This window comes from Nicotiana tabacum, chromosome 10, assembly GCF_000715075.1.
Source record: "Nicotiana tabacum cultivar K326 chromosome 10, ASM71507v2, whole genome shotgun sequence".
Taxonomy (NCBI): Eukaryota; Viridiplantae; Streptophyta; class Magnoliopsida; order Solanales; family Solanaceae; genus Nicotiana; species Nicotiana tabacum.
In genome coordinates, this window is record NC_134089.1 from 90,786,944 (window position 1) to 90,859,032 (window position 72,089).

At 38.9% G+C, this 72,089-nt stretch overlaps 1 protein-coding gene across 1 annotated transcript; it reads left to right on the top strand.

Moving 5' to 3' along the window:
* Positions 1-35,779: 35,779 nt before the first annotated feature.
* Positions 35,780-36,412, top strand: LOC142165243 (uncharacterized). The gene has a single exon (XM_075223839.1). It carries the CDS (start codon positions 35,780-35,782, stop codon positions 36,410-36,412), a length of 633 nt encoding a protein of 210 aa, XP_075079940.1.
* Positions 36,413-72,089: the final 35,677 nt, after the last annotated feature.

Sequence of the window (72,089 nt, forward strand, 5' to 3'; positions counted from 1 at the left end):
ATAGGAGACGCAGTTCCTCCTCAGTTTATTTTTGCCCATAGGAGACGCATTTCCTCCTAAGTTTATTTTTACCCATAGGAGACGCAGTTCCTCCTAAGTTTATTTTACCCATAAGAGACGCATTTCCTCCTAAGTTTATTTTACCCATAGGAGACGCACTTCCTCCTAAGTTTATCTTTACCCATAGGAGACGCATTTCCTCCTAAGTTTATTTTACCCATAGGAGACGCATTTCCTCCTAAGTTTATTTTTACCCATAGGAGACGCATTTCCTCCTAAGTTTATTTTTACCCATAGGAGAGGCACTCCCTCCTAAGTTTATTTTACCCATAGGAGACGCATTTTCTCCTAAGTTTATTTTTACCCATAGGAGAGGCACTCCCTCCTAAGTTTATTTTTACCCATAGGAGACGCAGTTCCTCCTAAGTTTATTTTACCCATAGGAGACGCACTCCCTCCTAAGTTTATTTTTACCCATAGGAGACGCGGTTCCTCCTATGTTTATTTTACCCATAGGAGACGCAGTCCCTCCTAAGTTTATTTTACCCATAGGAGACGCATTTCCTCCTAAGTTTATTTTACCCATAGACGCACTTCCTCCTAAGTTTATTTTACCCATAGAAGACGCATTTCCTCCTAAGTTTATTTTTACCCATAGGAGACGCACTTCCTCCTACGTTTATTTTTACCCATAGGAGACGCAGTTCCTCCTCAGTTTATTTTTGCCCATAGGAGACGCATTTCCTCCTAAGTTTATTTTTACCCATAGGAGACGCAGTTCCTCCTAAGTTTATTTTACCCATAGGAGACGCATTTCCTCCTAAGTTTATTTTACCCATAGGAGACGCACTTCCTCCTAAGTTTATCTTTACCCATAGGAGACGCATTTCCTCCTAAGTTTATTTTACCCATAGGAGACGCATTTCCTCCTAAGTTTATTTTTATCCATAGGAGACGCATTTCCTCCTAAGTTTATTTTTACCCATAGGAGACTCAGTTCCTCCTAAGTTTATTTTACCCATAGGAGACGCATTTCCTCCTAAGTTTATTTTTACCCATAGGAGACGCATTTCCTCCTAAGTTTATTTTTACCCATAGGAGCCTCCTAAGGTGGTTTTTACCCATAGGAGACACACTTCCTCCTAAGTTTATTTTTACCCATAGGAGACGCATTTCCTCCTAAGTTTATTTTTACCCATAGGAGACGCAGTTCCTCCTAAGTTTATTTTACCCATAGGAGACGCAGTTCCTCCTAAGTTTATTTTACCCATAGGAGACGCATTTCCTCCTAAGTTTATTTTACCCATAGGAGACGCACTTCCTCCTAAGTTTATCTTTACCCATAGGAGAGACGCATTTCCTCCTAAGTTTATTTTTACCCATAGGAGACGCACTTCCTCCTACGTTTATTTTTACCCATAGGAGACGCATTTCCTCCTAAGTTTATTTTTGCCCATAGGAGACGCAGTTCCTCCTCAGTTTATTTTTGCCCATAGGAGACGCATTTCCTCCTAAGTTTATTTTTACCCATAGGAGACGCAGTTCCTCCTAAGTTTATTTTTGCCCATAGGAGACGCATTCCCTCCTAAGTTTATTTTTACCCATAGGAGACGCAGTTCCTCTCCTAAGTTTATTTTACCCATAAGAGACGCATTTCCTCCTAAGTTTATTTTACCCATAGGAGACGCACTTCCTCCTAAGTTTATCTTTACCCATAGGAGACGCATTTCCTCCTAAGTTTAGTCATTGAAGTTTCACCCATAAGAAACACACTTCCTAGTCTTGACCATTTAAATTCATCTTTAGGAGACGCACTTCTTAAGTTTGTTTCATTCAGGTTTTAGGATAGCAGACGCATCTACTAGTCAGAGTCTTAGTTTTACTCATAGGAGACACACATCCTAGCCTAGTCATTAGTTTACTCTCACCATTGCATATAGTATAAGTGGTTTACAATATTGCTAACGATTCACAAATCTTCCTAGTGGAAACTGGGGCAAAAAATTTCCTTTGTTTTGTCTATGTTGTTGAAGTCAGGAACCCCCCTGAAGAACGGAATGACACTTTATTTTCAAAGTTGTGGGTTGAGGTTGGGAGCCCGCCCATATAACAGAGGAATACATTTCAAGTCAATATAATAGAGGAATACATTTCAAGATCAAGATAGAAGCCGGTAGTGCAGAGGGTTACAACAAAAATACCCCCAGCATGAATCCCACTTCAGAAATCAGAAAGAAGACTACAAGTCAAGTCTAAGAAAGAAACAACGGAGAAAACACGAGCCAACAAGAAAGCAAGGCGACAAGAGCAAGTTTGAAGATAGATAAGATTTTGTAGTCCCCAGTTTAGTCTAGCTTCTTGTTTTCTTTTAGCCTGGTGTAATAAGGAGGTCAATAAGCGGTAGCAGCAGCAGCAATAGTAGTAACAGCAATACAATCGCTTCATAGTAGTCCCAGATACCGAAACTTCCCGAACTACATTGACCTAATTCCCTTTTTAGTCAGGGATATGTAGGAAACCTTTGAAGCAGAAGTTCGATCAAATCTTTCAAAAAATGCTTCGTACAGAGTAGTCGAAAGAGCAAAAATCGCTCGTACCCGCTCACTTAATCTTTGCACGAAAACCTTTCGTGTTTTCGGACAAAGAGGGGCAGCTGTGAGCACGTGATTTTTGACCTGCGAGAAACTACTCCCAAAAATGCAAAATAGTTTTGTGTCATTTGTGATTTGTCTATATTTTGTCTATGCATGTTTATTTCTACCTTAATTAAGAAAAATACAAAAATATGTGTTGCATGTGCATTTAAGATTTACTCAGGAGTTAGTTAAACAATATGTGGATTTGCAAAAATGAAGACCACAAAGACATGTACTTGCATTTAGATGTGTGATTTTATTTAGTTGGTATTTAATTGTGTGTGATACTTGTTGTTAAGGATTAATTAGTATTTTTAACTTGGTTTATGATTTGAATTGGAATTCCAGTTTGATTAATCATGAAATAAGAGAAAAAGAAGAAGAAACAAGTGGAAAATGAGGAGAAAGTCGGACTGGGCCAGTTTTGAATTGAATCAACCAGGCCCAAACCGAAATAACCCCCTTACGGCCCAGTCCAAACGCCCTTGTGCCCGGTCCATTCCCACGGTCGCTGAAACGACGTCGTTTCAGCGGCAATCAATCACAGCCATTGACCCTACATGATCCAACGGCTCAAAATCCGTCTCCCTTACCCATTCCCTGACCCGACCCGTTACCCGGTTCGAACCGACCCCCAACTAAAACCAAACGACACCGTTCCCCTTAAGTGTATTGATCCGGGCCATTGATCTCATCAGATCGAATGGCCCAGGATCAATTCCCTCCCCCGTATAAAAGCCTCAATCTCTCACCCCACGCCCCCCAAACCAAACCAAACCCCCCCTCTCTCACTCCTTCGTCTCTCTCAAACTCAGAGACCGGTTCCCATGGAAAAACCCTAGCCGCCACCCCACCCCTTCGCTTGAAAGCCGGCAGCAACGATGCCGCTGGCCATGAAACTAACACCCCTAAGCCTCCTGACCTTCCTCATCACGAATCCATGCTCCTTTTAGTTCGAATCTCAACCGAGCTCTTCGAATCTTCAAGGTGTTTTCATGGTCGTCCAGTTTCCGAGTTTCTGAGGTAATTTTTCCTTTCCTATTTGTTCCGTTGGTGTTTGTTTATATCTATTTTTTTGTTTAAGGTGGTTTTATTAATTTTTCAATTTTTGTCAATTGATTCTGCCCTTCTCCAAAGACCTTTTATTTGGTCGAACTTTTTCTGGTCATGGTCGAGTACATAATAAACTACATAATCGATTCGAATGAGTTTCGTCGATTAGTTAAGTTTTTCATAGATCCATGTGTCTATTAATATGAAATCACCTCTCTACTTGTTCGAGTTTAATTATTTGCTATCGATTGTATGTATTGTAATTCGCGTAGTCGATTCGATATATGTCGTCGATTAGTTTTACAGTCTTGAATGGTAATAATTTGATTCATCCTGCTTATTTCTGATTAAGTTATTTGTCTGAATTCAGTTGCGAACTGGTTATAGGTTGTAGTTTGTTGGATAATTAGGGTCCAATTGTTAGTTAGCTAAGTTTGAATTAGTTATAGCTGAAGGGATTAATACAGATTGAAACAGGTGGGTAAGGCAGTAATTTCAGGGACTTTTATGAGGGTATTTTTGGATTTAAAGGAGTCTGAAAATGGATTAATTTGAAATACCAGTAAATTGAAGTTGTCCATGAATCCTCGAAATTCATTTTGAATGGGCTATCAAGGCTTAACGGCCTATCTCGAATGGCCTGGGACTTACGCTAGGCCAGTTTTCGGTTATGCCAATTCCATTTGTCGGGCTTATCCTTGAGCCGTGAGACACATTTGGTTTACAATTGACAAAAATGGTTAGGATTTTTCCTTATGTTTTAGAGACAAATTAATTAGAAAATCCTAGCCACTTTTAGGTTGGCCCTTTAATAAAATGATGAGACGAGCCTCGCCAAATAAGACGCACAAACTGTGGGGCCCTCATTAAATGTATATATATCAAAATACTCAGAATTCTGGACATGCCGTTTAGTGAATTTTACGACCTTCCCAAAAAATAACAATACGCTAGTCGCTTTAGGCGCTCCTTTAATAATTTACCTTCTTAAATTCGGGTGCACATTTATGTGACCCAAATCCAAATACCAACAAAGTCGAAATGTGTCTTTAAGCACGGGTACATTGATTGTGATGTGGTTCGAGATACATTTCCACGACGTTGCAAATTCTTTAAAAAAAATAATAGAAGCGGCTGATTAGCCCTTTTAAAAATAAGGGAGGCGTGCCTCGCTGAATAAATTATAAATTGCGGGGCCCTCAATGGATAGTTATCCAAATGCTTAGATTTCGAGACAGGCCGCATAGCGAATTTTACGGTTTTTCTCAAAATAACAAACGCGTTAGTATCTTTGGGCGCGTATTTAATAAGGTTATTTTCCTAAACTCGGGTGCACATTTATGTGACCTAAATCTAAATCTCAACGAAGTTGGAACGTGTCGATAACCACGGGTACATTGATGTGACATGGCTCAAGATGTGTTCTCCCAACGTTGCAATTCTCTGTTAAAAAATAACAATAGTAAAAGTGGTAAAAGGTTTAAATTTCCCCATAGGTTCAATATGAATTAAAATCAGATAAACACACCTAAATACGACAGTTGAGCGACCGTGCTAGAACCACAGAACTCGGGAATGCCTAACACCTTCTCCCGGGTTAACAGAATTCCTTATCCGGATTTCTGGTTTGCGGACTGTAATACAGAGTCATTCTTTTCCTCGATTCGGGATTAAATTGGTGACTTGGGACACCCTAAATCTCCCAAGTGGCGACTCTGAAACAAATAAACAAATCCCGTTTCGATTGTCCTTTAATTGGAAAAACTCCCTCCGCGCCCCTTTGCGGCGGCGCGGGCGAAAAAGGAGGTGTGACACTGTGAATAAGCCCGAACAAGTTGTAATAATCCACACCTGCAACCTCAGGTGCTATTACATGATAGACCACATAACTCAAATGCTTGTAGTGATAACTCCTAATCACAACAGTTGCACACAACACCCGAATGCCGATAGAAAAACTCTTATCAACTAAAGTCTCATCTCACACTTTCATATGCTGCCAATGATGACTAAATCACGCGGTAAGCCATAACCATTTCCCATATCAACCAAGAGCAATTTGATGTCTAGTACCACAAGAGAATCATCATGCCCATGGAGAAGTACATAATACAATGTCATACCAGTAAACCTCACTATTGCACCATCCGGTTACCCCAGAAAGGGAAAATACCTCAAAGAAGAGAGCTGCTTTGCAAGTTCCACAAGTACCACCCCAACGATATGCTATGAGCTCGTCAATCACAGTGGAACCAAGATACATGAATAGAATAATAATAACCGGCTCTTCTATAACTCACATTGACATTAACTTCACGAGCAACTTAATTGCCAATAACATAATCCACCTGGCACGGTCACAAACCTCCAATCCAAGCATATCATATAGAAGTAATCCAGCAAGTACACATGTATATGCTAAGTGAAACAAGATTCTCATGCTCCTGGACTGGCATAAATAACACTCTATATCGTAGTCATGAGCAAACTGCGCTGTCATAGCTCAAATCAGCAAGTTAGCACAGAATTAGTAATTACCAAGTTTGTTCTGGAATTTAGCATCTTGGAAATCTCAAGTATAGTCCAGATAGTTCTTAACAGAGTTACGAATACGAGAAACATTATACCTTTAAGCTCAATATCCCACTCTAGGCATATCATAGCCTACGTATCTTCCGAGCACGAATATTGGCTCGATGCTTGCACACATGTTCAAACCTCACATATATCTACGCTCACAGCGTATAGTTATCACCATCAATTAGCTCGACTAGTGCATCCAATGAGTTAGATAAAATACTCTCCTCAACATGCCACAATCCCGAAATAGTATATTTTTGAGAATTCCCCGTCTCCAAATTCATAGATCACATAAATCACTGTAACTGATCACAACCTCAGCACCCAAATGACTGACACGTCCCTCAAGTACGATCATCCCAAGATAATTATTTTCAAAAATTTTCTAAATACATAACAAGATCGAAATATTGGTGTCACACCTCCTTTTTCCGCACCCGAGGGGGCGCAAGGGAGTTTTTTCCAATTAAAGGACAATCGAAACGGGATTGGTTTAATTATTTCAGAGTCGCCACTTGGGAGATTTAGGGTGTCCCAAGTCACCAATTTTAATCCTGAATCGAGGAAAAGAATGACTCCATATTACAGTCTGCGTACCAGAAATCCGGATAAGGAATTCTGTTAACCCGGGAGAAGGTATTAGGCATTCCCGAGTTCCGTGGTTCTAGCACGGTCGCTCAACTATTATATTCGGCTTGATTATCTGATTTTATACAAGTGTGAACTCATGTGCAAATTTAACTTTTAACCGCTTTTATCATAATTATTATTATTTTTTACAAGGAATTGCAACGTTGTGAAAAGGTATCTCGAACCGCGTTACAATCAATGTACTCGTGGTCGTCGACACACTTTGACTCCGTTGAGATTTGGATTTGGGTCACATCAATGTGCACCCGAGTTTAAGGAAATTAAATTATTAAAGGCGCGCCTAAAGCGACTAGCATATCATTTACTCTGGGTAAGGCCGTGGAATTTTACTAAACGGCCCATCCCGAAGTCTAAGCAATTTTTAAGGCAAATATTTATTGAGGGCCCCGCAACTTTGTATTTTTATTTGGCGAGGCTCATCTCATTCTATTTTTTAAAAGGAATTTGCGACGTCATAGACGTGCATCTCGAACCACGTCACAATCAATGTACCCGTGATTAGAAACACATTTCGGGCCCGTCGAGATTAGGATATGGGTCACATAAATGTACACCCGAATTTAAGAAGGTAAAATTATTAAGTACGCGCTTAAAGAGGCTATCGCGTTATTATTCCGGGAGGGTCGCGAGATTTGCTAAACGACCCACCTTAGGGGCTGAATGCTTCAACATATATATATTTAACAAGGGCCCCGCAATTTGTGTGTTTTTCTTTATTTTTTGTCGAGGCTCATCTCGTCCTTATTTTAAAAGGATATCCTATAGCAACTACGTTTCTTGTTGCGTTTGTCTCTACTAATTGAAAACAGTAGATAGCCCTAATTAATTACATGCTTGCAAGTTATCTATACAGAGTTCCGAGTGCTTGCACAAAATCAGAAGCACGGCCACGTACACAGTCGGCCGAGCAAAAATTAAGGGCCCAAATCCAGCCCATGCGTGATGGACCAGACCTGGGCCATTGTTTGTTCGATACAGGCCTGCTTGGTCTGTTTCGACCCAGGCTCGACCTTCGTGAGGTTGAGATTGCAGTCTCCGTGTTCTTTGTCTTAAAACATGATTTACCAGTTATATGAAGCAATTTATCAGAAAAGAAAGAACTTAACTAATAGAGTACGATTTTCATGCTTGCCCTACATTAAAGGACATACTACAAAGTAAAACTAAGTCTAAGATACAACCTATTTCATTGGGAATATTTTCACCTATCAGCATACATATATAAACTATCATTCAGCTAATCTATATTGATATACACTGGGCATACAGGCTACTTCTATTGTCAACACAGGAATGAAAATTATTATACAGTACATGATATCTAATGTAACAATCTATGTATGAAAGTCAACTTCAGGTCTTTTCTTTTTGTATTCATGCTCAATTTTCCAATTACATTTGACAGTGTATTGGTTGTGTACCTGGTATAGAGGACAAAGAAGAAAGGAATAATCAGCTGGGCAGTATGCAATAAACACAGCAACAGCAGATACACAGCAACAACACAGCAACAAACCAACAACCACAAGTGTTTTTCACAGTCCACAAACAACCAGCAACAGTTTCCAGACCAAAGAAAACCAACAGATGGACGAGCACCAAACAAGTAATCCCAGAAAAGAGTAGTGAAACAACAGAAATAACAGAGTATTCAATGCAGCAACACCGGCAGTTCAACAATCACAAGCAGCTCAATCAGTGCAAACAACAGAACTTGGCCAAGACAGCTTGACCAATATGAATTCTTCTGTAGTTTTCAGACAGTGTTTGGTTATAGTGTTTCTGGAAATTTCCTTATGTTTTTCAGTTTTCTTTAAACTCACAAGACCTCCCTCAAGACTAAATTTTCCAGCCCGTTTTAAGTTCTGAAATGGCCTATTTATAAGCCAAACAACCAGTGCAGTCAAGCTGCCTGGATCCTGCCAATTTGCAGACTACCCATACCCTTTAAACCCATGCCTAAGCATCTTTCGATGCCAGCCATTTGTTCCCCACGCCTGGATTATTCTTTAATCAAGAGTTATGGGCTCATTTTAGTATTCATTTTAAACCCCATACTCTTGTGTCTTGTTCCCCATTGGTATTAGTTTAATCCCAAATTAGTACCCTACTTGTCAGCTCATTTAAACTAATCATTTTGTTCTTTTTAAACAGCCAAATTACCCCTGTTCATCCCTGGTTATTACTGTCTTGACCCTCTGCAATAATGGGTCATTTTGAACTTCTGAAAAATTTAAAATCGAAGCTACCCTAGACTGAATCTTTTAGCTGTTTTGTAATGCAGTTTATAGGCTAATCTCAGGCAATGTCGAGCATTCAGTCAGTGACATGGTTCATTTAGTCATGTGAAATTCTTAGCTTATTTGATCCATTAGTTATAGAGAACTAATCGACGACGTTTATCGAGTCGACTATACTAATTATAACAAGTAATAATCAGTCGTTCAAATAAACTGATACATACAAGGACCTAAAGGGCATCGGACAACTTTTGTTCAATTACTGGGAGCCTATATGAATTAACTAATTTGACGACTAATCTAATTGACGATCATGTATACCACAGAATACATTCAGAACACAAACAGAAAACAATTAACCAAATAAAAGGGTCTTTGACAGAGATGGAAGAAATTAGAAAAAATAACAAATAATAACAAACAACCACAACAAAGCATGCTAACAATTCACTCAAAACTAAAACAAAGAAAAGAGAAAACTTACTAGAAAGGTTTAAAACCAACTGACCCAAGTCTGACTCGACTTCGACCATTTGAAGTCGAACAAACTTTAATCAGGGTGTTCTCACATGAGAACACCTTGATTAAGGTCTATTAGACCTCAAACCCCTATCAAAACCGGCCGGATTCCAATGCTACTCGTGTTCTAGGTTTTGGATCTTCAGATCTGGTTTTTTAGGAGTTGTGGGTAGATTCGGACCAAACCAAGCTTGGTTTGGTCACGAGGGAGGTCTGGGGACTGTCTAGTGTGAATCTGGGGTGGTTTGGTATAGATCGAGTTTCGTCTCGAATCTTCAAATCCAGATTCGAGACGATGGAAGGTGATTTGAGGTACATGGCTAGTGGATTCGTGCTCGGGGTGGTTGGATGTATCGGTGGTGTGAAGGGGGTGGTCACCGGCGTTCATGCCGCCGGGTTCTGGTGAAAGGGATATCAGGGCGGCATTAGGGTTTGGGGGGTTTCAGGGCTTGGGGAAGGAGATGAGTGAAGGGGGGTTCGGATAGGGGGCGTGGGGTGAAGGGCCAAGCTTATATACGGAAGGGGAAGAGAGATTGGAACCGTTAGATCAAGTGATCTGAACGGCTTGGATCCATTGGTGGGTAACAGGACGGGGTCGTTTGGTATGGGAACGGGGTCGTTTTGGTTTAGGTGAGGGGTTGGGTTGAACCGGCTAAATAGGTCGGGTCATGAGGGAAGCCAGGGACCGTTGGATGGGTGTGTTTGAACGGCTCAGATCAGACGCTTGATGCGGCGTCGTTTCAGGAGGTGCCTGGGCAGGCCTGATTTGGACTGGACTTGAGTGCTTGGTTTGGGCCTGTTTTTTTTGTTTCATTTTTGGGCCCAAACCGATTTTCAACTCTTTTCTTTTTGTTTTCTAAATTTTTTTTAAAAAAAATAAAAACTAACAAATAAATAATAAAACAAATGAAATTAAAACAACAATGTAGCACTTCAACATAATTATCACACCAAATAAAAATATTTAAGTAAGTTAAATCACAACCTAGAACGGACGATGCACATATATATTTTTGCATTTTCTTTTAATGACACATATTTTTTGTATTTTGTTTGATAATGATTAAATGCGAAATGGACAGACCCACAAATGACTAACAATACATGTCACGGAAAACTCGAAAAATTATACAGTAAAGTCATTTGTCACTATTTTTATTTTCTTTTGGAGCAATTGTCCGTGAAGCAAAAATCATGTGCTTACAGCTGCCCCTCTTTGCACGAAGACACGAAGGGTTTTCGCGCAAAGATAAAGCAGGCGATTTTTGCTCGTCTGAGTACTCCGTGTGAAGCATTTTTTGACAAAGATTTGACTGAACCTTTGCTTCAAAAGTTTCCTACATATCCTGGGCTGAACAGGAATCAGGTCAATGTAGTTCGAGAAAATTTTGGTAGCTGGGACTACCGTGTGATTGTAGTGCTCGCTGCTATTGTGCTCTTTTGCATGCTGCTGTAGGATGCTACCGCTCAGCCGATCTCCTTGTTACATTGTTCTGAAAGGAAAAACAAGAAGCTAAGCTAGACTATGGATCATGAGGTCTCATCTATCTTCAACTTGTTCTTGTTGCCTTGCTTTCTTGTCGGCTAATGCTTTCCTCCGATGCCTTTATTTTGTGGACTTGGGGGATGATACTGGTCCTTCGCCTTTTTTGAATGTCAGTTTTCATCACCGCTCGCTTGCTCTGCTGGGAACACGGCTCTCTTCTTTAAGCCTTTCAATGGTTTCTTCAGTGGTATGGCTTTCTTCATCAAAATTGTTATATTGGGCATGCTACAACGTTCCCAAACTGCTTCTTCTGAGACGCGTTCCTTCTTCCTTTTGAATCGCGCGCTTGCTTTTGCAGCCTTCTGCTTCTTGGCGCTGGGGATTTTATTGTTTCCTGCTTGGGGATCTCTGTTGTAACCTTCCGTCTTCAGGTGGGGTTATTGATTCCAAAATCTAGAGCAGAAAAGTATTCCCGCATTTTACTGGTGGGCGACCTAGAACTTAAATGTATTCCCGCATTATACTGGTGGGCGACCTAGAACTTAAATGTATTCCCGCATTTTACTGGTGGGCAACCTAGAACTTAAATGTATTCCCGCATTATACTGGTGGGCGACCTAGAACTTAAAAGTATTCCCGCATTATACTGGTGGACGACCTAGAACTTAAATGTATTCCCGCATTATACTGGTGGGCGACCTAGAACTTAAATGTATTCCCGCATTATACTGGTGTGCGACCTAGAACTTAAATGTATTCCCGCATTATACTGGTGGGCGACCTAGAACTTAAATGTATTCCCGCATTATACTGGTGGGCGACCTAGAACTTAAAAGTATTCCCGCATTATACTGGTGGGCGACCTAGAACTTAAAAGTATTCCCGCATTATACTGGTGGGCGACCTAGAACTTAAATGTATTCCCGCATTATACTGGTGGGCGACCTAGAACTTAAATGTATTCCCGCATTATACTTGTGGGCGACCTAGAACTTAAATGTATTCCCGCATTATACTGGTGGGCGACCTAGAACTTAAATGTATTCCCGCATTATACTGGTGGGCGACCTAGAACTTAAATGTATTCCCGCATTATACTGGTGGGCGACCTAGAACTTAAATGTATTCCCGCATTATACTGGTGGGCGACCTAGAACTTAAAAGTATTCCCGCATTATACTGGTGGGCGACCTAGAACTTAAATGTATTCCCGCATTATACTGGTGGGCGACCTAGAACTTAAAAGTATTCCCGCATTATACTGGTGGGCGACCTAGAACTTAAATGTATTCCCGCATTATACTGGTGGGCGACCTAGAACTTAAATGTATTCCCGCATTATACCGGTGGGCGACCTAGAACTTAAATGTATTCCCGCATTATACTGGTGGGCGACCTAGAACTTAAATGTATTCAAATTGTTTCCCCGTTCTTCCGAGAAAATTTTCGACAATTGGCAGAAAATTTTCTTCCCCGGTTTTTGGTGATTTCCCTGGCGTTGCATTTTGCTGCCCTTATCAATCCTTTGTTTTCCTGCAGCAGACAAAAGGATTTAGTTAGTTTTAATCGTGGTGGTAGAGGGTGCCTTTCCGGCGGATGATTTTTTCTCTCTTCCCCTTTTCTTGCTCTATGTCCCTATAATTGGTTGGTGGGCAAAGTTGCCTGCTGGGGGTCTCTAGCCTGCTGGGGATTGGTTTTCAATTTATCCCCTTTTCTGCTTTCTCTTTAAGCACATGCTGTGGGAGTCTGCTTTTAACTCCCGAAACCACTCCCTTTAGGAGCTTACTTCCTCCAAAACTGCCGGGCACGATCACTGCATTGCCTGGGACCGGCCTTTAAGACTGTTTGTATTATCCTGCATTAGATGAATTCCCCTCCAGTTTCTGGTAGTAAGCTTTGAAAAATCCTTTCAAGGCAAATAAAAGATAGAAAAGGAGAAAATCTTTCTGAACCAATATTTGGTGGGAGAAGAAACTCAGAAGAACTTATCTGGAGGATATGACTGGTTCCTGTGATCATGACGTGCACCATAGATTCCCGACCCAATCTATTTGTATCAATCGATTTGCCCGATGGTCTGACTTGCTGGGGATGATAAATGAGTGTCCATTTCGTTTTGAATGTGGTAGCTTTTGTTGAATCTGCCTTGTCGCCTCATAGTGCCCTTCGAGGGGTTTTCACTAATGAGACTCTCTCTTTTCTCTCATCTCCCGGCGCTTTATGGTGCCTGTGAAGGTTTTCACCAATAAGACTCTCTCATTTCATATCCCTCATCTTACATCGCCTCTCGGTGCCTGTGAAGGTTTTCACCGATAAGACTCTCTCCTTTTATTTCTTTCGAGGAATCGGGGTGTTGTAGATACGACCCTCTCTTCTGGAGATTCCTTTGATCATCAATTCATTCCCAGTCTTACGATCCTTTTCTTTGCTGGGGATCGGTGTATTATTCTCGGCCTTATTTGCCTGACTTGGCATCTCTTGGACATTGATCGGGAGGTCTTTTGGACGTTGATGTTGGTTTTGGTGTGGGGTTAAAGAAAGGCTATAAAAATGAAAATAATTTGATGGGTGATGTGCTACAACTTTTGGAATCAAACCTTTGTTGGAACTTAAAACATAACCTCTGCCCCAGTTTTCTTGCTTGGGGAATTTATTTTTTACACTTATGTTGAGCTACGTGCGTTACGCACACTGTGCCTATTATGCACACTATGTACATTATGCATCCTATATTCACTATGATGCACACTATGACCGAGCCGTGAGGCGCCTACGTATCCTCTTCGAGGAATCAGGTCAAACGTAGTTCCCACGGTTTTGTATTTCTTATGATTTTATCTTCCTTTTTTCTTTTTCCTTCTTTTCATTTTTATTTTCTTTTCTTTTCTCTCTTTTTTTCATGTCTTTTCCATTAGTGATTCCAAAAGAGGGGTATGAAAGAATAACTTAAGGCTCAAAGGGGGAAGCAAGGGTTAAAAAGTGTTTGGATAGAAGAAAGAATTGCCTCCGTCATCTCATTATCCAGTAAATGCCAAATACAAACAAATAAACCAAAAATTGCCATAATTAAAGAAATTACGCATAATATCTCTTGACTGCATCTGAATTGATAGCCATGTCGACACATCTACCCTCGACATCTGTTAAGCACAAAGCACCGTTGGACAATACTCTGGTCACGATATAAGGCCCTTGCCAATTTGGGGCGAATTTGCCTTTTGCCTCGACCTGATGTGGGAGGATCTTCTTCAATACCTGCAGCCCTACTTCAAACTTCCTGGGGCGCACCTTCTTATTATATGTTCTCGCCATTCTCTTTTGGTATAGCTGACCATGGCACACTGCTGCCAATCTTTTCTCATCTATCAGGCTCAACTGTTCCAATCGAGCTTTGACCCATTCTTCATCATCAATCCCGGCTTCAGCGACAATCCGGAGGGACGGAATTTCGACCTCTGCTGGTATTACGGCCTCGGTTCCGTACACTAACAAATAAGGAGTTGTACCTATGGAAGTTCGGACGGTAGTGCGGTAACCCAACAAAGCAAAGGGTAATCTCTCGTGCCATTGTCTGGACCCTTCCACCATCTTTCGCAGTATCTTCTTGATATTCTTATTGGCTGCTTCGACTGCTCCATTCGCCTTGGGACGATATCGGGTGGAATTGCGGTGTGTAATCTTGAATTGTTGGCATACCTCTCTCATCAGGCTGCTATTAAGATTCGCACCGTTATCCGTGATGATCACTTTTGGGATCCCAAATCTGCAGATGATATGGGAATGCACAAAATCCACCACTGCCTTTTTAGTTACTGACTTGAAGGTTTTAGCCTCAACCCATTTGGTGAAGTAATCAATGGTCACTAGAATGAATCTATGGCCGTTGGATGCTGCTGGTTCGATAGGTCCAATGACATCCATGCCCCATGCTACAAACGGCCAGGGTGCTGACATCATATGTAACTCTGTTGGCGGAGAATGAATCATATCTCCATGTATCTGGCACTGATGGCATTTCCTCACGAAAGTGATACAGTCGTGTTCCATGGTGAGCCAATAACACCCTGTTCGAAGGATCTTTCTTTCCAATACATATCCACTCATGTGTGGCCCACAAACTCCAGCATGTACCTCTACCATAACCGTCGTTGCTCGACTGGCATCTATGCATCTCAACAATCCCAAATCCGGGGTTCTTTTGTACAATACTCCTCCGCTGAGGAAGAAACCATTCGACAAACGTCGAAGGGCTCTTTTTTGGTCTCCAGAGGCATGTTCCGGATATATCCCCATTCTGAGGTATTCCTTGACATCATGAAACCAGGGTTCGCCATCTGCTTCTTCTTCTATGGCATTGCAGTAAGCGTGCTGATCACGGACCTGGATGTGCAGAGGATCAACATACATTTTGTAAGGGTGGTGCAGTATTGATGCTAAGGTGGCCAAGGCATCCGCAACCTCATTGTGAACTCTCGGGATATGTTTGAACTTCACCGACCGAAATCGCTTGCTCAGATCATGCAAGCATTGTCGGTATGGTATGAGCTTTAGATCTCGTGTTTCCCATTCACCCTGAATTTGATGTACCAAGAGGTCCGAGTCTCAAAAGACCAAGACGTCTTGGACATCCATGTCAGCAGCCAAGCGCAGACCCAGAATGCAAGCCTCATACTCGGCCATATTGTTGGTGCAATAGAAGCGTAGTTGAGCCGTAACAGGATAATGGCGTCCTGTTTCAGAAATGAGTACTGCCCCTATTCCGACCCCTTTCGCGTTTGCAGCTCCATAGAAGAAAAGCTTCCAACCCGGTTCCTCAGGTAATTCCAACTCATTTGTATGCATTACCTCTTCGTCGGGAAAATACGTTCTTAAGGGCTCGTATTTTTCATTAACGGGATTCTCTGCCAAATGGTCTGCCAGTGCCTGGGCTTTCATGGCTGTCCTCGTTACATAGACGATATCAAACTCTGTGAGCAGAATTTGCCATTTTGCCAACCTTCCCGTGGGCATAGGTTTCTGAAAGATATACTTCAATGGGTCCAAACGGGATATGAGATAAGTAGTATACGAAGACAGGTAGTGTTTCAACTTCTGAGCTACCCAAGTTAGGGCGCAACATGTTTTCTCGAGTTGAGTGTACTTGACCTCATGTACTGTGAATTTCTTGCTAAGATAGTAGATGGCCTGCTCCTTCCTTCCTGTGTCATCATGTTGCCCCAGCACACAACCAAATGAATTTTCCAGGACCGTCAGATAAAGAATTAAGGGCTTCCCTGGCTTAGGCGGGACCAATACGGGTGGATTAGACAGATACCCTTTGATTTGGTCGAAGGCCTCCTGACACTCTGCCGTCCAACCTACCGCAGCATCCTTTCTCAGCAGCCGGAATATGGGCTCACAAGTTGCGGTGAGTTGAGCGATGAACCTGCTGATGTAGTTGAGTCTACCCAGCAAACTCATTACCTCTGTTTTGTTCCTTGGCGGTGGCAAATCTCGGATGGATTCAATTTTGGATGGGTCTAACTCAATCCCCCGTCGACTGACGATGAATCCTAGCAGCTTTCCTGATGGAACCCCGAATGCGCATTTGGCCGGGTTGAGCTTGATATCATACCTTCGGAGTCTTTAGAAAAATTTCCTTAGGTCTGCTACATGGTCCTCCTGACGCCAAGATTTGATGATCACATCATCGACGTACACCTCGATTTCTTTGTGTATCATGTCATGAAACACAGCAGTCATTGCTCGCATGTACGTTGCCCCGACATTCTTTAACCCGAATGGCATTACCCGATAGCAGTAGGTTCCCCATGGAGTAATAAACGCTGTCTTTTCCGCATCCTCCTCGTCCATTAGGATCTGATGATAACCCGCATAGCAATCTACAAAGGATCCGATCTCGCGCCCAGCGCAATTATCGATCAAGATATGGATGTTGGGCAATGGAAAATTGTCCTTGGGACTTGCTTTGTTGAGGTTGCGGTAGTCGACGCACACCCTGATTTTTCCATCCTTCTTTGGGACTGGTACCACATTGGCCAACCACTCGGGATATCGAGTGACCCGAATGACCTTTGCTTGCAACTGCTTAATCACTTCTTCTTTGATCTTTACACTCATTTCTGTTTTAAATTTCCTTAGTTTTTGCTTGACGGGAGGGTATGCCGGGTCAGTGGGCAATTTGTGAACCACTAAATTGGTGCTTAATCCAGGCATATCATCATATGACCATGCAAAAACATCTTTGAATTCCACGAGGGTTTTGACCAATTCTTCCCTGACATCCGGCTTAATGTGGATGCTAATTTTGGTCTCTTGGACGTTATCAGCGTCTCCTAGATTCACAGCCTCAGTGTCATTTAGGTTAGGCTTGGGTTTCTCTTTAAATTGGCACAGTTCTCGGTTTATCTCTTCGAAGGCTTCACCTTCGTCCCATTCAGATTCATCGTCACAAACGACCTCTTGCATCATTGAGTCGGATTCAGATTGATTTATTAGACTAGGTCAAAGATCCGTTGTGCATGCCATGTCATTAGAACCAGTAAAAAGAGAACTGTTCAGAAAGAAAAAGAACAAAACAAAATTAAAATGGGACAAAAGAAAAGAACTTTATTAAACTTGCGGGATAAAAGGGTTCACACTTTTACAAAAACGAAAGTAAAATTTGGATTACACCCTTGAATAATCCGAACAAACAAACAAACAAAAACATAAATCAAAGCCTACTACCAAGACTCCCCTCGGACAGGAAGAGGAGTAACTGTCCAATTGTTAGTCTTGGCCTCAGGCCCCACAAACTGTATCTCTGTTCCGCTGGAACCTTCCCCAGCTTCCACCATACTGACATCAGCGAATAGCCTTTTAAAACTCTGATTCAGGTCCTCATTTATACCGATCAATGGTCCTAGAATCTTCGGGACCGGTGACCCCCTAGCACTTGCTTTTACAAAAGACCTTGAGGGACGCGGCACTGGTTTAGGCAGAAACCAAACCCTCTTCTTCATTTTTCGCGCTCACTTCCTATCTGTTGCGGCTGGTTTGAACCCCAATCCGAAAGTTTCCAGATTTTTAGGAAGAGAGACAGGTTAGACAATCCCTTGAAGCTCGACTCCCAGGCCTTTTCCTAGTACAAATCCATTACCCAGCATTTCTGAGACCATCATGACTGTTGCGGCAGCTACCCTAGGGTGCGGGATGATTTCTCCTTCAGAAATTTTGTTGGCCGACCCTGTATCAAAAATATGGTAGACCCAAGGACCTTTGTCATCAGCGGTTTCTATGAAAGGTACAATGGCTCCACCCATGGTGCACGTTGTGTCCTCGCCGTGTAACACGACCTCTTGTCTTTCCCACTCGAACTTCACCATCTGATGTAGGGTGGAGGGCACTGCTTTGGCTGCATGAATCCATGGTCGTCCTAACAGCAGGTTGTAAGATACTGTGGCATCTAACATCTGGAATTCCATGGTAAACAGGACTGGACCGATGGTCAGTTCAAGTACAACATCTCCCACAGTGGCTGTTCCGTTTCCGTCGAACCCTCGGACACAGATATTGTTCTTGTGGATCCTTCCGTGGTCAATCTTTAGTTGATTCAGGGTAGATAGTGGGCAAATATTGGCACTTGAGCCGTTATCCACCAGCACTCGAGTTACCACCGAGTCTTCACATTTGACAGCTAGGTACAAAGCTTTATTATGCTCTGTACCTTCCATTGGCAGGTCATCATCTGAGAATGTTACCCTGTTCACCTCGAAAATCTTGCTGGCAATGGTTTCCAGGTGGTTTACAGAAATCTCATTGGGTACATGAGCTTCGTTCAATATCTTCATCAAAGCCCGTCGATGCTCCTCAGAATGGATCAGTAATGACAGCAACGAGATCTGGGCCGGTGTTTTTCTTAGCTGTTCGACCACGGCGTAGTCCTGCACTTTCATCTTCCTCAGGAACTCCTCAGCCTCTTCTTCGGACACAGGTTTCTTGGTTGCAACTGGGTTGGTTCTTCTTAGCTCCACCGGAGCAAAACATCGACCTGATCGAGTCAGTCCTTGCGCTTCACAACTAACTTCTTCTACCTGTTTCCCTTTGTACATCACCACCGCCTTTTCATATTTCCAAGGCACAGCCTTGCTATCAATCATTGGCAGCTGGACTACAGGCTTTATGGTGACCAGTTCTCTATGTGCCCCCTTCAACACAACTGCAGGTGCGGGCGGAATCCCTGATATTACCAACTTGCTTGGCTCGGTTTTGCTTGTTATGGCGGACGGACTCTTTCCCAATATCACTACTGGCTTGACGCTTTCTCCCTGTGACTGTACCCTCGTTCCCCCACTGGTTGAAACTTCCTTCGGGGCGGCTTGGATCATCATCACTGTTTGTGAGGGTTTTCTCAACTCTCCTCCCTCATATACCAACTCAATCATGTGAGTCTCGTGGTGCGCTGGTAGTGGGTTCTGGTTGATGTTAGGAGCCTCCGGTGTCTGGACCTCGATCTTATTGGTGTCAATAAGATCCTGTATGGCATGCCTCAATTTCCAACACTTCTCGGTATCGTGCCCGAGCATCCCTGAGCAGTATTCACAACTTATTGATCGATCCAAATTCTGAGGTGGGGGATTTGGTTCTCGAGTCTGGACAGGACTAACCAAACCCAATTGCCTCAACTTGTGGAACAAAGCGGTATAGGTTTCTCTCAACTCCGTGAAAGTTCTCTGTTTCCGCAACCTGTCATTCCTAGCATCTGGATTTCCTCGAAAGCCTGTCCCTGGAGGGTTTCTATACGCCCTTGGTGGAGGGTAGGTGTTTTGTGGTGGCGTATATATGTTCTGGGAACCGGCGCGCGCCATTGCGGGCGAACCGGAGGCTGGGTGTATGCCTGAGCCTGGTGTACGGAACAATGTGGTTCTTGAGGTGGATAGAAATTTTGTGGTGGGTTGTATGGGTAGTTTGACCTGTGAGGTCTGGGTTGGTTGTAGTGCGGCCTGATAGCCCTGGACCAACTGCCTGCCTCGATCGTGGCAACCTCTTCTTTCTTTCTTCTCAGCGCACCTCCCGTGCCGCTTTGAATAGCCTGGGTTGTGGCCTTGAGTGCTGAATAGTTTAAGATTTTGTCAGACCTCAGACCTTCTTCTATCATGACCCCTATCTTGACCACCTCGTTGAAAGATTTTCCAACTGTTGTCACCAAGTGACCAAAGTAGGTTGGATCCAATGTTTGCAAGAAATAATCCACCATCTCTCCCTCTCTCATGGGAGGATCGACTCTAGCTGCTTGTTCTCTCCAGCGGAACTCGAACTCGCGGAAACTTTCCCCGGGTTTCTTCCCAGTTCTTAATAATGTGAGACGGTCAGGGACTATCTCGAGATTGTATTGAAAATGACCTGCGAAAGCCTGTGCCAGATCATCCCAAGTATACCACCTACTGGAATCCTGCCTGGTATACCATTCTAGTGCAGATCCGCTCAGACTTTGGCCGAAATAAGCTATCAGCAGCTCATCCTTCCGCCTGCCCCTCTCATCTTGCTACAGAATCCCCGCAAATGTGCCATGGGATCACCGTGCCCTTCATATAAATCAAACTTAGGCATCTTGAACCCAGCCGGGAGTTGGACGTCTGGGAAAGGGCATAGATCTTTGTATGCTACACTGACTTGATTGCCCAGCCCATGTAAGTTCCTGAAGGACTGCTCCAGGCTTTTGAACTTTCTCAGTACTTCATCCTGTTCAGGGGCCTTAGCCGGCTTTTCAATCTCTGCCGGCACTTTCAAATGTGGATTGTAAGCTTGTGGCTCGGGTGCATGGAATGTAGGCTCAGGGGGATAGTATTGTGTATCGTGAGCCTGAAACAATGGCTCACTGGTCGTTCTTTGCAAAGGGGCTGATGTTGGCCCCACAAAAATGGGAATATTGGGTGTTGGGAGAGGTTGATGGGGTGGTGGAGCTTGGGAATCATGAGGGCTTCTTTCTTGATGATAAAGGGGATTTGGGCGGCTTGTGGAAGGGCCGGAGTGAGGGTATTCTGGCATGTGTCCCAGTGTTTCAGGGCTCTTTTGTGTTTTGGCTATGGCTAGCTGCATTGCATTCATCTCTAGTCCCATCCTTTCAATCTTTTCCATTGCTTCTTTTAACAACTGGCTCATCGGCCTTTCTTCCTCATTGCTATTCTCTGAAGTAGTCATGCTTGTTGCTACCGGTCCTTTGGATCTGGTTTGATAGGAGTGTGTTGCCAGAGTTCTTTAACAACTAACTTGTCTGGTATAGACAACAACAAACTTCGTTAGCATTAGAGTTTAACAGATTTGATCATAACACATAGAGGATGCAATGCACCTAGGCAGTTAACCGTTTCTACATGCTTTGCTTCGAACAACATGCGTCATCCCGGTTTGCTCATTTGTTCCCTTTTTATTTATTTTTGTATTTTCTTTTCTTTCTTTATTAAAAGCGGTCGAATCTTATGGGGATTGTCTACGTATCACGTCCCCGCGCGAATCAGACCAGGCGTAGTTCTGCCTTCAAGTAAAGACACATAAAAATTCTTTCGGAGTCACTTAACTTCAATATCAAAATTTGCTATTACACATTACTTCAAACAAAATAGCGACAGCACAGACTCCATAGTTTTTAACTTGATTTGACTAAAAAGAAAAGAAAACAACATATGGGAAAATAACAAAGCCAAATAAACAGGACTTGACCAAAGATTAATTCTCCAACTTAAGGGCCCGCGAGGCATCATTCGGCCTTTTCGCGGCTCTAGGTGTAAGGTCTCTTTGCAAGCTCTTCAACTCGTTCATAATCCGGTGGACGCAGCCCATGATGGAAATAAGGAGGGTTTTCTGAGGTATTTGCTCCCCTGCTAAGCATTTCATGTAGATGTAATGCCCAATTTCGTCGATCCTTCCTCGAATGTTGTCCCTCTCAGTGAACAACTGCCTGATTTGTTAGTCCTTCAATCCCAGTGCCTGAGCATTGTCGGCAAGTTGGTCTTGAAACAACTCTATTTGTCTTTCCATGCAGGCCATTGCATCGTAACAATGTCTTCTGTCGGCCTGGGCATCTCGTGCTTGTTTGATGATCCGATCATGTAGAGTGGAGTTCGTCTCTCTTAATATCCCGATGCTCATTTCATAATCCCTTATGACCTGTTGCAGACGCTGCCTTCGGGCTGTTGTACCTTTTGCCCATTTGACCTTCATCCTTGCGATGCAAGCTTCTGATTGTTCTAACTCTTCTTGGCTCTGGATGACCTAACTTCTCAAACTTGCTATCAATCTTTCGTCGGAGCGACGCTTCTGTCGGTCAATGTTATTCTTACTAGCTTGGCGAAGGCGGGCCTTCAGGGTCTGGTTTTCTTGGGCTAGCTTGTTCTTTTCGCCCTACTCCGAGGTGACTTGCACGTTGTTCTCGAATATAAGCCTTTCGATTTGTTGCTTTAGCCTTCCGATTTCAGCCCGGTAGCCTTCTTCTCTTTTTAACCAACTCCACTCTGCCTGTGACGATTCCTCAAAGCCTTGGATGTGAGCTCTCTTAGTTGGTCTCTGATGTTCAAGCTCTCTTTTGTACCACGGGAAGTATTTCGGAGTCATTTCGCCCTTAGCCCGATCCCGTACACAAGTGTCTAACTTAAGGGTTTGACACTCATTCCAGACCCTCCGAACGAATGCTTCAGGGAACTGCCCACTAGGTCCGATTTCAATCACCTGGCTACTAAGGTCTTATTCCTTAGGGATTACTTGGTATCGTCCCAACTGCCTCAACACCTTGCACGGTGCGTAGGGCTGGATACTCTGGAGACCCATCAATAACAAATAAGATTCGGTGGCTGACATGTGTATAACCTCATCTAGGGATAACCACTCGAATGCCCACTCTATCTGGTTGGCTGAAACAGAGCGCAATAGCGTGACCCATTCGGCGACCCCTTCCGGCAATCTGAACCCGTTGATCCTGGTGGGGAACTCTTCTATGCAAGTTTTTTGCGACGACCCATATTTCAGAATTTGAGGGCGACGGCATAGATGATCTATCGCCCACATTTGCAGTAGTACATTGCATCCCTCAAAGAAACTTCCTCCGGCCTTGCAGACATTGAGGGCGCGGAAAATTTCTGCATTTATCATAGGTGCTAGGGTGCTCTTTTCCTGCCTGATCAGAGTATTGACTACCCCAGCGATTTGTATGCTAATTTTTCCATCTTTCCTAGGGAACACTAGAAACCCCAGAAAAGCTATCATAAAAGCAATACATCTGTGTTTTTCCCATTCTAACCGGTTCTCCCCACTGCAGATCCTGCTCTCAGGATTGTTGAACCCTCCCAGGTGACCGTATCTGTCGTACAGAAATGCCAAACTACAAAATCCTTTTGATAACTCTGGATTATGTACCGTTCTGCGGATCTTTACGATATCCAGAAACTTATGTATAGCTACGGTCCTTGGTGCAATGAGGTACTGTTCTTTCATAGGGACATTAGGTCGTCCAATATACCCTGCCAATTCCTCCAGTGTTGGGGTGAGCTCGAAGTCTGAGAGGTGAAACACATTGTGTGCCGGGTCCCAAAATGAGATTAGAGCCCTGATAACGTCTCCTCTTGGCTCGATGTCCAGTAATCCGACCAGGTTTCCCAAGTATACTTTGACCGTATCTTGCCGGGAACCTCCCAAGTCGTTCCACCATGTGCGTAGGCCCAAAGGAACTTTGTTTATAATGGCCTCAGATGAACTCCTACTTGTGCTCATTCTGCACATTTATTAAGGTGGGAGAAATAACATGTGTCTACACATATATGGGCGGAGATATGCATATATATATACATATACATACATAGATACATATATATACATATAATATTTGGTAAAACAAAACCGGGGAGTTGGACCCGATAAGGGTTGCCTACGTATCCCACATTCGGTGGGAATCAAACTGACGTAGTTCGGGCTATCGTGAATAGAGAAAATCAAATAAACCTAGAAAACAAGAATATATATTTTCATTATTTATTTATTTTTTTTATTTTTATTTTTCTTTTGAAAAGAGATAAAGACTAAAGAAAATATTTATTTTTAGGAAATATTTGGACTATTAGTCTGAATTTATAAAAGGGGTACTACGAAAGAAACAACATTTTTGAATTATATTTTTTTTTTTACCTTTCTTTTTTTTTTTTTTACTTCCAAATAAATACCTTCTTTTTTTTTGATTTTGAAAGTGATAAGATTTTTATATATATATATATATTTTTTTTTTATAAAAAAATCCAACTAGAAGTAATTTTTATATTATTTTCGACACTACTCGGACATTGGTTTTTCCAAAAGAAGTAATTATCTCCCTACGCTCCTATTTTTCCCTTTTATTTTTAGAAACCGGTCAGCATGCGGAACTGAAGCAAATAGATGCGCAAAACAAATAGGATGCAGTAGGATGGTCTTTTCATTTCAGGTTGCTAGTCCTAGACGGACCTAACCCCTATGTTGAGTCCCCTAAGTCAAATGCAACATGATGCAAATAAGCGTTCCTACTAGGGATCCGGCATGAAGTTTTGTTATACTAGGTTCAGCACCTGGGTATTTGTTCTAGACTATGTACCCGAGCGGACAACTCGAGTCGAGGAGGGGGCTACGTACCGGGGACCCGCGAGATCGTCCGGCTTTGTAACTTGTCCGACCTCTTTCTTATTTCAGGTATTGACACTAACAGAATAGGGAGTCTCGACCAGCGAGCTTCTCCCCGGAGGTAAGAAGTGAATGGTTTCGGCACAGTTTATATGTACAGTTCAAATAATATCAAAGCGGTAAAAGCAGCATTTAGCACATTAGGCTCAAAACATGTAATAAAATCAGATAATAAATAAAGCCAAATAATAACAATTATTCTAAGCTCGAATTCTTAACCCTGAACCAGTGGTTCTGGGTCGATCCCCAGCAGAGTCGCCAGAGCTGTCACACCTCCTTTTTCCGCACCCGAGGGGGCGCAAGGGAGTTTTTTCCAATTAAAGGACAATCGAAATGGGATTGGTTTAATTATTTCAGAGTCGCCACTTGGGAGATTTAGGGTGTCCCAAGTCACCAATTTTAATCCCGAATCGAGGAAAAGAATGACTCCATATTACAATCTGCGTACCAGAAATCCGGATAAGGAATTCTGTTAACCCGGGAGAAGGTATTAGGCATTCCCGAGTTCCGTAGTTCTAGCACGGTCGCTCAACTGTTATATTCGGCTTGATTATCTGATTTTATACAAGTGTGAACTCATGTGCAAATTTAACTTTTAACCGCTTTTATCATAATTATTATTATTTTTTACAAGGAATTGCAACGTTGTGAAAAGGTATCTCAAACCACGTTACAATCAATGTACCCGTGGTCGTCGACACACTTTGACTCCGTTGAGATTTGGATTTGGGTCACATCAATGTGCACCCGAGTTTAAGGAAATTAAATTATTAAAGGCGCGCCTAAAGCGACTAGCGTATCATTTACTCTGGGTAAGGCCGTGGAATTTTACTAAACGGCCCATCCCGAAATCTAAGCAATTTTTAAGGCAAATATTTATTGAGGGCCCCGCAATTTTGTATTTTTATTTGGCGAGGCTCATCTCATTCTATTTTTTAAAAGGAATATGCGACGTCATAGACGTGCATCTCGAACCACGTCACAATCAATGTACCCGTGATTAGAAACACATTTCAGGCCCGTCGAGATTTGGATCTGGGTCACATAAATGTACACCCGAATTTAAGAAGGTAAAATTATTAAGTACGCGCTTAAAGAGGCTATCGCGTTATTATTCCGGGAGGGTCGCGAGATTTGCTAAACGACCCACCTTAGGGGCTGAATGCTTCAACATATATATATTTAACAAGGGCCCCGCAATTTGTGCGTTTTTCTTTATTTTTTGTCGAGGCTCATCTCGTCCTTATTTTAAAAGGATATCCTATAGCAACTACGTTTCTTGTTGCGTTTGTCTCTACTAATTGAAAACAGTAGATAGCCCTAATTAATTACATGCTTGCAAGTTATCTATACAGAATTCCGAGTGCTTGCACAAAAATCAGAAGCACGGCCACGTACACAGTCGGCCGAGCAAAAATTAAGGGCCCAAATCTAGCCCATGCGTGATGGACCAGACCTGGGCCATTGTTTGTTCGATACAGGCCTGCTTGGTCTGTTTCGACCCGGGCTCGACCTTCGTGAGGTTGAGATTGCAGTCTCCGTGTTCTTTGTCTTAAAACATGATTTACCAGTTATATGAAGCAGTTTATCAGAAAAGAAAGAACTTAACTAATAGAGTACGATTTTCATGCTTGCCCTACATTAAAGGACATACTACAAAGTAAAACTAAGTCTAAGATACAACCTATTTCATTGGGAATATTTTCACCTATCAGCATACATATATAAACTATCATTCAGCTAATCTATATTGATATACACTGGGCATACAGGCTACTTCTATTGTCAACACAGGAATGAAAATTATTATACAGTACATGATATCTAATGTAACAATCTATGTATGAAAGTCAACTTCAGGTCTTTTCTTTTTGTATTCATGCTCAATTTTCCAATTACATTTGACAGTGTATTGGTTGTGTACCTGGTATAGAGGACAAAGAAGAAAGGAATGATCAGCTGGGCAGTATGCAATAAACACAGCAACAGCAGATACACAGCAACAACACAGCAACAAACCAACAACCACAAGTGTTTTTCACAGTCCACAGACAACCAGCAACAGTTTCCAGACCAAAGAAAACCAACAGATGGACGAGCACCAAACAAGTAATCCCAGAAAAGAGTAGTGAAACAACAGAAATAACAAAGTATTCAATGCAGCAACACCAGCAGTTCAACAATCACAAGCAGCTCAATCAGTGCAAACAACAGAACTTGGCCAAGACAGCTTGACCAATATGAATTCTTCTGTAGTTTTCAGACAGTGTTTGGTTACAGTGTTTCTGGAAATTTCCTTATGTTTTTCAGTTTTCTTTAAACTCACAAGACCTCCCTCAAGACTAAATTTTCCAGCCCCTTTTAAGTTCTGAAATGGCCTATTTATAAGCCAAACAACCAGTGCAGTCAAGCTACCTGGATCCTGCCAATTTGCAGACTGCCCATACCCTTTAAACCCATGCCTAAGCATCTTTCGATGCCAGCCATTTGTTCCCCACGCATGGCTTATTCTTTAATCAAGAGTTATGGGCTCATTTTAGTATTCATTTTAAACCCCATACTTTTGTGTCTTGTTCCCCATTGGTATTAGTTTAATCCCAAATTAGTACCCTACTTGTCAGCTCATTTAAACTAATCATTTTGTTCTTTTTAAACAGCCAAATTACCCCTGTTCATCCCTGGTTATTACTGTCTTGACCCTCTGCAATAATGGGTCATTTTGAACTTCTGAAAAATTTAAAATCGAAGCTGCCCTAGACTGAATCTTTTAGCTGTTTTGTAATGCAGTTTATAGGCTAATCTCAAGCAATGTCGAGCATTCAGTCGGTGACATGGTTCATTTAGTCATGTGAAATTCTTAGCTTATTTAATCCATTAGTTATAGAGAACTAATCGACGACGTTTATCGAGTCGACTATACTAATTATAACAGGTAATAATCAGTCGTTCAAATAAACTGATACATACAGGGACCTAAAGGGCATCGGACAACTTTTGTTCAATTACTGGGAGCCTATATGAATTAACTCATTTGACGACTAATCTAATTGACGATCATGTATACCACAGAATACATTCAGAACACAAACAGAAAACAATTAACCAAATAAAAGGGTCTTTGACAGAGATGGAAGAAATTAGAAAAAAATAACAGATAATAACAAACAACCACAACAAAGCATGCTAACAATTCACTCAAAACTAAAACAAAGAAAAGAGAAAACTTACTGGAAAGGTTTAAAACCAACTGAACCAAGTCTGACTCGACTTCGACCATTTGAAGCCGAACAAACTTTAATCAGGGTGTTCTCACATGAGAACACCTTGATTAAGGTCTATTAGACCTCAAACCCCTGTCAAGACCGGCCGGATTCCAAGGCTACTCGTGTTCTAGGTTTTGGATCTTCAGATCTGGTTTTTTAGGAGTTGTGGGTAGATTCGGACCAAACCAAGCTTGGTTTGGTCACGAGGGAGGTCTGGGGACTGTCTAGTGTGAATCTGGGGTGGTTTGGTATAGATCGAGTTTCGTCTCGAATCTTCAAATCCAGATTCGAGACGATGGAAGGTGATTCGAGGTACATGGCTAGTGGATTCGTGCTCAGGGTGGTTGGATGTATCGGTGGTGTGAAGGGGGTGGTCACCGGCGTTCATGCCGCCGGGTTCTGGTGAAAGGGATATCAGGGCGGCGTTAGGGTTTGGGGGGTTTCAGGGCTTGGGGAAGGAGATGAGTGAAGGGGGAGTTCGGATAGGGGGCGTGGGGTGAAGGGCCAAGCTTATATACGGAAGGGGAAGAGAGATTGGAGCCGTTAGATCAAGTGATCTGAAGGCTTGAATCCATTGGTGGGTAACAGGACGGGGTCGTTTGGTATGGGAACGGGGTCGTTTTGGTTTAGGTGAGGGGTTGGGTTGAACCGGCTAAATAGGTCGGGTCATGAGGGAAGCCAGGGACCGTTGGATGGGTGTGTTTGAACGGCTTAGATCATACGCTTGATGCGGCGTCATTTCGGGAGGTGCCTGGGCAGGCCTGATTTGGACTGGACTTGAGTGCTTGGTTTGGGCCTGTTTTTTTTGTTTCATTTTTGGGCCCAAACCGATTTTCAACTCTTTTCTTTTTGTTTTCTAAATTTTTTTTAAAAAAAAATAAAAACTAACAAATAAATAATAAAACAAATGAAACTAAAACAACAATGTAGCACTTCAACATAATTATCACACCAAATAAAAATGTTTAAGTAAGTTAAATCACAACCTAGAACGGACGATGCACATATATATTTTTGCATTTTCTTTTAATGACACATATTTTTTGTATTTTGTTTGATAATGATTAAATGCGAAATGGACAGACCCACAAATGACTAACAATACATGTCACGGAAAACTCGAAAAATTGTACAGTGAAGTCATTTGTCACTATTTTTATTTTCTTTTGGAGCAATTGTACGTGAAGCAAAAATCACGTGCTTACAATTGGTAGTCGATCAACCAAGTGAGCGTTGAAACGCCAATAGACATCTGTTAATCAGAATGTAATGTGCATCCTTCTCAGGCCTTACCGAGCAGTTATAACATTCAATCTAAATATCTGAAACTGACTATTCTATCCAGAATTCATGTCCTTTTCTTCAAGAATGAACTGCCACCTCGTACATGAAAATATTAAACATGCATAACATACCACGTCTATTATGCCATCATTTTGCAAATGCAAAAATATCATTAGAATTTCTGGGCTATAGGAAAATTACATTCCGGCAGTTAGAAATCTTCTATTTTCTCCCATTTAGGAGGGGTTCATAATATACAATATGGTTCGTGCACCGGTAAGATATCCGGTTCGAACCATGGTAAAAACCATTAAGAAAACTTTCAAATTTGTTCTCACATAACCAAGCTATCAATACGAGGCAAAAGGTACTTGTTCTTCACTGTTACTTTATTCAATTGGTTGTAATCAATGCACATTCTCATTGTGCCATCCATCGTCCTTCTTCACAAATAAGATTGGTGCACCCCAAGGTGACACACTAGGCCGAATGAACCCCCCTTTTTTTCTAGGAGTTCCTGAAGCTGCTCTTTCAATTCCTTCAGCTCCGCTGGTGCCATATGGTACGGTGGAATAGAAATGGACTGAGTGCCCGGCACCAAGTTGATACCGAAATCAATATCCCTATCTGGTGTCATGCCCGTCAGGTCTACAGGAAATACATTGGGAAAAATCCCTCACAACTGTGACAGAATCAATACTAGGGGTCTCAGCTCCAACATCTCGCACAAAAACTAGATATGACAGACAACCTTTCCCAACCATACGCTGAACTTTCAAGAAAGAAATTACTCTGCTAGGAACATAATCAGTCATACCATGCCACTCGATCCGCGGTACACCTGGCATAGCTAAAGTAACTGTCTTAGCATGACAGTCTAGAATAACATGACACAGAGATAACCAATCCATGCCCAATATAACATCAAAATCCACCATGCTCAATAGCAATAGATCAACTCGGGTCTTCAGACCCTCAATAATCACAACACATGACCGGTACACACGGTCCACAACAACAGTATCGCACACTGGGGTAGATACATGAACAGATAAAGAAAGAAACTCCAGGGGCGTATCCAAATAATGAGCAAAATATGAGGACACATAAGAATAGGTGGAACCGGGATCGAATAATACAAAGGCATCTCTGTGGCAGACTGGAACAATTCCTATAATGACATCATCTGAAGCAATAGCATTTGTCCTTCCTGGAATAGCATAAAAATGGGCCCGATCATCACCTAATCGACCTTAAATCTCCGTAAGCCATAACTGACTCACCAACACACCTCAAACTGGAACCAATATAGCACATAACCGTGCAATCAACTTAATTAATAGCAAACTCCCCAACTTGGCTCAAAGCCATAGATCAAGACACACTCAATAATTCACAACGCATATACTCTATTGCTGCCATAATACCATAGTGAGATTAAACTCACTCTTTCATAAGCATATGGAAACACGAATCATCTAGAATTTTAACTCTTCTGCAATTCTTGCATTCACTCACACAACAGTTAAGCCCACTCTTTAGGAGGCCCAATTTAGATTTCAATGCATATTCTTCACTTGTAAATGAGATCTTCTAATAGACAACATAAGGATCGCACCACCTTAGGACACTCCTCAGGAGATAACCCACCTGCTTCACCTCCAATTAACATTTTTGTATACCTTCCACGGTCATACACATTACACAATCACTTAATCTTTCTGAGTCTAAACTCATACCGTAACATGAAATTCACTTCACTCCAAATAGGAGACATGAAAAGATTCTCCACGCGCCCATAATTCGGGGCTACACATCTAATCACAATGAAAATCAAACACTTAATAGTTCATCTATCATCGTGCAGCCCTTCCTCGTCACTTCCAAGTCATATAGATACATCTTGCAGTACTAACATACTCCTCACGTAGCTATCCAACCATCATTCCCACTAATAGGGACAATACCAGACATATAAGTTCAAAACACATGCTCGCACAATTAGCACCTCGGTGCTCAAGCCATAGGCAAAGATCCATCCTCAAGTCCTTCAGACTGGCCCAACATCAACTCACAGAGGTCACATCTCTCCCTTCGATCAGGTAATCACAAGCCATCAAGGCACATCTAATACTGAGCGCTCGTTCGCGCATACGAACACGTGGAAGGAATTATAAGAGTCACTTTTTCAAGCTGAATAAAAGACGCACTATAAGAATTCAAGAATATGAAGTCTTTCCTAAAGGTGTTGTAGCCTCTCGAGGATAAATACAGACGTCTCCATACCGATCCACGAGACTCTGCTAAACCTGCTCATAACTCGTGAGACCTATGTAACCTAGGCTCTGATACCAACTTGTCACGACCCAAAAATCCCAACCCGGTCGTGATGGCGCCTCTCGTGAGGACAAGGCCAGCCAATCAACAAAACAGTACATCTCTTTATAATTACTTAACAGGAATAAGTCTAAATCATGGGCAATATAATCTTAAATGCGAAATAAACGTGATAGAACAAGAAAAACCCTCCCAACTCAGCCCGAAATCGGGGTGTCACAAGTCATGAGCTACTACAGAGTTTACTAATATTTTACAAAGTCTGGAATTATCATAAATAATAAAGATAAGGGAGAAAACGGGGCTGCGGACGTCAACAGCTACCTCGTTACTCCTAGTCACCGCCTGGTCTGGAAAGAATCAGTGCTCAGGAGCGAACTCAGCTCTGCCTGTATCTGCACACATGGTGCAGTTAGTAATGTGAGTACTCCGACTCAGTGAGTAATAAAAATAAATAACGACTGAAAATATGAAATCTCATAACGGCACAATATAGCGCTATCCCAAGTAGTAAAATCAGTTATATAGTAAAATAGTGAGTATCAGATAATTCTTCTTTTAAAACAGTAAAGACAAATAATTTCCACAGTAAGGATAAATCAAAAGTTTGCCCTCGGGCTCAATATGTAAATCTCAGTATAGTATCAGCCCCTCGGGCTCACTCCCAACTCACCAGCACACAACATCAGCCCCTCGGGCTCACTCCCAACTCACCACACACAAGCAACGGCCTCTCGGGCCCACTCCCAACTCACCTGGGTAACCTGCGCTCACTGGGGGTGTGTACAGACTCTGTAGGGGCTCCTACAGCCCAAGCGCAATATCAATAGGCCTGAAATCCTTCACACATCACACACGAGGCCTGAAATTCTCCTCATATAACACTCGAGGCCTGAAAGCCTCCTCACATCACTCAACATATCCTCACGTATGGCCCTCGACCTCAATCAGTCCAGAAAATAATCATAAGCCTCTTGGGCATCAGTAAAACAATAGTGCTCAGCTCAACAGCATTATAAATATCATTAAATCTCGAGTTGAGTATAAATGTAGCTGAGTTCACAAAATAATATAATTCAATTGGACTGAGTTCAAATAATATTTCAATTCGTGAGGAAAATAGTGATGTAAATTCACAAAAGATTTCAGATAATTGGCACGAAGCCCAAATATGGCAATAAGCCCAATCATAGTGAAAAACAATAAATCTTTATTAATTACGCGGTAAAAATATCAACTGGGATGGACCAAGTCACAATCCCCAATAGTAAATGACCCCGCGCTCGTCATACAATGCGTGTCTCATCTCAACATAGCAGTATGTTGTGCAATCCGGGGTTTCAAACCCTTAGTGCATCATTTAAAATCATTACTCACCTCAAGACGGTCCAACGTCTACTCCGCTATGCCCTTGCCTCTCGAATTTACCTCTTCGCGCGTCGAATCTGGTCAAAACCACAACGAATACATTACAATAGGCTAAGGGAATATAACCCAATCGAAAAGACTCAAAAAATATCGAAATTCACGAAATTTGCAAAACCCGAGCCCCGGACCCACTTCTCGAAAAATTATGAAAGTCATATCACCGGATTCCTCGTCTCTCCACGAGTCCGTACATATAAAATTTACCAAAATCGGAGTTCAAATGACCCCTCAAATCTTCAAATCTTATTTTCAAATCCCTAGGCCTAAATCGTCAATTTACTCCTCAAAAACATGTAATCTAGTCGGATTATTCGATGATAATTCAATATTATGAAGTGGAAATAATCACAAGTGACTTACCTCAAGATTTCCCAAGATTTCTTGCTAAAAATCGCCCAAAATCCGAGCTTGGAAGTCAAAAAGAATGACCAAACTCGGACTGTTGGACATTAAATTTGTCCAGAAATTTTCGGTACTGTTCACGCGGGGCCACTGTTCATGTGGGTGAAGTCACTGTTCACTGTTCACCCGCGCGGTTACTGTTCACGCGCGGGTACTGTTCACTACTGCAGAAAATACAGCAGCTTTTAAGAAATTTGCAGCACAGCCATTTTTCACTAAAATGGCTCTAACTCCACCATACAAACTCAGAATTAGATGATTCTTGTTCCTATGAGTCACAAATAATAATACGAACACAACCCTTCAATCAAAACTAAATTCGGAGCTCATTTACCCAGTTCAATACCCATTTCGCTCGTTAAACAATTAACTCATATTTCACGTCAAAAATCCAATCGCGACTTGATGAAATTAAACCAAAATTTTCAGATCAGTCCTATAATTTATGATTTAAATTCTGAAAGTCTAGAAATCAAATTTGGATCTCTAGAACTAAAAATGAACCTTTAGATCATTACATTTATTCTCAAAACGGCAAAATTCTTCCAAAAATGACCCGTTGGGCATCCGAAACACACCCGAGGCCCCCGGGACCCCGACCAATAATACCAACCAGTCCCAAAATACATTACGGACTTGCTCGAGGCCTCAAATCACATCAAACAACGCTAAAATCATGAATCAACCTCCAATCCAAGTTTTATGAACTTTAGAATTTCCAACTTCTATTTCCGATGCCGAAACCTATCAAATCACGTCCGATTGACTTCAAATTTTGCGCACAAGTCCAAAATGATATAATGAAGCTACAGAAATTCTCGAAATTCCATTCCGACCGTCGGATCAAAATTTCACCTATCAACCGGAAATCGCCAAAACACTAACTTCGCCAAAATGAGCTAATTTCTTCACCGGACCTCCAAAATTAATTCCGATTGCGCTTCTAGGCCTTAAATCATCCCCCGAATCATCGGAATTAAATTCCGAGCCCTCTAACTCACAAGTCAACGTCCGGTTGACTTTTCCAAACTAATTCTTCCTTAAAGAGACTAATTGTCCCATTTCATACCAAACTCGATCCGAATTGACTCAAATTCACCAAGTACATATATTGAAACATGAATAAGCATTTAACGGGGAATACGGAACAAAAATACAGGAAATGACGGTTCGGGTCGTTACATACATGGTCTCATGGGATACAATCGCTATGCCTAAGGATAAGGGGGCTGGGAATCCAGAAAGCTAAATTGAAAAACAAAGCCCAGCACTCAGGTCTTGCCTGGAGACTATACCAAAATCCCACAACCCTATGGGCAAAAACTCTAATTGCAAAACATTGCAATTGGAGGAACGCTCCAAAAAGCCAAGTCTCACACCTGGCAATGCATCCTAAAAGGATGGGAAACATGCATAAAAGCAAAAAGATGGGTAGTTCATTCAGGAAACAGAGTTAGTTTTTTCAATGATCCTTGGATAAACAACCTCCCAGATATAAGGTCCCTAATACAAGGTCCCCTGACAAGAGAAGACATGACCAAAACAGTTGACAATGCTCATCATAATGGAACTTGGGATATCTCTACTCTATCTCTCACCATCCCCCAAGATATCCAAAATTTCATCTACAACACTTTCATTCCATCCAACCCAATTAAGAAAGATAGAATGATCTAGGGAGTCACACCAAATGGAATCTACTCCACAAAATCTGCCTACTCTCTCTTGGACCCTTGCCAACATCAAGGACAGGAAACCATGACCCACAATTTTTTATGGATCTGGAAGCTGAAAGTTTCCAAAAAGATTCAATCCTTTTTCTGGTTACTATTCCATGACAGGCTCCCCACTGGAGCCTATCTCCACCGTGTTGGTATATAAGCAGACCCCATATGCCATATGTGCAGTCGGGCAAATGAGATATCAACACACATTTTCTTTGAATGCACTAACTCCAATCTCTTCTGGCAAGATATCATCTCACAAAACACAACAAAAAAAACCAATGCTCCTATACCACCATTCACTACCAGGGGTTGGCCAACCATTTGGGCATCTCTTAAGAAAGACCTCTACAACAACATCATCACTTAGGAAGAGCTTCTCCCTTTCTGTTTTTGGCAAATATGGCTCACAAGGAACAACAACTTCTTCAATAATAAAAAAGATAGGGCAGATGCAAAATGTGCAATAGCTAAGGCCACTGAATATGTTACAATCATGTTGGATAAAGACCCCAAAAACAAAAAGAATATCTGGGTAAAATGGGAGCCACCAAAAAATAATAACTATAAGCTCAACATTGATGGACCTGCTGCAGGAAATCCTGGAAAGGGAGGGCTGGGAGGAATCTTCAGAAATGCAAGTGGAAATTGGGTACTCGGCTATATGGGTTCAATCCAATACACCACTAACACTCAAGCAGAATTGCTAGCAGTTCTAAAAGGACTGCAAATTGCAGAAGAAAGACAGTTCACACCTTTGGAAATAAATACTGACTCAACAGAGGTAATTAGAATGCTAATCAATGGAAACCTCCATTTTGACTCATTTATTCATGAATGCAGGTCAATCGTCCAAAGACTAGGTGTCGTGGTGGTGAAACACAGCTACAGGGAGACCAACAAAGTTGCTGATATGTTGGCTAAGGAGGGCACTAACAGAAATTTTCTTGAGGACGTTTTTGTAACAACAGTTCCTCCGGTGTTTGTCAATCATTTATTTTGGGCAGACATCGCAGGAACTGTGTTTGAAAGACAAATTATAGATTGTAATATTGCTAACGATAGCCTAATAGTGGGGTATCTAATATATCCACCCATAAACATTCCGTCTGTAAACCCTAATGGGTAGTTTTGTTTTAATTTATAATATGCATCCAGTTTTAACCAAAAAAAAAAACTCTATCTAGTAAGAAATGTTTTTCTTTTACTATTTCAGAAAAAACATATACGTACTTTTAAAAGTATTTGGCCTAATAAGCAAAATAAACATCCGTACTTAGACGAGATTCTATTATGTTCCTCCAATTCCATGAGTTTTCACTCAAGCATCTAAAGTACATGTTCAAAACCTGAATCGACTGAAGATATATTATCAAGAGAACAAGTAAAATATAGACATGCTTTTATTTTGCCGCTCTTTCTAGTCATTCTATAGAGGGATAATGAATACTAATTGCAAACTAAGTTTCACTTTACAATGTTATTCCCACTGAAGATACTGGTGCGAGCACAGAATATTGTTTTCATGGACAGAACCAGAGAGGCAACTCCGAGTCCGAGGAAGTCCCAAATTTTTGGGAAAATAAGTTATGGTAATTAAACTATAGGGATAAGATTTTTTGTTAATAACATCCCACTGACAGTCATTTCTCCAATGCATAAAAGAATCTTTTGACATTCGTGATATATAGCCTTAAATATAGGAATATAATGTAATCTCTCTAGTTTTGGTATATTTTCCGACTTGTGACAACAATGGTACCTCGTTAGCAGTTTCTTCCAATTAGAATAATAATATATGGTCTTAAATAAAGATCAAGTACTGGACCAGTTTTGTCATTTTCCTTTTTGGCTCTTGGTCTTTGTCTTTAGAAAAAAGGAAAAATTGAGAGTTAGTAATTCATTTCTTGGTCGCCACTCACATCCCACCGCACTATTCCACTTCCATTAACAAGATGTTTTACATATCTTGGAAAAATAAAAATTCCAAGGAGAAAAGAATGGGCATCACTATGTTGCATATGTTGACTAATATAGGGATTTAATTTTATAAGTTGATAAAGTAAAATTTTTATATTATTTGTATATTTTAAATTGTACAGATTAATTGAGTTATTATTTATATTACTAATTTTACTTATATTATTGCTGTTATTTTTGAGGTATTGTAATGAAAATTTACACTATCAATGAATAAAAACTAAAACTAGTATAAATTAGTTAGCACAATTCCTCTCTTTCCTTTATACTTCTAAAAATTGGTGAAATAGATGAGATTTCATCACTTTTAGTCAGAAATTTTAAATTTGAGTCCTGAAAATAAAGAAACACGTGATCTCCACATTTTTAATGATAAATTAGTTTGATAAAAATAAAAAGAGAGTCTTGGTGTAACTGATAAAATTATTATTATATGATAAGGAGGTCATGGGTTTAAACCGTGAAAACCACTAAATTTTTTTGAAAATTTGATAAAAATAATCCCAGAAAAAAGAATGCAGTTGAATGTTGATATCCTTTAGCGCCACAAACTAGTCAAACACGCATGAATTCTTTTATTTTGGGGTGCATCGTCATTGTTGCACTAAGCCCATCATTTTACTTTCTTTTGTCAGATATTCTCCAAGATACTCTTTTTATATAATACAAAAACATTGTTGCTATAATGTTCAATCTTATTGAGATTGGGGAAAATGCTATCTTACTTTTAAATTATTGGAAATGGAATTTGACGATCGAGGTAGGGTCCACTTCAGCCGTAGGCCGCAAGGTCCAACCCCACACCTCTGCATAATCTTTGTGTGCGCTGTTTATCTATATTTTTAAAGGAATTCAGAGATTGTTGTATAACTTGTACATACAGAATTAGTATAAATGAACAAGAATTAACACGAAACCAAATACAAGATATACAATACAGAATTTTGTATTATGATTATTTCTTCTAATATAAAACCAGTTTGTGCCCTATAGTTTAAACAGAAGTAATACTTAAACCATGTAGGTAGTACTACTAATCTTTGGGGCATGGTAATTTATCGGGGGAGGAGGGGCGGGGGGAGGTGGTTGTCGCTTTATATCCTTAGATTACTTTGATCAGTGATCAAGATTCTTGCATCAATTATTGCAGTTAGGAAACCGATATCCTGAGATGACTTTAACTTTTCCTATTGTTATGTTGTATTATATTTTATTTTCTTGAATTTCGCATGATAAATTGTTTCTGAGTGGACTCAATAATACACGATTATGTCTCACACGATTTCAAAGATCCTATATTTGTATTAGAAAATTCTTTAGATATATATAAATATTTAATTATAGAAATTCAATAACTAAGTCTAGCTTTGAATTCAATAACGACAAGTTCAAAACAGATAAAATTTCGATCCTAATTCGGTAATTCCCCCCGCAAGGTGGTATATCTTTGAGCAGCATTTGAATAAAATTGACAAAAATGTATTAGAACTCGTGTCTGACAGAAAGTGGACGTACTGTAATTACGAGAATGAAATATTATCACGTAGCATAAAAAAAATGCAGTAAATCCAAAAGTAGTTTTAAAGTTTCAAACAGTTGTGGGCAAATTAAAGTGGTGCCCGCTTTCCGTGAAAGAGCTAATCAGCAGGCATGCCTATTTTTGGCAGATTCCTCCCTTATTTTTAAATTCTACATTTTTTAATTCATTAGCTTTTAAATAAAATTATACATTGTTCACGTTTACATACTGAGCAAATAAACAATTTTAATTTCTATATGTTCGAATTAGGAAAAGAATTTGAATTTTATAGGTTCTTACAATAATTTCGAGTTATATCTATATTATATTAAAAGGAGAATAGTATATATTGTGGTTAAGCCAAGTGACAAACTAAAATGAAGTCACTTGGCAATTTTAAGACAACATTAATAATTAAAAATTATAAATAGAAACATAATTAATGGAAATAGTTGATTTAATCTTATATATAATCTAAATAGATCTTAGACAAATATAATCTATATATCTATATTTATATGTATATTGGTATCTACATCTATATTTATATTTTATATCTATATATTGATCCACTCATAGATTTTCTTATATATTAACTAGAAATATGGAGGTGAAAATTAATTAAAAAGCTATAATAGAAACAAAATAAAAAATATAAAAAGACGTAAATTGAGATAACATATGACTATTTATATTTTGGAGTGAGTTAAAATATAAAATAAAGTGGCGTCTTAAGAATAAGATACATAACAAAGTAAGACAAAATAAATAAGAATTTAAGAAAGACTTAGGATAAAGTTAAAAGGATAAGAAGAAAATATAATGTATTAATTTTATCACATTCGAAGATTTGGAAAATCTTCATTTTTAATTGGACTAAATAAATGCCTAAAGTTATGGGATATTGTAAATCCTATTTAAAACTACTTTGCCGCTTTAATTTTAGGCATTTAAAAAAGGTTATTTACAAGAAATATATATTTGAAAGGGTAATATTGAAAGAATTTTCTTTGAAGCCTACGTGCTTTTTCCTAATTTAACATTGAGTTTTTTAATATTGTTAACTTCTCGGAAAATCGAAAAATTTATAAACCAAATTCCAAGAGATATATATATATATATATATATATATATATATATAAATTCCAAGAGAATATGTGTGCGCGCATATATATGTGTGTGTGTATAAATTATTACAAGAAAAAAAAAGCACATTAATCTATAATGTATTGTAATGAAAGTAGTGGACAAGGATACAAATAATTTTAAGTTATGGGTAATGCAATACGGACAAGAAATTAAAAGAAAAAGAGAATATATATATATATAAATAAATAATTTGAATGTAGAAATATATGGAAGGATAAGACTTATTTGATTTTTGAGAAGAGAAAGTGTGTGTTTGTGTGTGTGTGTGTATATATATATATATAAATAAAATTTGCATTGTGATTAAGCCAAGTAGCAAACTATTATAAAGCCACTTGGCAATTTAGGATAATATTAATACTAATACTTAATTTAAATTAATTTTTTTTCCGAATCCGAATGAAAAGAAAATGAATATTTTTGTAAAGATATTGTCTGCCCTATCTTAATTAATAAGATTTAAAAAAATTACATTGAAAGATAAAAACAACGCTTCTATCTTAATTATTATAAAGATAAAAATATAGGTATTATAAAAAAATACGATAAATTTAAACATTATTATGATAAGTAGAATTAAAAAATTAAAAGAAAAACAGAATATATATATAATTTCAATGTAGAAATATTTGGAAGGATAAGACTTAGTTGATTTTTGAGAAGAGAAAGTATTTTAAATAATAACGAATAAAATTTACATTGTGGTTAAGTCAAGTGACAAACTACTGTAAAAACCACTTGAATATTTAGGATAATGTTAATACTAATACTTGATTTAAATATATTTTTTTGAATTTGTATGAAAAGATGGTGAATATTTTTGTAAAGATATTGTCTGCCCTATCTTAATTAATACGATTTAAAAAATAAATAAATTGAAAGATAAAAACAATGCCTCTATCTTAATTAATTATAAAGATAAGAATATAGGTATTATAAAAAATATGATAAATTTAAATATTAATATGAACAATAGAATAAAAGAATAAAGGTAAATAAAAAAATTTACTACGAGAAAAAAAACATATTTTTATTTATAATGTATTACAGTCAGACCTCTCTATAACATCATCCATATATAACAACACTTCACTATAAAAGCAAGTTTTTTTCGGAACCAATTTTCATGTTATGTTATAATATATGTACTCTATAACAACACTTCTATAACATCCAAAAATATTCGGAATAAACGAGGCTATTATAAAGAGGTTTGACTGTATAATGGAAGTAACGGACAAGAATATGATAATTTTAAGTTATGGGTGATGCAATATGTGTTGGGGCATATACTATTAACCATGCATTTGGATATAGTATATTCTAATAATTATCATGGTTAAAAGTCTAAGTGGGAGATTGTTGGGATATATACTATTAACCATGAGTTTGGTTTAGATATAGTATTTATTATGAAATAATTGTTTATTCAGTTTTAATAAAGTTTTAAATAGATCATATAATAGTCTGTGTCCTTTGCTTATATAGTAGATGATTTAGTGTATAGAGTTTAGCTTATACACGGAAGATTAAATCATCGGTTCTTATAAGTATAAAGTTTGAGTTCACAATCTAATGATGGAATTGGACAAACCATCAGGAATAATTGTAGCACAAGATTAAATATAATTAATCTTGGTTATGGGAATAGTTTAATTCCAACTTCATGTGCTAGTACATTTTGTATGTATTGAACGGACCAGGTAGAGATAAGTATTTTATACTGACTTAATAAAATAAACTCTCTAGCCATTAAATGTATTTATACTCTTAATCTTGATATAATTATTATTAGTTGTGTATATTATTATTGTTTTGATTTATTAAAATGCGAGATTCTTTCGTGGGTCAATATGCCTGGTAAATTGGATAATAATAATATACATTGGCGAAGTAATAGTTAGTTGATGGAATCCATGTCTCGGTTTAGAGATTGATGATATACCTTTATGAAAGCTTATAAGTTTGCATGTGTAAACCCGGCCGGTGGATTTTGTATCCGACACATGAAATAAGTTAAGCGAAAGTCTAAAGGAAATAATCAATAAATTAAATCGTCAGTAATTTAATTTAATTGATTCGTATCTGAATCTTAACATGGGGAGTTAAATAAGATTTAATGGATGAATTTCGAAATTGAATAAGGAGTGTAATTACGAATTTTTAGTGGAATAATTCGTAATTAATTATGGTGGATATTAATTTCGAAAATTATAAATTAATTCCATAATTGGAAGCCTTGTTAATTAAATTCTGTGGTCCCTACTGTGCCTAAATAATAGGAAATAAAGGAATCCTTTTTCTGGTGGAAAAGAAAACCTAACAGGTTTTGGAAAAGGGTCTTAACCCTTAAAACTTGTGCTATAAATACATAAGGTTTTCCACCTAGAGGGATGAGTACATGGTGGCTGAAATTTTCAGCCAAGTTTTCCTAGAAATTTTGCCCACACGAAATTGCTATTTTCGGGTATTATTTGGGTAACACAGTAGAAGACCGTGGAACGTTCGAGGATCACGATTGTGCGGGTGATGGAGATTCCATTGAGAAGTTATGGAACTGAAGGCTCACGTGGTAGAAGAGATATGTTTACGCTTCAAGAGGTAACCCGTGAAATCCCGTTTATGCTAGTTGTCTAAATTACATGTGATTTTAATACTGGGATTGCTTCTGCTGCATATAATAATCCATCAATTGGTATCAGAGCTCACTCACATCTAATTAGATAACTAAGTTTTTCATGAAACAAGAATATGGTGTTTATGTGCATTTTTTGAATTACATATATATGTGGTTTTCTGAAAAACTGCACTGCTGTTTTGTGAATTAACTGTGCATAATTTATGGATTATTCTTATAATCATGAGATATATGTTTTCTTATTGATATTTGATTGAGATTATCTGAATTTTTGGGGGTAAACCCTAGAAAAACGCAAAACCTGTTTTTGACCGAATAGCCGGAATTTTCGGAGGTCAGCGAACTTGACGGACTCCGATTGAGCTGAAATTTGGTGGGTTCATCGGAAACGCCGTGGTGAGAAAAACTCACTGCTTTAGCAGTGAATCATGGTATTTTTCGGCGTTTTGAGGTCGTTTGGACTGTATTTTGGACATTTTTCTATTTTCTGGAAATTATTTCTTAATAATTTTAATTCTTTTTTAATTCAATGGTGTTGGGGATGACTCCCCATGGTCCCCATGATTAAATACTAGTCATATAATAGGTTTACACATTGACTATTAGCAAATAAACGTGTTATTGTATTAAATTCAATAATAGAGGTGTAAGATTTTATTGACTAGGTCTTACAAGGTATAATTCATATTGTGTAATGATATAATTATTTTGTAAGAAAGTAAAATTCTCTATTTGATATCCTGGATGACTAATGATTGGAGCGTTTGGCATGTTTGTGCATAAAAAATTTCTCAAATTTAAGTTTATATTTTCATGCCTTACGTGATTACTAGTTTGGATTTTCGATGAAGAATTTTGTTCTCTGATTGGAGGTTCTAATTAAGTGAAATATGACGGTATGTTGTATGAGTTTTATAATGTTGGTATGACTTTTAAGCTGTGGTCTACCATAAAATAATTTTATGAGCTAAATATATATTCACTTGTAAATTGAGAATTTTATGAGTAATAAATAGTTACCACTGAAGTGGTTTGTTTATTTGAACTCATGAAAAATTCTTAGTAAATTTGTACATGTGAAATTATATCTATTCATGGATTGAGCATTATGATTAATAAGTAGGATCCACAAAATGGTCTATTTATTTGAGTCATTGAAATATGTTTAATATACCATGTGAAAATTATCCTTGAGAAATCTACATTAATGGTGGAGGTTCATAACTAGAAAAAGAGTATTTATCTTTGGGTACTAGTGAAACTAACTCCACCCATGAGAAGAGATATTGGGGTTTTCACTGAACGAGAGAAAATATAATATCTCAGGTTCTTATGTATTTAATAAAAGGATAATTTATTGCAAAAGGAGATATTATATATCCTAGAAATAGGAAGAAAATAATATATGCCTTCAGCTCATAGTGTAATTATAAGGAGAATGGAAATCAATATCATATTTATTTTAATTCATGAAACTACTTAAAACAGTTATTCTCCGAGTTTGGTTACAGGCTAGTGGTCATGAATTTGACGGACTCCGATTAACCTGAAACTTGGTGAGTTCATCGAAAACGATCTAGTGAATAAAAAACTCCTTGCTATGCAGTGAATCATGTTGTTTTTTTTTTGGCATTTTGAGGTCGTTTAGATGAGTTTTCAAGCAGTTTATTAAATTGAATTTGTTATAAATATGAAAAATTATTCTTTATATATCGGCTATATTTGTGTTAAATCTGAAACATGATGATTTAACTTGATATGATATATAGCAAGAATGCAAATCACATGGATTTAATCCTGACTACGCCAAAAAAAAACAATAATTTATTCGAATTTGGTCTAGTTTTTGGCGATCATGAATTTCACGATCTCCGAATGACCTGAAATTCGGTAGGATCATTAGAAACGATCATTTAAGAAGAACTCACTGCTATGCAGTGAATCACATCGTATTTTGACGATTTGGATCGTTTAGGTGAGTTTTTTGGAGGTTTGACGGATTAAAATGTGATTTACATACGAAAAGTCATTTTTTCTATCATTTTATATATCTAATCTGGAACATGATAACACATGTTGATTTGACATGAATTGGTATATGATAAAAAAAAATGTAGGTCATATTTAAATTCTTAAAAAAATGCTTAAAATGATAATTTTCCAAATTTGGTCGCAATTTTTGATTGATATGAAATTTGGTAGATTTATCAGAAATAGTCCAGTCAACAATAATCACCACTATACAGTGTGAAATATTAATTTTAGTATTTTAAGACTGTTTAAATGGGTATTGAGCATTTTTTTTAATATGGAACTTAATCCTCAGAGAAAAGTTCGTGGTTGTGATAAAGTGGTGATGGGAATAAACCCCTATGGTCTTCATTTTTATTTATTTATAGTGAGATAATAAATTTATGCGTTGACATTAGGTCTTCCTCCATATCGGATAAATTTATTATGAACTCACTGGCTATAGTTACTAGTTATTGATAACCGGTATTAACTCTCCATCTGAGCTTAAAGAGTTGAATCAATTTTGTAACTACAATACAATCATGATTAAGTGGTGATAGAAATATATTTCTATGGTCTTCCACTATTAATTTCAAGTGAGTAATAAATTTATGCGTTGACTTTAGGTCTTCCTCCATATCGGATAAATTTATTGTAAGCTCACTAGGTGAAATACTAGTAATTGATATCGTGTACTTACTCTCCATCTGAGTATACATGTTGGATCAATGAAACTAGAGCTATTAAAAATGATGTTCACTTGACTTAAATTAACAGTATACTCTCCATCTGAGTTGGGTCTGTTTTAATTATTGGAGTGAATAATCTGGCATTGCATATGTATGTTGCATGAGTAGTTCTTTCCCATCGAAATTGCTATTCAAGATGTATGACATATATGTGTAGTGTGTTTTAAAATTTTTGTATTAAAAAGTTATATACAATTGACTGAAAATAATAGTATGCTCTCCATCTGAGTTGGTTCTATTTATTTTTGGATTGTATAATTCTTGCATTATATAATATACTTTGAAACACACTACACATATATTTCATGCATCTTGAATAGCAATTTCGATGGGAAAGAACTACTCATGCAACATACATATGCAATGCCAGATTATTCACTCCAATAATTAAAACAGTTATGTCTATTAACGTTCTCCCACTACTTAAATGCAATGGAACGTCAATTCTGACGTGTGGGTTTTGATGTTCTTGAACATCTAGTTATTTTTTTGCCCAGTTCCTGTAAAAATAGTTTACTTCTAGGAACATGTTTTATTAAACAGTCCTTATCTAGAAAAATCCATTTGTTTTAACAATTGCCTTGTTTTCTTTAGGACAATAAAATAAAGCTTCATTCGTTTTCTTGGATATTCGATAAACATGCACCTATCCATCCTTAGTTCCAACTTACATATCTGCTTTCCCTTTCAGCACATATGCGGGATAATCCTATATCTGAACATGTCACAGACCAAGCTAACATTCAGCCCACAGTTCTATAGATGTCCCAGGTACTAGCTTAGAAGGAACTAAATTCAGAATGTAATTTGAAGTTTCCAGGAAATATTCCAAAAATAAATAAGGCAAATCTGAATAACACATCATTAGTCTATCCATATCCAAAAGAGACTTATTTTTTCTTTCTACTACACGACTCTATTATGGAGTTTACGGTGTAGTCAATTGAGATGTAATCCCTATTCTGATATGTAACTAAAAAACTCTTTAGAGAGATGCTCGCCACTACAATCAAATTGTAGTAACTTAATATATTTCTTTGGTGCTTCTCTATTTCAAGTCTTAAAAACCTTGAATTACTTAATTCATTAAGACTTACAGTGCATCAAATAAATATATTAATATTTTGAGTAATCATTTATGAACGTCATAAAATACTCAAAATCTATCTCTTACGAGTATGTTCATTTAACCATACAAATCAGAAAGGATTCATTCTAGCTTATCACTAGTTTTATTTCCTTTTAAAGGGAAACATCTTTTAGTCAAATTTCCTTCCAAACAGGATCCACAAGTTGGTAGTGCCTCTACTTTCAATGAACCTTAAGGTCCATACTTGACCAACTTGAAATCCTATCCAGATTAATATGACTTAGATAAAAGTGCACAGATAAGTTTTACTCAATTTTGAAGAACATATTCTCTTATGAGGTAGACTAATATTGTTCTGTTCAGGAGAGACATCAATATATAATAACAAGGTCATGCATTCATGTACCACAAGAGATAAAGTGTTTATTAAGCTCAATAACTCAAGAGTTATTCGAAAAATAAAACAAATATCCATCTCTTATTTTGCCCAGAAACCGGAATTAAATTCCTTCTAACAAAAGTACATATATTGCATCCTTAAAATTAATGCCTTATCACTAAAAGAAAATTTTAACAAGTAATACGACAAATTGCATAAAATCATTGTGGAGTTGAGATAAAAATATTAAATAGATCATAATAAGTCAAAACACTGAATAGTAAAATTCAGACTGCATTCAATATTTATATACATACATGCATCTGGAATAATAAATTTCGATGGGAAAAGAATTATTCATGCATTTAAGTAGTGGGAGAACGTTAATAGACATAATATGCCTTTATCGAGTGGGAGTGATGTTTGAACATTGAACACTATAGTAAGAAGTCACTAATATTTCAATGTCGTGAGGTAACGAATGTAATATTAGTGGAACTTCGTCTTAGTGGGAGAAAGCTAAAGAAAATTATAGTTCGATGTTCATTCTTGGGATAGTTTCGGTAACAGGATCTCTGAAGAGTTTAATACCAAACTAGATAATTACGACAAAGTACTACTGGACAATTATTGCATCAGATATAACTTGGCAAGATTCTTTAACAAAACCTTATTTGGTGAAGACTTTTAATAGTCATGTAAAAGAATGCATGAGAAAGTTGTAGATGCATGGTTATGAGTCTAAGTGGGAGATTGTTGGGGCATATACTATTAACCATGCATTTGGATATAGTATATTCTAATAATTATCATGGTTAAAAGTCTAAGTGGGAGATTGTTGGGATATATACTATTAACCATGAGTTTGGTTTAGATATAGTATTTATTATGAAATAATTGTTTATTCAGTTTTAATAAAGTTTTAAATAGATCATATAATAGTCTGTGTCCTTTGCTTATATAGTAGATGATTTAGTGTATAGAGTTTAGCTTATATACGGAAGATTAAATCATCGGTTCTTATAAGTATAAAGTTTGAGTTCACAATCTAATGATGGAATTGGACAAACCATCAGGAATAATTGTAGCACAAGATTAAATATAATTAATCTTGATTATGGGAATAGTTTAATTCCAACTTCATGTGCTAGTACATTTTGTATGTATTGAACGGACCAGGTAGAGATAAGTATTTTATACTGACTTAATAAAATAAACTCTCTAGCCATTAAATGTATTTATACTCTTAATCTTGATATAATTATTATTAGTTGTGTATATTATTATTGTTTTGATTTATTAAAAGGCGAGATTCTTTCGTGGGTCAATATGCCTGGTAAATTGGATAATAATAATATACATTGGCGAAGTAATAGTTAGTTGATGGAATCCATGTCTCGGTTTAGAGATTGATAATATACCTTTATGAAAGCTTATAAGTTTGCATGTGTAAACCCGGCCGGTGGATTTTGTATCCAACACATGAAATAAGTTAAGCGAAAGTCTAAAGGAAATAATCAATAAATTAAATCGTCAGTAATTTAATTTAATTGATTCGTATCTGAATCTTAACATGGGGAGTTAAATAAGATTTAATGGATGAATTTCGAAATTGAATAAGGAGTGTAATTACAAATTTTTAGTGGAATAATTCGTAATTAATTATGGTGGATATTAATTTCGAAAATTACAAATTAATTCCATAATTGGAAGCCTTGTTAATTAAATTTTGTGGTCCCTACTGTGCCTAAATAATAGGAAATAAAGGAATCCTTTTTCTGGTGGAAAAGAAAACCTAACAGGTTTTGGAAAAGGGTCTTAACCCTTAAAACTTGTGCTATAAATACATAAGGTTTTCCACCTAGAGGGATGAGTACATGGTGGCTGAAATTTTCAGCCAAGTTTTCCTAGAAATTTCGCCCACACGAAATTGCTATTTTCGGGTATTATTTGGGTAACACAGTAGAAGACCGTGGAACGTTCGAGGATCACGATTGTGCGGGTGATGGAGATTCCATTGAGAAGTTATGGAACTGAAGGCTCACATGGTAGAAGAGATATGTTCACGCTTCAAGAGGTAACCCGTTAAATCCCGTTTATGCTAGTTGTCTAAATTACATGTGATTTTAATACTGGGATTGCTTCCGCTGCATATAATAATCCATCAATATGGACAAGAAATTATGGGTAATTTTGAGAGATTTGAGAAATTTCTGCTTTTTTATTAACATTTATTTAATGATTATATATAATTTTTATATGAAAGATTAATATTTTAAAGTTATTTGCACATAAATCAAATCACTCAAATTAGAGATTTGTGTCCGTGCATCGCACGGGTAATAATACTAGTTAATCTTAATAAAAACAATTGATTGTCCAAAAATTGTCCATTTCACGATAGTATTACTAATATTTTGGGAGAAGCTAGTAATACAAGCTAGAGCATACTAGTTAATGTTGTCTTATTCTTATCAACTTTTAAATTATTGAGGTTAGGACCGCATCTTTCCACTAGCTCAAGCCTCAAGGATAAAAAGAAATGAAAGCAAAAAAGCTAGAGCTAACCTGTTGCTGCACTAAGTTGTATTGCTGGTCCTTGTTAAATAATTGACTTGTATGGCCAATAAATATAGTTTAATCCTTAAGGATATAAAAGTAAAATTTAGTTTATCCCCTTGACATTTAAGGGTTGAAAAATTATATTCCCTTCGTCTTTTGAATGTGAAACAACAACCTCCTTGTACTTAAACCTCAATGGGTTAAAAAAAATTGTCATCAGTAAAAATAAAAAGTTACTCTTTTTGGAGGGAATATTTTTGGCGTAAAATTTTATTTGCATAAGTTTTTTTGGTACTTATAATAATTTAATGGGAGGAACTGAAAAATATTCCAATATGTTCATTGTTTATTAGGTGGTGCCTTATAGAATGGTCTAAACTATAAAGCCATTAGGGACAGACACATTCTACTGACAACATGATATTATATGCTTGAAGCTTGAAAGTACAATCGGATTTGCGGTGAGAAATGTCATTTTGTTCCATTGGGATCAATAAAGGAGCTAAAATTTATATCAAGGTGATTTAAAATATAAATAAATGAACAATCAAAAGCTAAGGGGAATCGATCTCTATTATATATACATAAAAAGAATATTCTTGATCTTATACCTATAATGTAATTTTTCAACAAAAAGAAATCAAACTAACAGCATTCCACCACCCTAGCTCTGCCCATATCTAGGAACAAAGGCGAATGCCCTTGTACGGGAACAAGAAGAACTCTAAGGGGGAGCTGAGAGACCCTTAAAATTTACTTTATCTTTTGAGTACATGGGGTTGTCTTTCTATTTAAAAAGTGAATGGGGTATAGTTTTCTACCAATTTTTTTATTTTGTGTCTCACACAACTGACGCTAGTTGTGTGAGGGGTCTTTTTTGTCTCTCAATTTTGTGGTCCTAAAATTTTATGGATTTAAATGTGTAAGATATTTATCCCAATATGTGTGAGATAAAAAAAACCTCACACAATTAATGTCAATTAATGTCAGTCGTGCGAGGTACACCATAAAATCACTCGTTTTCTACCCCTTAAACTTTGAGGGGTAAACTGGAAAAGCAAAAAAGTGGAAAAGAAAAGGAGCATGACATTATATATATAAAAAAAAAAGAATTTGATACGAAGGTACCTGACTTCTTGGTAGGTGTCAGAGGATGAGCATCTCTGCTGCAAATTGCAGTGATTGCCAAGAGTATCTTCAAGTGCAGTCCGTGATTCCTGCGAAATCCTCTGCCTCTTATTTCTTTCCCTTTCTCCTTTTGGGTGACCGAATTTGCTAAAAATTATTAAAGTAATAATATAGTATATTATTTAATCATAATTAATAAATAAATATACGTAAGAAGAGATGCATAATTTAATCTAATTAATTTAGTACAATAAACATTCAATGTGCATAAATTTTTATTTAAAAAATAATGTATGCGAGAATATTCATTAATTACAATATACTAATTACATCAAATTTTATTAATAAACTATAATTAATTTATATATTAAAATGAAAATACACATTAATTAACTATAATATAATAATATTGTAATAATGCTTATCATATACTAGTATTAAAAATAATTTTTAAAGTCATTTATCCCCTGTACTTCTCTCTTTTTTTCTCTCTGCTTCAGTCCTCGATGACGTCATTGCCATTTTGCAATAAAGCACTCCCATTTAGGGAGTCCGAAACTTAAGTAGTGCCAAAAATAACACAAAATACATAAAATACAGTATAATATTATATTTTACTTTAATGGAAAGTTTGCCGTTAAAGTTAAACGCACTACTATATTGTATTTTATTAAAAAATTATTTTTTTTAGAAAAACGTATTACAATACTGCGTTTAACTTAAACGCAATATTGTACTGCGTTTCCCTATAATATTTGGGCCCACTTCTGCAGGACATTTAAATCCCTATAATTTATTATAGGAAAACGCATTATAATGTTGCGTTTAAGGGAAACGCAGTATTATACTGCGTTTTCTTATAATAAATTATAGGGACCCTTCTTCTTCATTGGCTTCACGACAGAAGCCATTGTTTAATCCCCCACCACTGCTGGTCTCCCCCTCCCCCCCTCCCCCCGCGCGCGATTTTAAAAAAAAATCTTGGGCCCCTCCCGTACACAAAAAGCGAAGAGTGTAGGTCTTGCACATATCACAAGCCTTGGATTCCTTCTTTCGGGTTGAAAATTTCAATTTGGATCTATTTCAAAAAACTTAAATCGAGGTATTTCGATTTTGTTTATGTCGAAACTCGTAGAGCATATACATATTTGTTTTATTGAATGTATTTTCACGTTGATTTGTGTTATGTTTGTGTTTAAATTTGTATGTTATTTTTACCCGAATTGAATTATTAGCCTTGGGACAAAAAATAGTTAATTATTAGCCTTGAATTATTTATTTAATTTGTTGTTCATATGTATGTTATGTTTGATGTTTTTATATGTAATAGTGGCCTTTTAGCGTAGTAAAATATAGAACTTTTTAGCGTAGTAAAATATTGAGCCTTTTAGCGTAGTAAAATATAGAGCCTTTTAGCATAGTAAAATATAGAGCCTTTTAGCGTAGAGTTTCTGTAGTTTAAGTATGTAGTAACTACAAACTCTATCCAATTACACTTTTACAAAATTTATTATTTAATTTATAAAAATAAATTACAAAACTAATAAATTAATATATGTTGTCAAATTAACTCAAATATCGAGCCTGGAACCCATAGATAATTACTCAGTCCAAATCAATAATTAATTATTTAATTTATTAAACTAACAAAATTCTAAAAATGTTGAAATTGACACACATAATAATTAAGGATAACTTGGTGCTACCGGGCCTCAAATATCGAGCTTGGAACCTATTGATAATTACTCAGTCTAATTTTAAAAATAATTATTTAATTTATTAAACTAACAAAATTCTAAAAATGTTGAAATTGACGCACATAATAATTAAGGATAATTTGGTGCTACCGGGCCTCAAATATCGAGCCCGAAACCCATAGATAATTACTCAGTCCAATTATAAAATTAATTATTTAATTTATTAAATTAACAAGATTCCAAAAATGTTGAAATTGGCACACATAATAATTAAGGATAACTTGGTGCTACCGGGCCTCAAATATCGAGTCTAGAACCCGTTAATAATTGAAACTTACAAAACTAACAAATTAATATATATTGTCAAATTAACTCAAATATCGAGCCTGGAACCCATAGATAATTACTCAGTCCAAATCAATAATTAATTATTTAATTTATTAAACTAACAAAATTCTAAAAATATTGAAATTGACACACATAATAATTAAGGATAACTTGGTGCTACTGGGCCTCAAATATCGAGCTTGGAACTCATAGATAATTACTCAGTCCAATTAAATAATTAATTATTTAATTTATTAAACTAACAAAATTCTAAAAATGTTGAAATTGACACACATAATAATTAAGGATAACTTGATGCTACCGGGCCTCAAATATCGAACCTGGAACCCATTGATAATTACTCAGTCCAATTCAATAATTAATTATTTAATTTATTAAACTAACAAAATTCTAAAAATATTGAAATTGACACACACAATAATTAAGAATAACTTGGTTCTATTGGGCCTCAAATATCGAGCCTGGAACCCATAGATAATTACTCAGTCCAATTAAATAATTATTTATTTAATTTATTATAACACAAACACACAATTAATATTGTTTAAATTATAGTAGACAACATGGACTTGCCGTCAGTCCAATTAAATAATTATTTATTTAATTTATTATAACACAAACACACAATTAATATTGTTTAAATTATAGTAGACAACATGGACTTGCCGCATGTGCATCCTGGACCAGCCGAGGATGAGCTATTAGTGTTGCAGGGCGACCATAGGTCCTCCTATGTATGGGAGGGACATCTATCGGATCAGTCTCTCCGCGCCAGGAGACCTGAAGATTTGTGGGTCTTCTTGAGGGAGCATCATTTCCATCCCCGCGTAGTCGAGCGCCTACAGGCTACGGGCTTCTTTACGATTTTTTGGGTTGGGCGGATGCAGCTTGATTGGTCTCTCATCACGGCCTTGGTAGAGCGGTGGCGACTGGAGATGCACACTTTTCACTTGCCCACTGGAGAGGCCACCATCACGTTTGAGGATGTTTAGGTTTTGTATGGGCTGCGCGTAGATGGACTGGCCGTTGCACTGCCTTAGTACATGAGATCCATGATGCATGCCCAGTATTTGGATTTGATGGGGCAGTATACTGGTTACAGACCACAGGGTAAGGCTGTACTTAGAGGGGACAGTCGCATTTCTTTGTCGGCTATCATAGAGCATATGGAGGTATTGCACCCAGACATTACCAGCGATATAGAGGCTATCCATATTGAGCGGTACACGAGGTTGGTGGTGCTCCTGGTTTTTCGGGGTGTCTTGTTCCCGAACACTTTGGGAAGTCTAGTGAGTATGCACTTTCTGTATCATCTGCAACAGCTAGATGATTTACCCTTGTATAGCTGGGGCGTTGCTATTCTAGCATACATGTACAGGAGTATGTGTCGGGCGAGCATGCTTTGCCAGGTGGACATATGTGGTTTTCTGCCCCTTCTACAAGTGACAACATTTTCGAATACTCTGTTCATTACTTCGAATTCTATATGGTCGAAATGACTCTTAAATTTTACGTCAACCTTTTATCTTAGGTTTGGGCCTGGTAGCGGATCATGCCGTTGCAGCCACCTCTACCACCACTAGAGCCGGGTGAAGCACCTTCGTTTCTCCCTCTAGCTACGAGGTGGGTTCTCCGGCATGGGAACTACTGAGGGACTGATGCTCATCATAATCTCTCCCTTGTCAGGGATGTGTTAGATATATTGGTGACCGGATAGGTAAATATGTACCTACACTTACTTGTTATAAATTGAGTTGTGTTGTGCATACTCACTTTTATGTTATTATTTGGTAGTTCATCTGGACGCCATACAGCGACGAGTTGCTAGCTCAGCTGCCCGATTATTGCTAAGTCGACCGACTGCTTTGGAGCACTTCCGTCCCGATGATCTTCTTCGATGTGGTTAAGTATCATGCCACATAGCATGTGCTTCACCAGTTTCACCGTCCCCAGCCTATACCGGGGGAGCCTGCATGAGTGCCTACACATTATCAGCGGGATGACCGTACTAGGGTAGATGATGCATTTATAGGATGACTTGAGCAGCAGGTCTATATTTGGTACCAGCGAGAGTACCGTATTCCGCCACCACCTTCACATATCCAGGAGGCCACTATTGAGCTGTATATATCATGGTACCGCCGTCACACCCGACTGATGATCGGGAACCCCATTCATGTACTTGGCGAGCGCTACAAACCATACGCCGAGAGGCACGAGACACTGGTATGTTTTTGTGGCTTATTAATATCTTATAATTGTGATATAGCGTTATTTAATTAATATTTTAAATGTTTCGCAGGCTATTGGGCATCATCTGTTCTACCTGTTGGGACAGGAGATGTAGCAGCATGGCGACAGTGCTACACTCGTTGAGTATGGCCGCCGAGTGGAAGAGTTGGCTCGTCGGACCCTGTTTCAATCGAGAGATGGCATGAGGTTTGGTCATGAGGCTGAGTATGCGGCGCCAGAGGAGTACCATCGGGGTAGGGCTATCCCACGAGGCAGGGGTAGGGCACGAGGGAGGGGTGCCCCACGAGGTCGCGGGGGACGGCGAGGAGGTGGTCTCCAACAAGGGGGCGTTGAGTCACCTGGAGATGAGGATCTTGGAGATGCTCAGCCGGGTTATTTCCCTCACGTAGATGAGCCTTCCAGCAGCATGCCATCGTACAGCCTTCAGCTATCTCTGCCAGTATCACAGGTCACCCCGTCAAATGCATTGTTGATCACGGGTACATTCGACGAGGATGTAGACCAGTTCTTTTCAGGCCCATCTACCGTAGCTGAGGATCGGCCGACCTGGGACGTGGATGGCGGGTGCAGGTTGAGTTATGCCTCATCCCCGGTGGTTGATCTGGATCTACCACAGGCGCAGATATGTTTTTATTACTGTAAAATTTCAATTTGTTTTCTTTTTTTCTTAATGATTTTCCATTAATTAATTTTTAATTTTCTTATTAAGGCTTCATCCCAGCCCATCACGGAGGCCGTTGTATGCGCTGATGAGGACACCACGGATGCATATACTCAGGAGGCCGACGAGACCACGGTGAGAAAATGTTTTTGACTTAACACGTACAATACTAATATACATTCTCAAATGCTAAGCGTAGTACTTGTTTTGTAGGTTGCTGACGGCCCGACGGCCTCTTCTACCGGTCCTGCCAGCTGTACTATCGATGCTGCTGCGCATCCTCACATCAAGAGGCGACTTGATGATGATGATCCCGATAGTGTACCCGGGCGACAGGGGATGCGACTCAGGCCAGCAGCAGCACTGAAGCACACAGGCTGCGGGACTCATTGATTTACTTATGTTTGTAATTTGTGTAAATACTACATTATGTAAATAATGGCAACAATTCGGTTTTAACAACAATTTTAGTTTAACTGTGTTTGAACAACAATTTTATTTTAACTGCGTTTGAACAACAATTTTATTTTAACAGTACAACACAAACACAAACATATCAAACCTAACACAAGAACAAACAGTAGAACTAATGAGAACCCTTGACAAGGGAAACATAAAGATACACTATTGTAACGACCCGAACCGTCGTTTCCTGTATTTTCGTCCTGCATTCCCTGTTAAATGCTTATTTATGTTTCAATATGTGTACTTGGTGAATTTGAGTCAATTCGGATCGAATTTGGTATGAAATGGGACAATTAGTCTCTTTAAGGAAGAATTAGTTTGAAAAAGTTAACCGGACGTTGACTTGTGAGTTAGAGGGCTCGAAATTGAATTCCGATGATTCGGTTAGTTTCGGGGGATGATTTAAGGCCTAGGAGCGCAATCAAAATTAATTTTGGAGGTCCGGTGAAGAAATTAGCTCATTTTGGCGAAGTTAGTATTTTGGCGATTTCCGATTGATAGGTGAAAATTTGATCCGACGGTCGGAATGAAATTCCAAGAATTTTTGTAGTTTAGTTATGTCATTTTGGACTTGTGTGCAAAATTTGAAGTCAATCGGACGTGATTTGATAGGTTTCGGCATCAGAAATAGAAGTTGGAAATTCTAAAGTTCATAAAACTTGGATTGGAGGTTGATTCATGATTTTAGCGTTGTTTGATGTGATTTGAGGCCTCGAGCAACTCCGTAATATATTTTGGGACTGGTAGGTATTATTGGTCGGGGTCCCGGGGGCCTCGGGTGTGTTTCGGATGCCCAACGGGTCATTTTTGGAAGATTTTTGCCGTTTTGAGCATAAATGTAATGATCTAAAGGTTCATTTTTAGTTCTAGAGATCCAAATTTGATTTCAAGACTTTTAAAATTTAAATCATGAATTATAGGACTGATCTGAAAATTTTGGTTTAATTTCATCAAGTCGCGGTTGGATTTTTGACGTGAAATGTGAGTTAATTGTTTAACGAGCGAAATGGGTATTGAACTAGGCAAATGAGCTCCGAATTGAGTTTCGGTTGAAGTGTTGTGTTCGTATTATTATTTGAGACTCATAGGAACAAGAATCGTCTAATTCTGAGTTCGTATGATGGAGTTAGAGCCATTTTACTGAAAAATGGTTGTGCTGCAAATTTCTTAAAAGCTCACGCGCATGAACTGTGCCCCCGCATGAACAATAGCGAAAATTTCGGGACAGATTTAATATCCAGCAGTCCGAGTTTGGTCATTTTTTTTGACTTTCAAGCTCGGATTTTGGGCGATTTTTAGCAAGAAATCTTGGGAAATCTTGAGGTAAGTCACTTGTGATTATTTCTACTCCATAATATTGAATTATCATCGAATAATCCGACTAGATTACATGTTTTTGAGGAGTAAATTGAAGATTTAGGCCTAGGGATTTGAAAATAAGATTTGAAGATTTGAGGGGTCATTTGAACTCCGATTTTGGTAAATTTTATATGTACGGACTCGTGGCGAGACGAGGAGTCCGTTGATTGGACTTTCGTAATTTTTCGAGAAGTGGGCCCGGGGCTCGGGTTTTGCAAATTTCGTGAATTTTGATATTTTTCAAGTCTTTTCGATTGGGTTATATTCCCTTAGCCTATTGTAATGTATTCGTTGTGGTTTTGACCAGATTCGACGAGCGAAGGGGTAAATTCGAGAGGCAAGGGCATAGCGGAGTAGACGTTGGACCGTCTTGAGGTGAGTAATGATTTTAAATGATGCACTGAGGGTTTGAAACCCTGGATTGAACAACATACTGCTATGTTGAGATGAGACACGCGTTGTATGACGAGCGCGGGGTCATTTACTATTGGGGATTGTGACTTGGTCCATCCCAGTTGATATTTTTACCGCGTAATTGATAAAGATTTATTGTTTTTCACTATGATTGGGCTTATTGCCATATTTGGGCTTCGTGCCAATTATCTGAAATCTTTTGTGAATTTACATCACTATTTTCCTCACGAATTGAAATATTATTTGAACTCAGCCCAATTGAATTATATTATTTTGTGAACTCAACTACATTTATACTCAACTCAACTCGAGAATTTATAATACTGTTGAGCTGAGCACTATTGTTTTACTAATGCCCAAGAGGCTTATGATTATTTTCTGGACTGATTGAGGCCGAGGGCCATACGTGAGGATATGTTGAGTGATGTGAGGAGGCTTTCAGGCCTCGAGTGTTATATGAGGAGGCTTTCAGGCCTCGTGTGTGATGTGTGAAGGCTTTCAGGCCTATTGATATTGCACTTGGGCTGTAGGAGCCCCTCCAGAGTCTGTACACACCCCCAGTGAGCGCAGGGTACCCAGGTGAGTTGGGAGTGGGCCCGAGAGGCCGTTGCTTGTGTGTGGTGAGTTGGGAGTGAGCCCGAGGGGCTGATGTTGTGTGCTGGTGAGTTGGGAGTGAGCCCGAGGGGCTGATACTATACTGAGATTTACATATTGAGCCCGAGGGGCAAGCTTTTGATTTATCCTTACTGTGGAAATTATTTGTCTTTACTGTTTTAAAAGAAGAATTATCTGATACTCATTATTTTACTGTATAACTGATTTTACTGCTTGGGATAGCGCTATATTGTGCCTTTATGAGATTTCATGTTTTCAGTCGTTATTTATTTTTATTACTCACTGGGTCGGAGTACTCACATTACTCCCTACACCATGTGTGCAGATACAGGCAGAGCTGAGTTCGCTCCTGAGCGCTGATTCTTTCCAGACCAGGCGGTGACTAGGAGTAACGAGGTAGTTGTTGACGTCCGCAGCCCCGTTTTCTCCCTTATCTTTGTTATTTATGATAATTCCAGACTTTGTAAAATATTAGTAAACTCTGTAGTAGCTCATGACTTGTGACACCCCGATTTCGGGCTGAGTTGGGAGGGTTTTCCTTGTTCTATCATGTTTATTTCGCATTTAATATTATATTGCCCATGATTTAGACTTATTCCTGCTAAGTAATTATAAATAGATGTACTGTTTTGTTGATTGTCTGGCCTTGTCCTCACGAGAGGTGCCATCACGACCGGGTTGGGATTTTGGGTCGTGACAAGTTGGTATCAGAGCCTAGATTACTAGGTCTCGCGAGTCATGAGCTGGTTTAGTAGAGTCTCACGGATCGGTACAGAGACGTCTGTATTTATCCTCGAGAGGCTGCTGAACATTTAGGAAAACTTCACATTCTTGAATTCTTATCGTGCGTCCTTGATTCAGCTTGAAAAGTAACTCTTGAAATTCCTTCCACGTGTTCGTATGCATGTATGAGCACTCAGTATCAGATGTGCATCAACGGCTTATGATTCCCCGATCGAGGGGTGAGATGTGATCTCTATGAGTTGATGTCGGGCCGGTCTGGAGGACTTGAGGTCGGATCTTTGCCTATGGCTTGAGCACCGAGGTGTCGATTGTGTGAGCAAGTGTTTTGAACTTATATGTTCGGTATTGCCCCTTTTGGTTTGAATGACGGCTGGATAGCTACGTGATGAGTATGTCAGTACTGCGAGATGTATCTATATGACTCGGAAGTGGCGAGGAAGGTCTGCTAGATGATAGATGAACCATTAAGTGTTTGATTTCCATTGTAATTGGATGTGTAGCCCCGAGTTATGGGCGCGTGAATAATCTTTTCATGTCTCATGTTTGGAGTGAAGTAAATTTCATGTTACAGTATGAGTTCAGACCCAGGAAGACTAAGTAATTGTGTAATGTGTGTGACGGTGGAAGGTATACAAAAATGTTAATTGGAGGCAAAGTAGGTGGGTTATCTCATGCGGAATAATCTACGTAGGTGTGTTCCTTATAATGTTGAGTAGAGAGTTTATTTTCTACTAACAGGGTGTATGTGTTGAGATTTGAATTTGACTCTAATTGAGAAATTTGAGTTGATTGTCACGATAATGAAGGTGATCTTAGTAATGGAATTGAGGTATTTTACGGTCTGTGTTACCTAAGCTTGTGAAGAATTTTTGTTGAACTAGCTATAGTAATATGGCAATATTTCTGAGTTTGATGACCTGCGTGGCATGACTGATTATGTCTTTAGCAGAGTAATTTCTTTCTTGAAAGCCTAGCGTATGGTTGGGAAGGGTTATCTATCATATCTGGCTTTTGTGCGGGATGTTGGAGCTGAGACTCCTAGTATTGATTTTGTCCCAGTTGTGAGGGACTTTCCTGATGTATTTCCTGCAGACCTGCCGGGCATGCCGCCGGACAGGGATGTTGATTTTGGCATTGACTTAGTGTGGGGCACTCAGGCTATTTCTATTCCGCCATATCGTATGGCACCAACAGAGCTGAAAGAATTGAAGGAGCAGCTTCAGGAACTCCTAGATAAGGGGTTCATTCGGCCTAGCGTGTCCCCGTGGGGTGCACCTATTTTATTTGTGAAGAAGAAAGATGGCACAATGAGAATGTGCATTGATTATAGGCAGTTGAATAAGGTAACAGTGAAGAACAAGTATCCTTTGCCTCGCATTGATGACTTATTTGATCAGCTTCAGGGAGCGAGGGTATTTTCTAAGATTGATCTCCGTTCGGGCTATCACCAGTTGAAAATCAGGGAGTCGGATATTCCCAAGACTGCCTTCAGGACTAGATATGGTCACTATGAATTTTTGGTTATGTCTTTCGGGCTGACCAATGCCCCAGCAGTGTTCATGCATTTGATGAACAGTGTATTTCAGCCTTATCTGGATGCATTTGTTATTGTATTCATTGATGATATCCTGGTGTACTCGCGTAGCCAGGAGGAGCATGCCCAGCATTTGCATGTAGTGTTGCAGAGATTGAGAGAGGAGAAACTTTATGCAGAATTCTCCAAATGTGAATTTTGGCTAAGTTCTGTGGCATTTTTGGGACACATAGTGTCCAGCGAGGGTATACAGGTTGATCCAAGAAAGATAGAAGCAGTGCAGAGTTGGTCTAGACCGTCCTCAGCCACAGAGATTCGGAGTTTTCTTGGGCTAGCAGGAAATATCGCCGATTTGTTCAGGGGTTTTCTTCTATTGCATCGCCTTTGACCAAGTTGACTCAGAAAGGTGCCCCATTTGTATGGTCCGGCGAGTGTGAGGAGAGCTTTCAGAAGCTCAAGGCACTTCTGACCACAGCTCTAGTATTGGTGTTACCATCAGCTACAGGTTTATACACGGTATATTGTGATGCTTCCAGAGTTGGGATTGGTTGTGTGCTAATGCAGGAGGGTAGAGTTATTGCTTATGCTTCTCGTCAGTTGAAGCCTCATGAGAAAAACTACCCTGTTCATGATTTGGAGTTGGCTGCTATAGTTCATGCCTTAAAAATTTGGAGGCACTATTTATATGGCGTATCTTGTGAGGTATTCACTAATCATCGCAGTCTTCAGTATTTATTTAAACAAAAAGATCTTAATTTGAGGCAGCGGAGATGGCTTGAGTTACTTAAAGACTATGATATTACCATTCTATATCATCCAGGAAAGGCCAATGTAGTGGCCGATGCATTGAGCTGAAAGGCAGTCAGTATAGGGAGTTTGGCTTACATCCCAGTTGGGGAGAGGCCTCTTGCAGTTGATGTTCAGACCTTGGCCAATCAGTTGGTGCGGTTAGATATTTCTGAGCCTAGCCGGGTATTGGCTAGTATGGTTTCTCGATCTTCCTTACATGATCGCATCAGAGAGAACCAGTATGATGATCCACATTTGCTTGTCCTTAAGGACAGAGTTCAGCATGATAATGCCAAAGATGTGACTATAGGTGATGATGGCGTATTGAGGATGCAGGGCCGTATTTGTGTGCCCGATGTTGATGGGCTTAGAGATTTGATTCTTGAGGAGGCCCACAGTTCGCGGTATTCCATCCATCCGGGTGCTGCGAAGATGTATCAGGACTTGAGACAGTATTACTGGTGGAGGAGAATGAGGAAAGACATTGTGGGATATGTGGCTCGGTGTCTCAACTGTCAGCAGGTGAAATATGAGCATCAGAGACTGGGCGGTTTGCTTCAGCAGATGATTATTCTTGTGTGGAAATGGGAGAGAGTTACTATGGATTTTGTGAGTGGCCTTCCTCGGACTTTGAAGAATTTTGATTCGATTTGGGTCGTTATGGATAGGCTGACCAAGTCAGTGCATTTCATTCCGGTGTGTACCACATATTCTGCAGAGCGGCTGGCTAGGATCTTTATTCAGGAGATTGTGCGGTTGCATGGTGTTCCAGTTACTATTATTTCGGATAGAGGTACTCAGTTCACTTCTCAGTTTTGGAGGACTTTTCAGCACGAGTTGGGCACTCAAGTGGAGTTGAGTTCAGCATTTCATCCTCAGACGGACGGACAGTCCTAGCGTACTATTCAGATATTGAAGGATATGTTGCGTGCCTGCGTGATTGATTTTGGAGGTTCTTGGGTTGAATTTTTACCACTTGCAGAGTTTGCTTACAACAACAGCTATCAGTCCAGTATTCAGATGGCACCGTATGAGGCCTTATATGGGAGGCGGTGTAGAACTCCAGTGGGTTGGTTTGAGCCCGGTGAGGCTAGGTTGTTGGGGACAGATTTGGTCCAGGATGCCTTAGAAAAGGTGAAGGTGATTCAGGAAAAACTTCGCACAGCTCAGTCGCGTCAGAAGAGTTATGCGGACCGGAAGGTCCGAGATGTGTCATTTATGGAGGGCGAGAAGGTTTTGCTGAAGGTTTCGCTGATGAAGGGTGTTATGAGGTTCGGAAAGAAAGGGAAGTTGAGTCCGCGGTTTATTGGACCATTTGAGGTACTTAGGAGGATTGGAGAGGTGGCTTACGAGCTTGCTTTGCTGCCTAGATTGTCGGGTGTTCATCCGGTATTCCATGTGTCCATGCTCCGAAAGTACATTGGGGACCCGTCTCATATTTTAGATTTCAGTACAGTACAGTTAGATGAAAATTTGGCTTATAATGTGGAGCCAGTGACTATTTTGAGTCGACAGGTTCAAAAATTGAGATCAAAAGATATAGCATCAGTGAAAGTACAGTGGAGAGGTCGGCCCGTGGAGGAGGCTACTTGGGAGACCGAGCAGGAGATGCGAAGCAGGTACCCGCACCTATTTGAAACTCCAGGTATGTTTCTTAACTCGCTCGAGGACGAGCGTTTGTTTTAGTTGGGGAGAATGTAACGACCCGAACCGTCATTTCCTGTATTTTCATCCCGTATTCCCCGTTAAATGCTTATTCATGTTTCAATATGTGTACTTGGTGAATTTGAGTCAATTCGGATCGAGTTTTGTATGAAGTGGGACAATTAGTCTCTTTAAGGAAGAATTAGTTTGGAAAAGACAACCGGACGTTGACTTGTGAGTTAGAGGGCTCGGAATTGTATTACAATGATTCGGTTAGTTTCGGGGGATGATTTAAGGCCTAGGAGCACATTCAGAATTAATTTTGGAGGTCCGGTGAAGAAATTAGCTCATTTTGGCGAAGTTAGTATTTTGGCGATTTCCGGTTGATAGGTGAAATTTTGATCCGACGGTCAGAATAGAATTCCGAGAATTTCTGTAGCTTTCATTTTGGACTTGTGTGCAAAATTTGAAGTCAATCGGACGTGATTTGATAGGTTTCGGCATCGGAAATAGAAGTTGGAAATTCTAAAGTTCATAAAACTTGGATTGGAGGTTGATTCATGATTTTAGCGTTGTTTGATGTGATTTGAGGCCTCGAGCAAGTCCATAATGTATTTTGGGACTGGTTGGTATTATTGGTCGGGGTCCCGGGGGCCTCGGGTGTGTTTCGGATGCCCAACGGGTCATTTTTGGAAGATTTTTGCCGTTTTGAGCATAATTGTAATGATCTAAAGGTTCATTTTTAGTTCTAGAGATCCAAATTTGATTTTGAGACTTCCAAAATTTAAATCATGAATTATAGGACTGATCTGAAAATTTTGGTTTAATTTCATCAAGTCGCGATTGGGTTTTTGACATGAAATGTGAGTTAATTGTTTAACGAGCGAAATGGGTATTGAACTGGGAAAACGAGCTCCGAATCGAGTTTCAATTGAAGGGTGGTGTTCGTATTATTATTTGTGACTCATATGAACAAGAATCGTCTAATTCCGAATTCGTATGATGGAGTTAGAGCCATTTTAGTAAAAAATGGTTGTGCTGCAAATTTCTTAAAAGCTGCTGTATTTTCTGCAACAGTGAACAGTACCCGCGCGTGAACAGTACCGCACGGGTGAACAGTGAACAGTGAGCTCACGCGCATGAACAGTGCCCCCGCGTGAACAGTACCGAAAATTTCTGGACAGATTTAATGTCCAGCAGTCCGAGTTTGGTCATTTTTTTTGATTTCCAAGCTCGGATTTTGGGCAAATTTTAGCAAGAAATCTTGAGGTAAGTCACTTGTGATTATTTCTACTCCATAATATTGAATTATTATCGAATAATCCGACTAGATTACATGTTTTTGAGGAGTAAATTGAAGATTTAGGTCTAGGGATTTGAAAATAAGATTTGAAGATTTGAGGGGCCATTTAAACTCCGATTTTGGTAAATTTTATATGTACGAACTCGTGGCGAGACGAGGAATCCGGTAATGTGACTTTCGTAATTTTTTAAGAAGTGGGCCCGGGGCTCGGGTTTTGCGAATTTCGTGAATTTCGATATTTTTTGAGTCTTTTCGATTGGGTTATATTCCCTTAGCCTATTGTAATGTATTCATTGTGGTTTTGACCAGATTCGATGCGTGAAGGGGTAAATTCGAGAGGCAAGGGCATAGCGGAGTAGACGTTGGACCGTCTTAAGGTGAGTAATGATTTTAAATGATGCACTGAGGGTTTGAAACCCCGGATTGCACAACATACTGCTATGTTGAGATGAGACACGCGTTGTATGATGAGCGCGGGGTCATTTACTATTGGGGATTGTGACTTGGTCCATCCCAGTTGATATTTTTACCTCGTAATTGATAAAGATTTATTGTTTTTCACTATGATTGGGCTTATTTCCATATTTGGGCTTCGTGCCAATTATCTGAAATCTTTTGTGAATTTACATCACTATTTTCCTCACGAATTGAAATATTATTTGAACTCAATCCAATTGAATTATATTATTTTGTGAACTCAGCTACATTTATACTCAACTCGAGATTTAATGATATTTATAATGCTGTTGAGCTGAGCACTATTGTTTTACTGATGCCCAAGAGGCTTATGATTATTTTCTGGACTGATTGAGGCCGAGGGCCATACGTGAGGATGTGTTGAGTGATGTGAGGAGGCTTTCATGCCTCGAGTGTTATATGAGGAGGCTTTCAGGCCTCGTGTGAAGGCTTTCAGGCCTATTGATATTGCGCTTGGGCTGTAGGAGCCCCTCCGGAGTCTGTACACACCCCTAGTGAGCGCAGGGTACCTAGGTGAGTTGGGAGTGGGCCCAAGAGGCCGTTGCTTTTGTGTGGTGAGTTAGGAGTAAGCCCGAGGGGCTGATGTTGTGTGCTGGTGAGTTGGGAGTGAGCCCGAGAGGCTGATACTATACTGAGATTTACATATTGAGCCCGAGGGGCAAGCTTTTGATTTATCCTTACTGTGGAAATTATTTGTCTTTACTGTTTTAAAAGAAGAATTATCTGATACTCACTATTTTACTGTATAACTGATTTTACTGCTTGGGATAGCGTTATATTGTGTCGTTATGAGATTTCATGTTTTCAGTCGTTATTTATTTTTATTACTCACTGGGTCGGAGTACTCATATTACTCCCTGCACCATGTGTGCAGATACAAGCAGAGCTGAGTTCGCTCCTGAGCGCTGATTCTTTCCAGACCAGGCGGTGACTAGGAGTAATGAGGTAGTTGTTGACGTCCGCAACCCTGTTTTCTCCCTCATCTTTGTTATTTATGATAATTCCAGACTTTGTAAAATATTAGTAAACTCTGTAGTAGCTCATGACTTGTGACACCCCGATTTCGGGCTGAGTTGGGAGGGTTTTTCTTGTTCTATCACGTTTATTTTGCATTTAAGATTATATTGCCCATGATTTAGACTTATTCCTGCTAAGTAATTATAAAGAGATGTATTGTTTTGTTGATTGGCTGGCCTTGTCCTCACGAGAGGCGCCATCGACCGGGTTGGGATTTTGGGTCGTGACAACTACTACGCTCAACACGTACATGCCATTGTTTAGTCACGATCGGCTAGTATTCTCTGCTCCAATCACTCGAGCTGGTCTTCCAGCTTTTTTTCTCTTCTTCCACCTCCTTGAGTTTCGCCTTCAACTCCGCAATTTCTTGCTTGGATTGGCGTTCTCTGTCCCACTGCCTTGTATACACATTATGAAGATGATACAACTTGTCTTTGTAGTATTCCTGCTCACATGGTTCATCAATCCACACCTTAAAATTGCATGTAGGTACGTCGGGTTGCCTATAAAACTTGTTCATATACGCCCAGTAGCGGCGTCCAGCTTTTTCCCAACAATCGTACATCATGCTTTTGATTCCGCAGTCGCACCTTGAGCAATAAAAGGGTTGTTGAGACATTTCTTAAAGAGAAACTTTGGTTTTATGGAAATATTTGCTATAGGTTGTTATTAAGTGCTGAAAATAACTAGAATGCGCTCGTTATTATAAGCAAGATTTCACATAAAATGTAGTATTATACCACGCTTTACATACACGTAAAACGTAGTATTATACCACGCTTTACATATTAAATTTCTCTGTAACGAAATAGGTTTTTCACATGGTTTTCAGCTTTTTCAGAAAGACAAGACAACTCAATAAAACGTAGTATTATACCGCGTTTTACATATTAAATTTTTCTGCAAGAAAACAGCTTTTTCACATGGTTTTCAGCTTTTTCAGAACGACAAGACAACTCAAAAAAACGTAGTATTATACCGCGTTTTACATATAATTTTTTTTTAATTTTTAGATTGGTCTTCCTTAGAACACCAATAAGTTGAATATTTGAACAATTCTATGAACAAACAGTACAACTAATGAAAACACTTGACAAGGGAAACATAAAGATACACTACTACGCTCAATACGTACAAGCCACTGTTTAGTCACGACTGGCTACTACTCTCTGCTCCAACCACTTGAGTTGATCTTCCAGCTCTAGAATGCGCTCGTTATTTATAGGCAAGATTTCACATAAAACGTAGTATTATACCAGGCTTTACATACACGTAAAACGTAGTATTATACCACGCTTTACATATTAAATTTCTCTGTAACGAAATAGGTTTTTCACATGGTTTTCAGCTTTTTCAGAAAGACAAGACAACTCAATAAAACGTAGTATTATACCGCGCTTTACATATTAAATTTTTCTGCAAGAAAACAGCTTTTTCACATGGTTTTCAGTTTTTTCAGAACGACAAGACAACTCAAAAAAAAGTAGTATTATACCGCGTTTTACATATAATTTTTTTTAATTTTTAGATTGGTCTTCCTTAGAACACCAATAAGTTGAATATTTGAACAATTCTATGAACAAACAGTACAACTAATGAAAACACTTGACAAGGGAAACATAAAGATACACTACTACGCTCAATACGTACAAGCCATTGTTTAGTCACGACTGGCTACTACTCTCTGCTCCAACCACTTGAGTTGATCTTCCAGCTTTTTTACTCTTCTTCCAGCTTTTTTACTCTTCTTCCACCTCCTTGAATTTTGCCTTCAACTCCTCAATTTCTTGGTTGGTTCAACACTCTCTTTCCCATTGCCTCGTACACAAATTATGAAGATCATAAATTCTCTCTTTGTAGTATTTCTGCTCACATGGTTCATCCATCCATACCTCAAAATTACATGTAGGCTCGTCGGGTTGCCTATCAAATTTTTTCATACACGCCCAGTAGCGACGTCCATCTTCTTCCCACCAATTGTACAAACTGCATTTTTCTCCGCAATAGCACCTTGGGACATAAAGGGGTTGTTGAGACATTTCTTAAAGAGAAACTTTGGTTTTATAGAAATATTTGCTATTGGTTATTGTTAAGCATAGAAAATAACTAGAATGTGCCCGTTATTTATAGGCAAGATTTCACATAAAACGTAGTATTATACCACGCTTTACATATTAAATTTCTCTGAAATGAAATAGCTTTTTTCACATGGTTTTCAGCTTTTTCAGAATGACAAGACAACTCAATAAAACATAGTATTATACCACGCTTTACATATTAAATTTTTCTGCAAGAAAACAACTTTTTCACTTGGTTTTCAGCTTTTTTAGAATGACAAGACAACTCAAAAAACGTAGTATTATACCGCGCTTTACATATTAAATTTTTCTGCAACAAAACAACTTTTGGAGATGGTTTTCAGCTTTTTCAGAACGACAAGACAACTCAAAAAAATGTAGTATTATACTGCGCTTTACATATTAAATTTATTTTTAATATTATTTTTATTTTATTTTTTACAAACACCAATAAGTTTAATATCTGAACAACTATATCAAAAGGTCATATTAAAAATTAAGATGTAACAAGATTATGGAACATAATTTTATTGATAGATATTGCAATATACACAAGTACAGACACAGATTACAAAAAACAATACGAAAACAAAAGACTAGGGGTATCCTTGATAGTTGGGTACATTCGACGAACTTGCACTAAGAGCTGAATTACCACCGCCACACACACCACCTGAAGGACATTTACGATGGTTGTGTCCTGTTTGCGAGCATATGCCACATTTACGTGCATAAATGGTGTCACCAACATCCATTTGGTTCCGTATACGCATTCTCTTTTGCACTTGCAGCTTGCGCAAATAGTCCTTGTTACATACCATCCTAAAAGGTTCCGGCGGTGCAATAATGCTCAGCACCTAATGGCTACAACTTCCCACTATACGTGTCTACGTATGCAACAACACTGTATTGCCTATCAATATAGTTGGTTGCCCCAAAACCAACTTGTTGAAAGCACTTCAACGCATGTGCGCACGACATGTGGTAGATGGTCCATTTTCCACATGAACACAACCTTCTGGCTTCATTCACCGTCTGTAGATTATTCCCACGGTGTCCGCAGATAGCGGTCTTAACTTCAAAAATACCCCGGTCATGATCGCACTGTAGAAATGAATGCCAATGTGCTCGCCTCTTGTACCTTTCAAATCTTCTCATGAGTATTGTCATAAATTGAACACCCCCCTGTCCATCAATGCCGATGCAGCTCCATGCCTTTCAACTAACCTCTCCGCACTCTGTTTGAATGCCATACGGACCATGGCAGTGACATGCAATCCACGAGCAGACTTCAACAAGCCGTTGAATAACTCCGACACATTTGTAGTTTGGGCTCCCCATCTTCTACCGCAATCAACATGCAATGTCCACATGTGAAGCTCATGTCCCATCAGCCAAGTATAGGCTCGTGGATCTAGCTGTCAGATCTCTTCCATGCGCCTCATGAATTTTCACTGCTGGTTCTCAGTTACAACCATTCACATTAAGTCATGCAAGGCCTTGTCAGGATATTTCTTCTGGAAATTGGCCTTCAGGTGCCTCACACAGTAACAATGGTATGCATAGGGTTCCTTCCATTCAGGCAAGTGCCGTACAGAACTTAAAATACCACCATGTCGATTAGATATTAGACAAATACCTGAACGTTGTTTGACAACGTGCTGCTTCAAGTGGTTCAGGAAAAACGTCCACGTCTCTTCGCTTTTGTTGGCACAAATGGCAAAAGCTAGTGGAAATATTTGTCTGTTGGCATCTACTACAACTGCAATCAAAAGCTTAATATCATACTTTCCATAGACATGAGTACCGTCTATGGAAATTACAGGACGACAATGCATAAAACCATCAATTGCTGGTTTAAATGACCAGAACACATAGTTAAAAATATATTCGGGTCTGTCCGGACTCCGCTCAAGCCTCCATTCAACAATAGTCCCGGGGTTAAAGTGTTGTAGTGCGGCCATGTACCTGGGGCAGCGATGAAAAAGACTTATCCCAGTCGCCATAAATAAGTTCAAAGGCACGTTTGCGACCGAGATATGCCTTTCTTTTGGTTATAGTACAACCATACTCCTGGTGGACAGCTGTAATACACACTTTAATCTTGAACCTAATGAACACTTCCAAATATGAAATCAAGATAAGAGAAATCAAGTCTACATCCAGGTTGAAATAATTCTCATTGAATGTGTCTATTTCACATCTATGGGTGCTAATAAATTGACCAACTTTCCACAAACCTGATTTTTTCTTGCTGGCACGCAACATCCAGTGACAACCTATAAAGTCTCTACGGCCTTGTATACCTCCGTAGTTGACTCCCTTACCGTCATCTCACGGCACACTCTTACACTGTAGAATTTTACAGCCCTAATTAGGCGAGCTTTATCGGGGAAATACATGCCCTTTGTCAAAACTGCTGGTCTAGACTCATCCCACATCGCTGATCGAATTTTGTCATCAACCGTTGTAAGGGCATCCACGTTCGGCATACTTGGCAAATTATCAAGGTAGGGAATATTCCGCTCATGAAATGGCACGTGGGACTCGTACACTCATGGTCTAGCGGGAGGTGGAGGAACATGCTCCCTCGTCAGCTCAGGTTCAACATTCACTTCCTCCTCATCATCACCCTCATCAGGGAAGGGTGTGTCATCTCCAGACTCATCCGTATTGTTGTCATAATCACTATCATCTTCCTAACTCTGCGCATCTGCCAAATCACGAGTCAATACGTCGTTTATGGGCAACTGTATGAGGTCAGGAACATCAAGAAGCTCGTTATCACTGCACAAAAAGAACATAATAATGAGTTACCCAACTAGATAAATACTTTACATATAGCTATATCACTTTACTTACAAGTCGTACTGTCTTGACGTTTCATGATGGATATTTTCTTGTTGGTGATGACTCCCGGATGGACCACCGTGGCCCAATACGCCAGAACTACGCATATTCCAACTAGGGGCGGGGTCATAACCTGTAAAATTCATATCCGGATGGTACTCCCTATGAAAAATATGAGTGTTAATACAAATCTAATTAAAACATAAAATAAACAATGCTAAAACGTAGAAAAATTGAAGTTTACCAGTCGTCTTGTGAATTATATAAAGTCAAAAATTATTCTGTGGCTGCTCATTCACCGGTGGTGACAAGTTTAAATCAAGGCAAACTCTTTCATCAGCATTCTGTCCGGCAAAAACTGCTCCAGAATAACCACCCGATGACTGGGGGTTATCCCTACTATGCATGCCCTCATTATTGGGAACGTCTTCAACCTTGACGTATATTTCCAACAATTTTATTACAATAAATTCCTTGTATTCATCCGGAATCCGCAAAAAATCTCTAAGAGTTTCATCATCTTCGATGTTAAGCTCAGAATAATAAACAAACCCCTGCGGAGTCACTGAATACGAAAATTTACCGGTTACTTTAAGGTTAACCGAACGCTTCCTCACACTCATTTTTGTATGTAACAACGATACCAATTTATCGTATTCCATTGTAAGCGGCAATTTAACATGACACCGTGGAGGTGAGCTATACCTCACAGAGTTATTCTCCACCACAACCTCACCCCCCGAATATAATGAAACCCTTATTTTTGGCTCTTCAGACATTATAAAAAAATGATTAATAAGAAGAAGAGAGAAGTATGAACGAAAGTTTGAAAAAGTATTGAATGGATTTTCATAAAATTGAAACGCCTTTAAATAAGGCAAGTCCGAGTTTGGGTGCAGAATTTTTTTATGTAAAACGCAGTACAATACCACATTTTATGTATTTGAATTATTGTTATGTCAGTTATCCGCAGAACACTTATTGGTGGGCCCAAAAATCAGAGTAAAATGCAGTATAATAATACGTTTCAAATATTCTTATTATAGGGAAACACAGTACAATACTGCGTTTAAGTTAAGCGCAGTATTGTAATTCGTTTTCGTAAAAAAAAATATTTTTTTAATAAAACGCAATATAATACTGCGTTTTATGTACTTATGTAACTTTTTTTAACAGTAGAAATGTATTTTGTGCCATTTTTGGCACTATTTAAGTTTCGGACTCTTATTTAGTTGGACCATGTACGTTAAAGAGCTTTTATAAAGAATTCCTTTTTCTATTTAAAGAAAAAAGAGTTTTATGAGTAAATTTAAGGAGCTTTCCTTGTTTAAATGAACTTCATACTGTATTT

What these genes read in the sequence shown, in the direction of transcription:
- LOC142165243 (XM_075223839.1), top strand. Translation starts at nt 35,780, where the DNA reads ATGTTGGATAAAGACCCCAAAAACAAAAAGAATATCTGGGTAAAATGG.